Source organism: Helianthus annuus, unplaced genomic scaffold (assembly GCF_002127325.2).
Source record: "Helianthus annuus cultivar XRQ/B unplaced genomic scaffold, HanXRQr2.0-SUNRISE HanXRQChr00c001, whole genome shotgun sequence".
NCBI lineage: Eukaryota > Viridiplantae > Streptophyta > Magnoliopsida > Asterales > Asteraceae > Helianthus > Helianthus annuus.
The window spans coordinates 591,487-663,575 of record NW_023395517.1 but is presented as its reverse complement, the minus strand read 5'-3'; the positions used below and the strand labels follow the sequence as shown (position 1 = coordinate 663,575).

The 72,089-nt window shown below is 35.3% G+C and overlaps 3 protein-coding genes and 1 long non-coding RNA gene across 5 annotated transcripts in view; 1 reads left to right on the top strand and 3 right to left on the bottom strand.

Moving 5' to 3' along the window:
- LOC118489672 (probable serine/threonine-protein kinase PBL28) overlaps positions 1–4,684 on the bottom strand; it is a 4,800-nt gene extending 116 nt beyond the window's left edge. The window contains exons 1-3 of one of the 2 annotated variants that reach the window (XM_035987194.1): positions 4,539–4,684; positions 3,294–4,254; positions 1,252–2,269 (exon numbers count right to left, since the gene is read on the bottom strand). In XM_035987194.1, the coding sequence (XP_035843087.1) occupies positions 1,865–2,269; positions 3,294–4,250 (1,362 nt within the window). In that variant the 5' untranslated portion in view covers positions 4,251–4,254; positions 4,539–4,684 and the 3' untranslated portion in view covers positions 1,252–1,864. The remainder of the gene's footprint in view (positions 1–1,251; positions 2,270–3,293; positions 4,255–4,538) is intronic. The other variant, XM_035987195.1, reaches the window with a different exon arrangement.
- LOC118489682 (receptor-like protein kinase ANXUR2) lies at positions 68–1,794 on the bottom strand. The gene is made up of 2 exons (XM_035987210.1): positions 1,252–1,794; positions 68–151 (listed from the first exon to the last, which is right to left on the bottom strand). The coding sequence occupies exons 1-2, from the start codon at positions 1,792–1,794 to the stop codon at positions 68–70; spliced, it is 627 nt and encodes a 208-aa protein (XP_035843103.1).
- Positions 4,685–19,015: 14,331 nt separating the features above from the next.
- Positions 19,016–24,427, top strand: LOC118489671. Its single transcript, XR_004887684.1, has 2 exons — positions 19,016–23,676; positions 23,823–24,427. It is a non-coding gene; the product is annotated as an uncharacterized LOC118489671 (long non-coding RNA).
- Positions 24,428–32,653: 8,226 nt separating this feature from the next.
- LOC110891459 lies at positions 32,654–70,494 on the bottom strand. The gene is made up of 9 exons (XM_035987209.1): positions 70,396–70,494; positions 65,715–66,719; positions 64,940–65,014; positions 54,465–54,539; positions 37,622–38,521; positions 36,144–37,076; positions 33,524–34,492; positions 32,978–33,176; positions 32,654–32,902 (listed from the first exon to the last, which is right to left on the bottom strand). Coding segments are annotated over exons 1-9 (4,257 nt in total). The 3' UTR covers positions 32,654–32,900.
- Positions 70,495–72,089: the final 1,595 nt, after the last annotated feature.

Below are 72,089 nucleotides of genomic sequence, written 5' to 3'. Positions count from 1 at the left end.
AAATAAAATTAATGCTCAAAACTATACATTTGTGATAAAAATACAAACTGGCTGTGAAAGCTATTTGCTAAGGAAAACTATAAAACAATGAAATAATTGATAATATAATAGATGATAAGATATCAACGAGATTGATGTCTAAAGACGATACCTTAAAAATTAAAACCATCAAATAAATTTAACTAGACATAAATTACCAGTTAAATTTGGTAACCAAATAATAAACATGAAAAGGAAATTAACATAATATAGAATTAATACCATATGCAAGTCAAATTTGGTAACAAAATAATGAATATCAAAGAAAGTGGGCATTCCATTGTAACTTCTATACACGAAAACGATTGGTCGCGAGAATTCGTCCAGGATATGGGTGTAAACTGAATTAGTTTTTTTTTGCGTTGAACAATGCATATAAAGTTATGGAACATGCAATATTTCAAATCCAAATAAAAAGGTGAGAAAGTGACGAAAACACATTATTATTTAGCTCAAGAGGCTGCCAATTAGCAAGGGCATAACCTTCATCAAAGGAGGTCCCCATCTAAGTCCCATAAGCCTCAACCAAGAGGCAGCCTCGCTAACCAATTCTTTAAATGGAAGCCCTAGAGATTGGGTTCTTATAAAGTAGAAATTTACTTAATTTAACAAAAAGTATGGACATACAATTTCAGTTGTGGATAACTTTGATGTCTTTGTAAGAAGTCTAGCTTAAGTTTCAATAGTATTATCATAGGTTGGCTTTAATATTTGAAAGCTTTTGTGTTTAAATGACAGGGTTCTTCTCTTCAATTTTGTCTTATTTGGGTATTTTCAGGACCCGTTCTATGTAATAATTTAGCCAAACGAAATTGTATCATTGAATATGCATAATACTTATTTTTAGGCTATAGGGTGTGGGGATCATGGTTGGGACATGATTTGCCAACTAGGAACATGAATGGAAGGCTACACCACCCCCCTTGATTGATCCACCATGGTTTGCATGGATTAAACCATGGCAACCATGGTCCTCCTTGCCATTTTTCAACAAATCATTTCCTTTTTGTTTAGACAAAGATAATAAATAAGGGGCTAATGGTTTGGGTCATGACCACACCCTTAGGGTAGTGGTTTTAGATGGTGGATTAAAGATGAGTTACATGGCACTAACATGAAGGGTCATGGTGGTCATGAGGGTCATGACCACACCCTATAGCCTTATGCATTAAGATAATATGCACCTCTAATTACACACAAACATAAACATACCTGACTTACTTGAAAGACCAATGCTTGCTCAAGTTCATTAAGAACAACTTTCAATGTTGGACGTTGGTCTTGACTCTCCGCCACACACTGGTTTGCAACTTTTAAAAATGTGTACAAAGAATCCTTATTGGCTCCTCCAATTGGCCTATGACTCCGTTTACTGGTTTCTTCCTTTAGTATAGGATCTATGATGTCCTCTATTGTCCCATTGGAGAAGTTTTGTCTTGCAACATGAACCAGCCCTTTCTCACTCTGCTTAAGGTAAATTTGGTCCTGAGCTTTTCTTCTGCATAGAATTTCAAACATAACTACTCCAAAGCTATATACATCCGACTCTCTTTTTAGCTTACCAGTCTTCGCATATTCTGGATCCACGTGCCATGTTGACTTAAAATATGTTCTTTTACATAGAGCTTCGTCTTTTTGATTTGGAGGCAGGAATACTGCCAACTCAAAGTCTTCGATCTTTGCCCTCCAATTCTCATACAATCCAAATCTAAAAGGATCTATATCACTATGTATCATCATTTTTTTATCATCCATCTCATAATGAAGGTAATTCAGTGCGTGCGCACCGTCAATGCAGATTTTCAAACGTTTTTCCCAAGTCAAATTATGCATTTTTTTTTGCGTTACCCAAATAATCACCAAGTGATCCATTAGAAAATTTCTCGGTGACAAGTATCCTCTCAAAACCTTCAACACAAAATCCTATTAGAGTGACTATGTTGTGATGCTTAGCACTGGCAAGCACTTCAAGTTCTGTGAAAAATAATTCTTCTTCGAGCTCGTCAACTTTAGGAAGGAAGCGCTTTATAACAATTGCGTTGTGTCTCTTAAATAGTTTACTTTTACTTATCCCTTCTCTGAAAGAAGGGTTTTCTTTATCAAAATGGCAGAGTTCAATTGGGTACCAAGTATAGCAATCACCAAAGAGAGTTTCATTTGTGTCTGAAAAATTATGGGTGGCAAACTTTATATCATGAAGCTCAATCTTCAAGTGTTCCAAGTTATTTCCCTGCAAAATGTGACAAAGGGAAAAGAGAATTACAAATTATGAAATTATATATACCTGTTAGATACATGAGAACGAATTGTGGTTAATAAAATTGATCTTGAAGGCTCTATGTAAATGAGAAGCGTAATGAGAGAACCCCAGTTTGGATCCTGAAGGCTCTATGAAAACAAGAAATGTGGGGTCATGAATTGAGTGATTCAACGGATGGTATTTCTTTAGTTTGGTATTTGGTATTTGGGATTCAGAGGTTTTTTGATCGAGTATAAAATTCTAAAAGAGGTTTTTTCATCGTTTCTACATTTAACATCCCCTTCTAAAGTCCATCTACTGAAAGGATGGATACGTAAGAAATGCTAAACGTAAAGGAGAATAAGGGTAATTGTCAAAGTTAATAGAACAAAAGTACAATTTTCTTCTTATTTTCGTTAAAAATAATTTTGTGGGTAGTGGCGGTGGTAAGATGGGTGTGATATATACGGGTACCAAAGACATCTTAATAATTATATCACAAAGAAGCAATACAAAGATTTAAAAATATCAGTACTCGAAATTAAAACATACAATATAAAAACTTTTACTAATAAACAACTGACATATGGTGATTTTGAGATAATTTTAATTAAAGTTTCATTTAGTGAAACTAACAACAATGAAATTTAAATTATATTTAACAATATTATTTTGAACGTCCAACATAGGCAGACCTCACCTGGCGCACCTATAGGTAAAAGGCCACTCACGTCTAGGATCGTAGATCTTAGGTAATTTATAGCTACAATAAAAACATTTGTTATTTAATAAACAACTGTTATATAGCAATTATTTTAATTAATTTTATTTTAGTTGTAACTAACAGTGAATTTTACAGTATAATTAACAATATAACATTGTTAAAAATTAACAAATACGGCGATATCAGTTTTTTTCCTCTTAAAGTGATAATCTTTGAAGCAAACAAATTAACAACAAAGGAAAATTAACTTAAAGGCGTAAAGAAAAACAAAAAAGCCAAAAAAGGTCTTACAAAATTTTCAGGTCGTGGTTGAAACCTCAATGCTTTCTCCAATGCTTTCTCAAGTTTATTAACAATACTGAGCATATGTGGGCGATGTGATCGCTCTTCCTTTAAGCAAGAATATGCCGTTTCTGAGTATGTTCTGAATGATCTTACGGATATTTGGTATCCGGACATTTGATTCTTTAGATCAGGATGGATTATATCTGGCAACGTGTCGTTTTCATAATGTTGCATGACCAATGGAGCTAGTAATCTATTAGCATCGTTCCTAATATATGCTCTCCTCCCACACAATATCTCGAATAAAACAACACCGAATGCATAGATATCCGACTTGCAGGTCACCCCTTTGGACTTTTCAATTTCTGGGTCCAAATACCCTATTGTGCCAATAGGTTCAGAAAGGACGACCTGGTCCATTCGGTTAAGTGATTGTTTGATTGAAACTTTAAAACCGGATAACTTGGGTTCCCAGTTCTCGTCTAATAAAATTGTGGAGCTATTGATGTTAAGATGTATAACACCATAGCCACGTCCCTCGTCATAATGGAGGTAACTCAACGCATGAGCCACGCCTACAGATATCTTCAATCTTTGTGTCCATGTGAGGTTCGGGTTGCTTAGATGCTCTTTGAGACTTCCATTTTTGGCCTCATACGTGGTCACAATGATCTTCTCATGTTGTTCATCACAAAATCCAACAATAGAGACTATATTTGGATGCTTGAGATTAGAAAGCATTGAAACTTCGGTCCAGAACTCGACGACTCCTCCACCGTGCTTACGATCTAACCTCAGCGCAGAGATCTTGATCAACTCCCCGGACCGCTGGAGTTGTCCTTTGTATACATGTCCCAATCCACCGCGTCCGATGATGTTATCATGATGAAAGTTGTTGGTGGCGTTTAGTACGTCTTCAAGTGGGATTTGTAAGTGAGCAAACTTGGCGATTGTTGTTGTCATGATTCTGTTTATAAAGTAAAAAAAAAAAAGAGTGAAAAATCAGTGAGTGGGTTACAACTTACAAATGAATGAGAGAACGTAAGTTATACATATGAGCAACCAGACTATATATGAAATCTTTTGAAGCAATTTGTTTTAAGAAAAAAAAATCTTTTAAAAATGATGTCCTTTACTTTTAGATTTCAAAAGTATATATAGTAACAGGGTTATTAATCCCTGGTTCTGGTCTCGTTGATTTACCAAAACCACCTCAGCAACATTTTGTTGAAATGGGTTAAGCGGTCCAACCTGGTGATAAGTAGAAACCGTTATGAACGGAGCAGCAGCGACGACAGCTGATGACGACGGTAGACGAGATCTGAACAGTAGCACCTGCAGCGATAAGCCGGATGTGAGAGGAAATTGGAGTGGAAGGGATGATGGGAAAAAGGAAAAGTCGGTCTATGAAAAAAGTAGTGGAAATGATGACAAATAAGACAATACGAACGTACACTGTTGGAGCGTTGCAGAAAAGGGAAAGGGCAGTGGCGGAACTAGAACAAAAATTCAGGGGTATCCCAAAAAAAAAAATTTTTTTACCGTGCAATCGTACAATATTAAAAAAAACAACAATACATAAAATAAAGTAAAACAAATACCTAATAGATTTGTCCACTTCTTTTTTTCATAGCTTGAAATCGTTCCATCACATCTTCGTCTTTTACTTCACTTAAAAAATCCTTTTCGACCGCACAAACCATAGCATTGTTCAAGAATTCCGGACCGATTCGATTGCGTAAATCCGTCTTCACAAGCTTCAATTTCGAGAAACATCTTTCAATGGTTGCGGTTGCCACCGTTAAAAGCAAAGCTAGCTTAACTACCCGATAAACTGTAGGACAAGAACTATGCGTTCCCGTTTCAACCATAACATGCGCAAGATCACTTATTCCATTCAAGTCTTCAAAGTTATCATCATCGCTTATTGTGTGACGAAATGACTCAATATCACCCAAAAGACTCCCTATTTCTTGTGTAGTGAAATCATCCGGTGTAGGTCCCTATCCGGTGGATGACGAACCTAAACCTTGTTATACAAACCTACTAGCGAGTGCGGAATCCAAGCTAGCAAGCAAACCGAGTTAGTAGCAAGTAGAGAAACAAAACACACAAGTTCACCGATTAACACAACTTGTATTAATGCAATGAGGGTTCGGTTACAAGCTCAATGTTTACAGAAATGTTCTATAAACTCTCAAAGTGTGTGTGTGAGTTCCGGACAGAATGCTCTCAAAGCTCTCTATCTCTCTATCTCTCGGATGTGCAAATGGCAGAACTAACTCACACATACACTGCATGGGTATATATATACCCAGCCCATGATGCCAGATCGAAGGATCCGATAGATGGTCCGAAGGATCATCTATCGAGGATGAGTTGTTCGAATCATCAGCATTGACCTCGAAGGATCATCCTTCGAGGTCTATCAGTCGAACTATATCTTTCGTGCACCTCGAAGGATCAACAGAATCCTTCGAGAAGCTATCCTTCGATCACAACATCTTTCAATATACAAACTGTTGTCCAAGTCAAACCGGAGGATGGTTGACTTGGTCAACTTACAACACAAATCAGGACATCGTTACATACAGACCGAATACAGACAAAGTACAGACACAAGTGCACCAACAAACTCCCCCTTGGCTGTAGCTTTGTCTTTATCTTCTATAGATGTAGACTCGTCTCGAACTTCGACGGTTTTTGGTCTTCGAGTTCTCAAAACTCTGATGTCCTTTCAAGTCTTCAATGTCGGAGGATCTTCAAAGTCTTCACGTCTTGAAAGCAGAGAGTGTATCAACAAACTACCCGTATCATGTAGGAAGTGTGTTGACAAACTCCCCCTTAACATAAGCTCCCCCTTGAGTTATGCTCGTGAATGGACTTTATCTTTATGAAGTGAGATCCTTGTGGTGTTGATGATGGCCAGCGGCAAACTCGATCATCTTCATCTTTTGAGCGCCTTCTCGTCGTGTCTTCATTCCAAAGCTTGTCATCGACCATGTTCTCCTAGCCTTTAGAATCTGCACATGCAAGAAATCTAAACGCGTAATGAGAACAACTGCTTGGAATATAGTATAAACAAATGACACACGAATGACCATGTCATAATCAAACACCGTCCGACAGTTTGAAAGTTTAATAAATTTATCAAGTTTAAATTCTAACTTTCAAAATCTGCAAATTTTTGACCGTTTATGAAGATTTAGTCAGTTCGGTTTTCAGTCAGGTTTCAGGTAACGAAGACTCGAGCTCCTACATCGTACGATCGAAAATAAAGCAGAGATAAAATCTTTTTGGCTTTTAAAGAGTTTATATTAAAACACAGATTTTAAGTGTGTTTTTGAAATTAAAAGACAACAATTTTAATATCCTTTGAGTGTTATCAAACGACATCACCGCTAATGTCGTGCTGATATGCACCAAACGACGAAACTGTTTAAAAAGAAAAACAATAAACGTTAAGCAGTAAATAAATAAATATATACAAACATGCTTTTTGCGAGTTTCGAGGGTAAGAGAATCATATCAGTGTACGGTCATGCCAAAACACTCTTGTTGTTCAGTTAGTTAACATTAAAATAAGCATCCTATAACAATTATCGGTATTGTTGTCCACTTAAGCTCAACTTATCAGATGTAATCATGTTTAGAGGATACGTTAATGTATGATTTATACTTACCGACCGGTGTTCATCCACATCACGACACATTCCCGTATCAAGGTATGCACGAGGGTTCATCTTACCGGTGAGTATACCGATTATCATCTGTTTGACCGTATAAATTGTGAGATACTCACTTATTTTGATTTGAAAACAAGCCCTATGTGATATAATCACTTATTGATGAGGAACTTGATTTTCGTATGCATGAGGGCACAGGTGCAAGTCCGTGAACAGGTCAGTACTTCCGTACAGCAGAGAGACGAACTTGACACCCGGATAAATGTGATATTTTATCACTTATTTGATTTGGACATGTGATTGTTTATCACTTATTGAGGTCGAATGCAGTATGTAATATGTACACGTATGTATAGTATCATAGAAGATCTAGACTTGCGTCCCCGTTATTTTTCGGTAAAAGATACAACCATGATACCCAGATGATAAGCAGCATAAAGACCGTATATCTCAGAACCTCGGCAATCTATCAAACGAAATTTCGGTACTAAGACCATATGCCAATGAATGGTTCCCACCTGGTCTTCAGTCGATTAAGATTTATATCACCCTGCACACTTTAAAATGATTGTGAGCCTACCGATACATCTTATATAGAGCTGCTTATCGTTCTTCATTTAAAGTTTAAAGAGGTTTGGATAGACCACTGATGTACTATCATTTTCTCTTTTGCTCGCCAGGAAACTCATTTTTGTTTTTCTATTGTTTTTGTGTTTTTGAAATTTTTCGATGTTTTTGGATTTTCAGATTTTTGGATTTACTCCCCCTAAAATCAATAAACTAAGACAAATTTAAAAACACAAAGGTATTTACAAAAATGTTTTTCCGATGTTGGTTTTACTCTTGCTTGACCTTAATGCCATTTACCAATAATAAAAAGTCAAATCTTGATTTGTCAAATGCTTTGGTAAATAAGTCGGCACGTTGGTCATCGGTGTGGACCTTAACAACATCGATTAGCCTTTTCTCAAAGCAATCACGTATGAAGTGATATTTGATTTCGATGTGTTTGGTCTTTGAATGCTGCACAGGATTTCTAGTGATATCTAAAGCAGCAGAATTATCAACGTAAATAGGAGTAGTTAGGAATTCAAAACCGTAGTCCCGCATTTGTTGTTGGATCCAAAGAACTTGAGAGCAACAACTTGAGGCAGCAATGTATTCAGCTTCGCATGTTGATGTAGCGACACACGTCTGCTTCTTGCACTGCCATGTGACTAGGCGATTTCCTAAAAACTGACATCCAGCCGTTGTGGATTTGCCGTCGATTTTGCATCCGCCAAAATCAGAATCACTGAAAGCTACCAATTCAAAGTTATTATCCCTAGGGTACCACAGACCGGTGTCAGGGTACGCCTTCAAATAACGAAAAATCCTTTTAACAGCAGCAAGATGTGAGGCCTTCGGGTTAACTTGATATCTGGCAAGCAGGCATGTTGGGTACATTATGTCTGGCCTTGATGCTGTGAGGTACATAAGAGATCCGATCATGGCGCGATAGATAGAAGGGCTAACAGCTTCTCCCTTCAAGTCTGGAGTAATTCCGTGATTAGTCGGCAATGGGGTACTAATGGGCGTTGCATCAGACATCTGGAACCGGCTCAAGATGTCACCAACATATTTAGTCTGATGGATGAATATCCCAGATTCTGTTTGTTGAACTTGTAGGCCCAAGAAGAAAGTCATTTCCCCCATAGCACTCATCTCGAATTTATCCTGCATAATGCGCTCGAATTCCCTACACAAGACATCATTAGTAGAACCAAAAATAATGTCATCAACGTATACCTGTACCAGAAGAAGATCTCCATCTTGTTCCTTGATGAAAAGAGTACAGTCGATAAGACCTCTACGAAAACCGTTCTCCAGCAGATAGTGTGATAAGGTTGCATACCAAGCTCGTGGTGCTTGATGAAGACCATAAAGAGCTTTGTTGAGCAACCAAACCCGATCGGGATGGATAGGATCTTCAAAACCTGGAGGCTGTTCGACGTACACCTCTTCTTCAACCACACCGTGTAAAAATGCACTTTTCACATCCATCTGATAGACCTTGAATCCTTTGAAGGACGCATAGGCTAGAAAGATTCGAATTGCTTCGAGACGTGCAACAGGTGCATAGACTTCGTTGTAGTCGATCCCTTCAATCTGACGAAAACCCTGAACGACTAAACGTGCTTTGTTTCGGATAACAACTCCGCGGTCATCCTTTTTGCATTTGAAAACCCAACGGGTACCAATCTTCTTGTATCCAGCAGGTTTCTCTACGAGCTTCCAGACACCCAGCTTCTGGAATTGTTGCAGTTCTTCCTGCATTGCTTCAACCCAAGCGTTATCCTTCAAGGCTTCTTTCCACGTTCTTGGTTCTTCTTGTGAGACATAACACGCGAAGGACCAGTCGTTTTGTTGCCCGGATTCTCGAATAGCTGCATACAAGCCTGCATTGTTGTTGTTTCGCAACATGTTTCTCGTTTGAACGCCACTCTGCACATTTCCAATGATGTTTTGTCGAGGATGGGTATTATGAATCCTTGTTTCTGGATTATCTGGAACTGGAACATTTATACCCAGGTTGTTAAGATTAAGATCAACAACCAATTCAAGACCCGGAATTGACGAAGAGGATGATGCAGTAGTTTCAGCTGTTCTATGTGTATCCACTGGAGGAGTACCCTCTGAAGTACCATGAACTGCTGTTGTAGGAGCTTCTTGATCTGCATCTAGAAATTCATCATCCTCTGAAGATTCGTTCAATTCGTTTGCATCATGAAAATCCTCATTGTTGAGAGTATTATTGTTCACCGAAGAAGATGGTTCTTGATTCACAAGAATTGGACGAACCACCGGTGAAACTGTTGCATTGTCACTCTCGAAAAACATCCTAGCCGCAGCATTTTCTTCAACGGCTTCAACATTGATCGAATTGAAAAAGTCATCATACTCAAACATCCAAGGTTGACCCTGATTTTTGACTGGCAAAGTGTGCCTCTGTACTCTGACTTCAGACCATTCCTCAACCCTTTTAGTCTCTAGATTCCAGACTCGTAAGTTAGGGGTGGCATACCCAAGAAAGTATCCATCAATTGCTCTTGCCCCAAACTTTCCATTAGGATCGATGATTGTGCATGGAGCTCCAAACGGTTCGAGATAAGACAAATCTGGTTTCCGTTTTTGAAGAAGCTCAAAGCAGGTCTTGTTGTGCCTTTTGACTGTAAGGACTCGGTTCAATGTGTAACATGCAGAGGCCACAGCTTCAGTCCAGAATGGAATGGGCAACTGTGACTCTACCAACATTGTCCTAGCAGTCTCGATCAATGTTCGGTTCTTACGTTCAGCGACACCATTCTGTTGAGGAGTATAAGCTGCACTAAACTCATGAAGAATACCCTTTGAAGTGCAGAACTCCGCCATGGAATGATTTTTAAATTCAGTACCATTGTCGCTACGTATCCGCCTAACCTTCAACTTATACAAATTCTCAATCTGAATGATCAAGTTTTTGATGATGCCAAAGGTTTCACTCTTGTGTGCCATGAACGCAACCCAAGAAAATCTTGAATAATCATCAGTAACCACGAGGCAATATTGATCACCTCGAATACTCTTGTGCTTGACAGGACCGAACAAATCCATATGCAAGCGTTCAAGAGGAACTGCCACCGTGTTGATCTTCTTTGTAGGGTGCTTCTTCTTTGTTTGCTTTCCTTTCTGGCACGAAACACAGATGTCTTGAAGATGGAAATTTTTGAGGGGTACACCATTCACCAATTCATTTGAAACCAAATGATTCATTTTTCGTAAGTGAATGTGACCCATTCGTCTGTGCCAAGAGATAGTGTCTTTTTCTGTGGCTTTGGAAACGAAACATGTTGCTTGTGCAGACGTAGTAATAGCCTGGCTCATGTCAAGGACGTACAAATCATTTATCCTTGGAGCCGACAAGAGAATCCATTCTTTTGGAATTTTGAAGCCGGGTTTCAGCACATAACATCCATTAGCATCAAAGTGTACTGAGAACTGCTTGTCACAGATTTGAGAAACACTAAGAAGATTGTGATCAAGTTGTTGCACAAAATTGATCTTGTCAAAGCTGACAATCCCGTTAGATATCATTCCTTCACCCGTTATATATCCACCTTTATCTCCAGCAAAAGCAACATAACCTCCTCTAATAGATTTAACGTCGTAGAGAAGCTTCATGTCGCCTGTCATGTGCCTGGATGCCCCACTATCAACAATCCAATGACTACTGATAGTTCCTCCTGAAGCACCCTGCACATGAACTTAAATGAATTAGTTGGAGATGGGGACCCAAGCCATTGTGGTCTTGGGTCTTCCATTTTCATCAATGACAATAACTTCTTGTCTTTGATGGTTGGTGAATTGTGATGGTCCCCCTGATTCAGTAACCGATTTAGGTTTCCAAGTCTGTTTTGTTTTACCAGAGTCTTTCTTTAAAATTTTAACTTCCTGATTGTTTGAAGTTTTAGAATTTTCTGGTTTTACAGCAACAGATTGTTTTTGAACCTCATCAGTTTTAATTGCTTTTTCAAACTTCTTGACCTGTTGCCGTTTCTGTTTCTTTTCCCTTTCTTTTACAAGTCTGGGATCTTGTTTTGTGGAAACAGATGGCTTACGGTCAGTCTTGTCACGGGGATCATCAACCTTTCCTTTTTGTTTATGAAGATATGGACAGTTTCTAATAATATGCCCAATGGTTCCACACTCAAAACATGATCTTCGTTCAACAAACCCCGAAGAATCAAGTGATCGCTTAGCCGATGATGTTGAACTTTGTGAACCCGAGGTACTAGGTTTTGAACTGCTTGGTTCATTTCTTTTCTCGACAATAGCTTTCTTGACAAAATCTAAGTTAGATTGATTTTCAAACTTTTCAATTTTGTCTGTTCCCGTCGATTTCACAAAGTTAACAGTTTTCTTCTTCTTTTGATTCGGCTTCTTTTGCACTGGAGCCGGTGCTTTACCTTTGGGTTTGGTGTGATTTTGCTGTGTTGGCACTGTTGGCAATTTCTTGTTGCCAAATTGCTTTCGGATTTCAGCTTTTGGAATAGGAGGACACTGTGTAACTGTAACTTTAGGTCCTGCCTTTCCCAAGAACTTACTCGTCGAATTCTCAAAGACTTTGCAGATTAAGGATTGATTAACATTCTTAATGGGAAAATCTTTGTCTGAGTAAATTTTATCATCACCAACTAGAGTGTACAGCAAATTCACACTCTCCGGCTCTTCTGCAGATGAGGACTCAGTTGCAACAGTCTTAGCGGGTTGAACAGGGGGATCACATAGAATGTGATTCTCAAGAGGTATGTCCTCATTTTTGACTACCGCATCAGACTTTGCTGGGACAGTATCATCAGATTCATCATCAGACGAATCAGCATCCTCAATCACAACTGGAGGATCTTGATTCTGTTCAGCACTCACAAATGTATCTGCTGACACATCTGAATCTGAGGATACTTCCTTTTGGTATCCGAGTCCTGCAGCAAACTCCTTAACATCTAGAGGCACAGAAGGTTCAAAGAAAACCCTGTCCTCTTCATCAGGCATGGCATCATAATTATGTCTCACTGGTGGTGGACACTTCTTGTAGCCTATGCATGTGACATCTCTCTTTTCCTTCTGAACATCAATGATGTGATCTAACACATAGCTAGAGCTCAAATAACTGTCTAGCTTGAGTCGGATCGCATCACTTTCGGTTTTCACACAAGCCATCTCTTTTTGCATTGTTTCAAGACGAGAGATATACAAATTAATGTCCGTCTGTTTTCTTGAAACCATTTTTGTCAGTTCAGTTTTATCTTTCTTTAATGTTTCAATTACTGACTTAAATTCCTTTTCATGGTTTTCATAAAACATGTTGGCTTCTGTGCATTTTGAGAGATCCACAGTCAATTTCTGATTGTGGAGAAAGGTCACATCATATTTTTCTTGCAAGGCGTCATGCTTACTTTGCAAGTCACTCAAATTCTCATTCACAGTAGTATGTTTGTCTTGCAAGTCAAACAAACTAGCTTGTAAAGCATCATGTTTGCCTTGCAACTCAGACATACTTTTCTCCAGATCAGCACATCTAGCATGCAACCTAGCACATTCATCACAATTAACAGCAGTGGGTTCATCGACACATACCTGACTTGACGAACCGTCGACATTAGCCATAAAGGCTGAATGGAGAGAAGATGAAGTATAAGCAGCTTGATCCACCAGAATAGATCTTCTTTGAGTTTCTGCTGCAGCTTCCTCCAAAAGTTCATCAATATCTGCATCGATTGCTGCATGTGATGTCTCACCCATATAATCATCACCAGAATTGGATGATTCTTCATCAGCACTCCTGCTATAACCAGAAGAGTCTTCATCTTCAGACGATTCACCACCACTGGCAGAAGATTCTCTACCACTGGTGTGAACTAACTCTTTCACAATTTGAGCAAAACATGCTGTTTCATCAGGAGCATCACCACCCAACTGGATTGACCAGTCACAACCTTCATCCACCTGAACTGCAAGTGCTCGGTTGGTTTGGTTATTTGCAGGCACCAATGAACGCTCAGTGTTTCTGTTCTGATTCTGCTGGTTGCCTCGGTTTCTGAAGGGATTTTGATTCCCGTGCTGTGCTGGCTTTGTACATTCCCTTTTAAAGTGGCCCCGTTCACCACAGTTGAAGCACTTAACAGCCTGCTTATCGAACCCATACTTGGTGTCTCGCTTACTTTCCAAGCTGGTTCTGCCAGTACTTTCCATCCAATCCTTTGCTCTTCTCACAGCACTCGCAAAGGCCCACTTGATATCCATCAAGTCCATCTCTTCCTTATCAATCTGCCTGTAATCTTCTTGTGTCAGATTAATGTTTCCAATCTGACCTTCTATCAACCCACAGTACGCGCTCACTACAGTGTTAAGTAGCTCCATGTGTTCCTTAGCTACTTCTACACTGATTTTAGAAAAGCTTGAAGTGTCAAGCTGTACTATATTTGGCTTTGATTGTTGACCTGCAGCAGATGATGTTCCTCCATAACACGCATATTGTGGTTGTTGAGCAGGAGGAGGAGGAGGTGGTTGTATTGGATTTCCATACAGATCTGTGGTTGGAGGCGGCTTTACAGGAACTTGCACTGGATTGCCATACATATCCGTGCTTGTGACAAACGCCGTTTGAAGTGGAGCATGTGAACCGGCTTTTGCAGATGAAGTAGTGGAGGTGCCATAATACATCTCTGGATTCTGTGGCACTGCAACTCTCTTTGCCTTCAACGTTTCTTCCTGATCCTTGTTCTCCAGAAGCTGCACAAAATCGTTGATATTTGTAGTTTTCAACGTTCCGTTGTACTTCAAGATTTCCAGGAAGTTATTCCATTGAGGAGGCAATGCATCGGCAAACTTCTTTACCACCTCTGTTGGAGTCGTTGTGACTTCAAAGTTGGTCAGCTCAGTAAGTAGGTGATAGAAACGGCTTGTCATATCTCCCAAGGACTCCTTATCCATACATGTGAAGCCATCGAATTCTTTCTTCAGTAGATCTCGTCGTAGTTGACGTGTAGCTTCATTACCTACTCCTCTTGTCTTCAATGCATCCCACAGCTTCTTCGTAGTCTTGAAACTGACGAACTGATGATAAATATCCTTGCTCAGTGCTTGAGTGAGAATAGCGTATGCTTTCTTTTCTAAGTCATACGTCTTCTTTTGATCATCAGGAAGATCGGCAAATGTAGCTGTCGAAGAAGCAGCAACCTCGATAGATTGATCGAATTCCGTAGTGAACCGCAACCACAACTCTGTATTTTGACCAAGAATGTATGTATGGAAACGATCAACCCATCCCGGATATTCATTAAGATGCATCAACTTTGGAGGCCTGTTCAAACTTCCGGTTTCACTTTCGCTTAGTAGAAGACTTTGAATACTCGGAGTTTGATTTGAAACAAACGCCCATTGACCAGCTGGAGTGGCATTTGTTTGTGAGGATGTAGATACCGGAGATTCGGCCCATGATGGAGATTGACTGGTGTTCATGTATTTTCCACTGTCTGGAGCCGGATTTCCCCACCAACTCGGATTCATCTTTGACAAGAAAAATAAATTCTATGTCCAAGTCACGAAAGATGATGAGCACCCGAAAGATCACAGACAGTCGAAGGACCCTAGTTCGAAAGATCTTAAAAGAAAAACAGAAACTTGTTAGCAATAAACAGACCACACTTCGAAAGATATAACCTTGTTCGAAGGATCAACAGTACTCGAAAGTTACTGTTGACTCTCGAACAATGATTTCGAAAGATTCAAGAACTCGAAAGATTCCCTTTTGAAAGATCCTTATCTTTCGTGCTAAATCCTTATCTTTCGAACAACAGATCTCGAAAGATTCACCAATACGAAAGATCCTTATCTTTCGGACACTTGTCTTTCGAAAAGATTCCTTTCAGACTTCGAAAGATGGGTCGAAGGATAACAATCTTTCGAGCCTTCCTTGATCGACAGATGTCGAAGGATAGTCTTTCGATGTCGAAAGATATCTTTCGAGAGGTTCTGACACAAACTGATCTGATGTGAAAGGTTGGTGAAAAGGTGACAGGTTGGTAAGTCAACTTTCGGCAAGATGGTATGTGCAGGCTGTCCTTTCACCACCAACTTTGAAAATTTTGCCAAAAATGATCAACCTTATCTTCAAACCAGTCACCGGAAGTTTTAACCGGAGCTTTCGCCGGAAAACACAAAGTTACTCAAAAACAAGTTTTTAAGTTACCCAACCCCACTTTAAACACTCCCGGTTAGTTTAGACACGTTTTTACTCAAAGAAAATGCAAGAAACTAAGTAAAAACAGGTGCAAAACCAAGTGTTTCAACACACCAAAACTTGTAAAAACCCGGTTTTAAACAAGGTAAAGAGCCAAGCTCTGATACCACTTGTAGGTCCCTATCCGGTGGATGACGAACCTAAACCTTGTTATACAAACCTACTAGCGAGTGCGGAATCCAAGCTAGCAAGCAAACCGAGTTAGTAGCAAGTAGAGAAACAAAACACACAAGTTCACCGATTAACACAACTTGTATTAATGCAATGAGGGTTCGGTTACAAGCTCAATGTTTACAGAAATGTTCTATAAACTCTCAAAGTGTGTGTGTGAGTTCCGGACAGAATGCTCTCAAAGCTCTCTATCTCTCTATCTCTCGGATGTGCAAATGGCAGAACTAACTCACACATACACTGCATGGGTATATATATACCCAGCCCATGATGCCAGATCGAAGGATCCGATAGATGGTCCGAAGGATCATCTATCGAGGATAAGTTGTTCGAATCATCAGCATTGACCTCGAAGGATCATCCTTCGAGGTCTATCAGTCGAACTATATCTTTCGTGCACCTCGAAGGATCAACAGAATCCTTCGAGAAGCTATCCTTCGATCACAACATCTTTCAATATACAAACTGTTGTCCAAGTCAAACCGGAGGATGGTTGACTTGGTCAACTTACAACACAAATCAGGACATCGTTACATACAGACCGAATACAGACAAAGTACAGACACAAGTGCACCAACATCCGGGTACATCATTTGATTATTTGGGCCAACATAATCAGAATAAATTGGGCTTATTTCAGTTTGTAATTTTTTTAGGGGTGTCCTAGTAATTGTTGAGGGGTGTCCTTAGTATAAAAAACGAAAAAAAAAAATTTTACACTAGCGGATAAAAGTTGAGCCGTAGCCCGGGCTACGCCTCGGACCACATTAGGTCCGCCCTTGGGAAAGGGTAGTGTACCTTCCTGCAATTTTCTGAATTTAATGTTAATATACGATTTTAAGTTTTAGAACATTGAGTATGGGGGAGGATAGTCTCCAAAGAACTATCCTTCACATAAGCGCGTAAGCAAAGGAGGAGGACCCTCCCTTTGAAGACTATCCAAGGGTGTGGGGATGATTCTTCTCCATTTTTTATTATTATTTATTTGATTTAAATAATTAATAAAAACAAAGTAAATAAAAGTAAAAAAGTTAGGTTTAAATAAAACCTAAAAAACAACAACCTAAAGTTACGTTTAAATAAAAAAAAACACATCTAAAAAAAACCTAGAGTTATATTTAAATTAAAAAAAAACACACTTAAAAAAACCTAAAGTTACATTTAAAAAAAACTACACTTCATCACTCCATTTTTTCCTAATTTTGTCCTTCATTATTTGGGTTGTAGGGATCCATAAATTTTTTTAAGGTTGGGAGAGGTTATTTTTCATAAAAATGGGAGAAAAGTGAGAGTAGTTTGGTAAAAAAATAGGGTGAAAAGGGGTTTAATTTATAGTGGTGGGGTGAATTTTTAAAAAAAAAAAAAAAAATGGTTGCAAGTTACCGTTAAGGGCCCACCCATTCAAAAAGCTTGGCCCGTCTCCCACGTTAAAATTCCGGAGTTTTTGCCGTGCCGGACCCCAAGGGGGCGGTGTTTTACGGGGCTAAAGGGGGGGGGGGGGGGTGGACGGCCCTCTGCCGATCCCACACCCAATGGTCTTATGTTCTTCATTTTAATATAACTTTTGTTTATTTTTAAAGATTTATAATTACTGTATGATTTTTTTTCAAAATGTCGACCTGTCAGACAAGAAAAATGAATCTAGAGCATTGGTTGTATTTTTAAACATCGACGATTTAATTCAAAGTAGTTATTGAGACTATGGAAATTATCTTTTTCTATACAAAAATGAATCATTATCGCCTTCTTTAGGTCACATCAGACTCTCTTAACCAATTTCCATCCATCCTATTTAACCTAAATCATGGAAATGGATACACACGTCACACCGGCCCACACATTCTCAAACCAATTTTTAAATAATTAATATATAAATTAAGAGTTTATCCGGATGGTTTTATTTGATACCGCATGGTATGGGATGGTGTTGCACTCGGTACCCAACCTTGACATCATCATCATCCCTATTTGATCCTAAATTCCGAGCAACCTTACTTAGAAAAGAAATGAGATGCAATAGAACTTTAAATAATGAATGTCTGGTAGTGATCCGATTTAAATCTTGGATTCAAAATCATAATTTCACTTTTTCCTTAAAACTAGAATGCGGATACATGTTTTTGTTTTTGGGGCATGATGGTTGAAAATTAATTACCGTCATTAATTTGGTTGATGTTTTCGTTTTCCAATATATGGTGTATGTTAGGTTATTCGGCGCGATCGTCACGGCACCCACGGGCGATGATGTGGCAACGTAGACAAGAAGTGGACATCATGGCCTATTAGCGTGAGTGCAATTTCGTAGAAAGCAATTTGTGAATATTTTTTTTAATAATACTATATTTATTAGTTAATTTGATTTTTCTTTAATAACTTGTGCTCTTAAACTCTTAAGAAAAATCTAAATATACATTGTCGTTAAATTTTGTTTTTATGAACATTTGGTATAAACTTTATTGTTTTTCCTATCTAAAAATAATAATTTTACTTTTTAAAAACTACAAAAACCACATACCTTATATTTTTTTTCGACACCAAAAGATACATTCTCTCAACATGAAAAACGAAAAAGAAAACCGACACCAAGCAACCAAAACCAAACAATATAGACTAATTGAAACTAAATAAAAATAATATTAGCTGGTTTATAGGATTTTTTGTCCTTTATAATTTGATTCACCACCTACCGTCATTCAAAACATTTACACATTTCATCAATGAACAATAACTATCTCACCCCCACCCCCAACCAATTATTGGGTTTATGTCCGGTCAAAAAACATTACTACATTTATGTTTTTTGTCTTCGTATCTTTCTTAAAAATCTTAATTTATTTTTTACTTAATTTTACATAAAATAAAATAGCAAATAATACAAATTTATAGAAAAGAAAAAAAAATGTGTGATCCAACAAGGCAACACCTCAAACGAAAATCATCATTGCAGCAAAGAACCGCTAGAAATTGGAATTTGTTGAGGAAATATGGATTAGTATAATTTAAGAAAAGATAAGATGAAAGCTTGTAGTGGAAAATCTAGTTGAAGCTGTTAAAATGTACATTTATGATCAGTTTTAATATCATTATAATATAATGTATGTTTATGGTGTTTGTCACATGTATGTTGGACGAATGGGCTATGGAGCATGGGCTGAATGGAGTTGGGCTTTATAAAGCATGAAGATAGGAAGATGGGCTAAAAGAAGCATGTTCGTGTGAAGATGGGCTTGTCAGTTGAAGCCGGGTTATTATCAACCCGGATAAAGTGTTAGTTGGAGCGATATTTAAGAGAAAGTCCAGATGCTTCTCAATTATTCACCAAGATATTTTCTCTATCTAGAGTCTGAAGAGATAATAGCTTTTATGTTCGTTCCAGAAGATAAGAAGACTTCTAGGGTTTTATTCTGCTGTTCATCCTTTCTTGCTCTTGTCTCCTTATCGTTCTGCTGGCAAATCAGATAAGTTTATGTGTAGTCGATTATCACTTACATTCTTCTCTCTCATTGTGTTATTGCTCAGTCTGTTCGACCCAGCTGTTAGGGTTTGTAATTGTGTAGTTGTTCTTGTGAATCTCTCAGCTGTATTGTGAGAGATTTGTGTCTGTATTTCTATAGATAATCATCTATTGATGATTATCGTTTGATCTTTGGATCTTGTATTCTTCTGGTCTTACTGTTCTTGTAAGATCTTGGGTATTTTGGGGGTTTTTTCTGGTTTGGGTTAATAAAAGTTTCTCCACGTTTTGTCGCTTATTTTGTGTTAATGTTGTTTCTTGTATTATGTGTTGAGAATATATACCATTTTTGACATGGTATCAGAGCCGTAAGGCTCATAATTTGTAGTTTTTTTATCGGTTCGTTGATTCTGGGTGGTTTTTCATATATAGGGTTAGGTTTTTTTATCATTAAATTCTTCCGCTGTCAAGAAAGGTTTACATTTAATCTGCTAAACATTAGTTGTGTACAGTGGTTCAGGTTTATGAAAATTAATCGTCGTATTTGTATGCAAGAAGTCTGATTGTTTTCTGTAGTGTCTCTAGATCTGTCCCTTGCCATTTGATTCTGGTGTTTGATTGTGGGAGTTCTTTATAAAGCTCCGTTTTATGGTTCTTCCGCTGTGGGTTATTGATTTGGATTTAGAATTTTTTTATAAAGCTCTGTTTTCTGGTATTATTAAATGTTCTTGGTAATTTAATCAAGATCGTGTTTGTATTTGTTAAAATCTGGTGAAGTTTTGTTCGGTCATGTTGTTCTTTGTGTTTTTTGTGTTGTATGTTTCATTTTTTTTTGGGTTTCTCTTTGTCTGGTACGTTTTGACCTGTTTCTTGGAGTGTGTGCAGGCTCGCATCTGGTGAAATCTGTTTTGTTGTTTTTTGGTATGGCACAAATCCTAGTTAGGGTTTGTTGGAGGTCAAGGAGGTGTTCTATCATCTGTTATTCTCAAGACCTGTGTTGGTCTCTGAACCCTAGAAGGTTCAGGGCAAACTGACCAGGTGGTTTTGGTTTGTGGCTTAGTCAGTTCTTGTAGTTCTCGAAAACTACAGTTCTGATCTTTTTTTGGAGCATATTGCACCCTCTGTAAGATCTTTCCATTTTTTTTCTCGTTGTTGGTTAGTTGAAGTCGGGGTAGTGAGGACCGGCACCCTTGATTGTTTGTTATTGTTGATTCTTGTCTATTCTGTGGTTATCTGTTCTTTTGTTGCTTGTTGTTATCTGTTTTTTTTTCTTGTTGATTACTTGTATATTTTCTGTTGTGTTTTGGTTCCTTGTCTTAGAGTGTGGCTCCTGTATTAAGACCTGTCCAGGCACTATAAGTGATGAACCTGGAATCTGGACACTGATACAGCTTCGCCTTAGGGTTTTTGGTTGCATATAAGTTGACTGTTGTTTCTGTGAGTAGTTGTCCGTCTGTTAACTTGTGTTCTCCTTCTTGTATATAGTGTTCATTTACTTGTTTTTTGTCTTGGTTTAAAATTGCTAAATTGTCTAAGCATAGATTCATAAAAGCATTTGTTGAGGTCTTATGTTCATTAACTCTATGTTAGGATATAATTGTTATTTGTTATGTGAAGATTTTTTGATTGACTGCTCAATGTCTCTTGTTGAGAACAATCGAAATGTATGTCTTTCATATGAGTTGTATTTTTTTTTCTTCAAATGTTTTGTGGATTATGGTAAAGGAGTTATTTAGAATCGGTTCCTGTATGACTATTAAAATTGTTAAATGGAGGTTTGATTTCTTTTCACTGTCCATATAAATAAATAAAAAATTTAAAAGGTTTGTGTGCTATGTCTTAATCTGTTTATGTTTTCTTGTGGGTATCATGTTATCTGTTTTTTATGTGTTTTATGTGATATTTGGTTTGGATCAGGTGATTTGATTTTTTTTTGGCTGTCAAAGTGTCTTCTGTGCATAGCCGTATGTCTTATTGTTTTGTGTGGTATGGTTAGTCGAACTATGTGGTTCGTGTGTTTCTAACCAGCTGTGTTGTCAAGTGTGTTCTTGAATATGTTGTGCAGCCTTGTTTGCAGTTTATTTTGTGGTTTGTCTTGAATACTGCTAAAATGCTATTTGTTCTTGATATTTGTGTCTGCCTAGCTATGATATCTGTATGATGGGGATCATTGTCCTAAATGTTGTTAAATGTCTTGTATTTGTAGTCTTGATGTTTACTTGTCTATGATCTTGTTTGTATGATTAGCTTGAGCTGTATGGTTCATGTTTATTTAATGGTATTGTCAAGATTATTTTGTATATGTGATAGCCTTATATGTAATCTCTTGTGAGATATTTTTGGCTATGTCTTATTGTCTTGTTATTCTTTGTCTTGTGCGTGAGATATTAAATCATGTGATTTTGTACTTCTTGTTTATCAGTCTTGGTATGATTCTTATGATTCAGTATTTCGTGAAAAGTTTTTTTTAATCTAGTCATAAATCTGTTTTCTTGGTTGTTGAGTTATGTGGTTTACAACTTTAATCGTTTAACTAGTTGTATTTCTCAAGATTATTTCTTGAATGTTTATGATGATGGCCTTGTGTTTTTTCTCTTGTGTAAGAGATATTTTTCTGGTCTTAAAATCATGTGATTTTCTATTTTACCAGAGTTTGTATAGGCTGTAATTGTTGTCTGGTGTAGAAGTGTGTACTTCTCGTTATGATCAGACTTGTTCTTGAATCTTGTGATTCCTTTTTAGAAGTCGTGTGACTTTTGTGTTATCAGATATGATGTTTCTGATAGTTTTGATTGAATCGTGTGGTTCATTTTTTGTTGAGAGGTTGTAAAAGTTTTTGATTGAATCAAATTAGTCTTTAAGTTCCTCACAAGTCTTGTCATTTAGAAATGGTTTTAAAGTCTTAAAAGTCGTGTGACTTTATGTTTCATCATATATGTATGAGTGTATCTGATTTTAAAATCGTATGTTTCCGTGATGTGTAAATCTTTGTATGGTCAGATATGTTTCTGATACTATTAATGAATCTAGTGAGTCTTTGTTTTATTCTATATGGATCTGGTATTGTGACAGAACCTTGTGAATCTTTAGTCATTGTTTTACTAGATTTTTTATTCTCTTGCAAACAAGTTCATGTCTTTGTTATCTTTGGATATTCGTTTCAGTGTTAGATAAATTTGTTTTGTGTATGGAATTAGATCTTGTCGTATTGATGAGTTTTATGTCTTTGATCTGGGAAAGTGTTTTTTAGATCTGTCTAAAATTTGTATTTGGTTCAGCCTATGGGTAAATCATATATCTTGGTCTCAGATTTCGGGTTCTGAAATTTGGGTTATTTCTGATTGTTGTTTGGAATCTTGTGGTGTCTTGTTTGATCAAATTTGTGAATTTGATCTTGTTGTAGAATCATATGATTCTTTGTTAGTTGGAATATGTTTTCAGAAATGTTGATTTTTTGGTTGTTGCTAGAAGTTGTTTTGTCTGTTAGTTATTTTTCGCTAATGATTTTTTTTTTGATGTGGATCTAAAGTTCACTATTCATTTGAAAGTTGTTGGTTTACCGAGTTGTATGACAAATTTACTTTGTATACTGTGTTGGTATGTGTCTTGTGTTTTTGATTCTCAGTGGTGGATTTAATGTTCATATGTTGGTTAAAAATCTGTGATGAAAAAGGCTGTTGTAATCGTATATCAATATGTTATATAATTTGTTTTGATGTCTTCTTCTAAAAAAAAAGGAAAGTAAGTCATTACATCTTTAGGATGGTTAAGCTGCAACAATAAAAAGGAGTGCTTGGTTGTTATATAGATTTTGGTTTGTTCAGTAACAGAAACGTATTGCCACTTGTGGGCCTTGCTACAATAGTGCGCTGGGGTTATCAAGCATGTTTGACAACTGAATTGAGGGGGGATGTTAAAAGTAGCTAAGCTATGTTTTCTTTTCTTTTCTTTTCAATTCAGTTGTTTACTATTTTTGTAAAGTTAATTGCTTATTGTATTTGTTATTCTTATTGAAGAATAATAAATAAGATGAAGGGCTGATTATGAAAGCTGATTATGAAAGTCTATGCAAGCTAAAGGGCTGTTTGGTTAAAAAGCTTAGGGGTTGGAGTTGTACAGTATGATGTCTAGAAGCAAAGGGGCTTAAGGTGTATGTCCAGGAAATTGTAACGAGTATAAAAGACTTATTGGTGTTCAGATTACAAGTCTTTGATTAGCTGTTGTGCACACTTCAACCTAAGTCACATACTGAGTTGTGTAAGTGCTTGGTAATGAATTTGTTTAGATATTAAAACTGAGGGGAGATGTTAAAATGTACATTTATGATCAGTTTTAATATCATTATAATATAATGTATGTTTATGGTGTTTGTCACATGTATGTTGGACGAATGGGCTATGGAGCATGGGCTGAATGGAGTTGGGCTTTATAAAGCATGAAGATAGGAAGATGGGCTAAAAGAAGCATGTTCGTGTGAAGATGGGCTTGTCAGTTGAAGCCGGGTTATTATCAACCCGGATAAAGTGTTAGTTGGAGCGATATTTAAGAGAAAGTCCAGATGCTTCTCAATTATTCACCAAGATATTTTCTCTATCTAGAGTCTGAAGAGATAATAGCTTTTATGTTCGTTCCAGAAGATAAGAAGACTTCTAGGGTTTTATTCTGCTGTTCATCCTTTCTTGCTCTTGTCTCCTTATCGTTCTGCTGGCAAATCAGATAAGTTTATGTGTAGTCGATTATCACTTACATTCTTCTCTCTCATTGTGTTATTGCTCAGTCTGTTCGACCCAGCTGTTAGGGTTTGTAATTGTGTAGTTGTTCTTGTGAATCTCTCAGCTGTATTGTGAGAGATTTGTGTCTGTATTTCTATAGATAATCATCTATTGATGATTATCGTTTGATCTTTGGATCTTGTATTCTTCTGGTCTTACTGTTCTTGTAAGATCTTGGGTATTTTGGGGGTTTTTTCTGGTTTGGGTTAATAAAAGTTTCTCCACGTTTTGTCGCTTATTTTGTGTTAATGTTGTTTCTTGTATTATGTGTTGAGAATATATACCATTTTTGACAGAAGCAAACAACAATATTCAAGACAGAATCATTAGAAAATTCACTAGGAATATATTCTAAAAGAACTAAATATGTAAACATTACATAGTGAGATACTGAGATGAAGCCATAGTCTCAAATATTATTAGGGCTGATTTGATTGAAGTGCGCATTCAAGATAGAAGAATTCAACCGGTATCAAGTTATTCAACAATAGTTGGTGAACCGTTTAGTTTCCGGCAACGGCGTTAGTCAACAAATTGAGCAGGTGACTTGCAACTGTAGATGCTATATTGTTATCATGGATCGACTCCCTCTCTTTACTCATTGAATTTCGGATTGAACTCATCGATTACGTTCAATCCATTAGCAGAATCTCCGTTACTGGCAACATTATTCCGACAAAATGAGGCTATAATGGTGCCCATTTTTGGCATATGCTGCAAGAAAATGATAATTGGCAAAATCCTTGAAGCAAAACAGAGAGAACTAAAACAAATATTTGGGTTTTCAGGCATTTGGGTCGGATCCTTCTCAAGATCCTTAGTCGATTCAGCTTGGGTCGGATCTAATACCTGCACGTGTTGTTATCTAGTTGTTTATGGGCCGATATTTGCATGGTAAATCCATAGTATATATTTATATAATATGGGTTTTCCCATAACTATAAAAATGGACCATATGTAACACATAATGTCATAGTGACGCTTACATGTCACATCACATATTAACTACTTGGACCAAAGTTGTACAAAGGCTACCAAACACAACTTGGTTAAGATGTTCATCACTTCATCCAGATATGAAGTTAATAAGTCATTTCCAAACTTAATCCCAAACACAATCTACTCTAAACAAGTTATTTATAAAATGTATTATATATGTATGCACGTAACATTTGATGAAGCTGCTGAGCACAACTATTTATAAAATGGTAACGTGTATTAACATGTTTTGACAATTGTCCAACATCCTTTGTATCATTTAAATATATAAGGATCTACTTAACTGCCTTTCAATGCATATTTCATAGATTTGCAAAGTATGTGTTAACCACACTAACATAGCTTTTATTTGGCATTATGCACGCCATTAGACACGTTAGACTTCCAATTGCATCAGCGTATGCCACCTTTAAATTTCATCAACTTTAGAATTTGTATATAGAGAATCCTTGCTTTGAAGTTTGAAGTTCTCACCAATAAGGGTGATCACAACTTTGCATAGTACATATAGGAGATCTTGACTGCTCACGTCCTAGTAAAACACCTTTAAGAACTTAAACTAATTTTAGTACTACAAAAGAAGCTGAAAGTACAACTATGAAAGCGTTGAAATTAATTGCATTAAACATGCTTAAATATAAAGTGGAATAAAGCTGCATGTAGTGGTAATGGAGACGTGGGTGCTTGTAGCTTATTAGACTGATGGGTATGGTCTCGGGGAGAACATCGGGGTGCTGAGATGGACACCCTCCCCGACAGGGAACACCGCCCCTCCCATTCAATCTTCGGAACCATACCCCACAGTCTTATCAAAACATCTTTTGCTGCTGTTGACTATATTGACTTTTTTGGTCGAAGTCAACGTTACCTTTGTAAAAAGTCAACTTCGACTTTTTTCACAGAATTTATTTTCAGCAGGTCTTCATTATCTTGATGGCTGCTGTTGTCAATTTTGTCTCCTCTCAACCCGACAAGGTAGTTACATACCACATCTATTATAACCATCTGTAACATCCCATCCATCATCAGGTATCGATAACCACCTCACTAACGAACACGCGACTCGGATCAATGATCTGTTTGTATTTGATTACCAGCATGGCAAGTGTCACACAGATCGTCATCATGGGCATTCAGAATAAAAATCATGAAGTTGCCAATTAAGCCATAATCCCAACTGGTTTGATTGCTAATGTATGTTCACAGAAGCAGATGGAGGCTGAATATATGAATACAAAAAGGGTTCCTTACGTGTGTCGAAAAATGCCAATGAATTTTTGTTTAATTTTTGACTTCCCATATAAGGAAAGTGGCACCAGTACAAGTTTCACCCAACTGCTGGTCAACACGTTCAGGATTTCACCTGGTTTGACCCCAACAATAATTTGTTTTGTCGCAACTTTGTGGAAGTGATTTGACCATTTTTTTTATCATTGCATTTTCTTAACAATAAGTTGTGATGCTGAGTTGAAATATTGTTTGAAAAGGTAATTGAAATCATTTTTTTTGAAATGGCCCCAAATCGATATTACTGCAGTTTTAATGTTACATAGTATTGTGGAATAAGTACAGTTAGTGGTGATTTCTTTCTACTTAACGATTCATTATCGAGCAAGTTTTGAATGTTCTAGGCTATGTGATTGTTCAAAAAAAAAATCTGACCTGACCCGACCCGAAACCCGTTCTGACCCGGACCCGTTTCAACCCGAACCAGTTCTGACCCGAACCCGTTTCGACCTGAACCCGTTCCGACCCCAACCAAAACAACCCTTTTTTAATTGACCCGTTTTGACCCGAACTCGTTCTAACCCAAACCCGTTTTGACCCATGACCCAACCTGACCCATTTGCCAGGTCTAATATTATCGCTACAGTTACAGATAAAGCATAATATGAAAACCCATTTTCATACTGTTGTTCAGTCAGTTTCTATGTAATTTTATGATTTGTCACATGTCGATTATCTAAGAAAATAGTTGGAGGATGCTATTTCCAAGTTGTTCGCACTGATTTTAATGTATTTAATGGTCTATTTCATTTTTACATGTCTTAGAATGTCATTAATATGACTGGAAAATGGTGGGTTGGGTCAGGTTGTGTAACAGGTCAAAACTAACAGGACAGGTTGGGTTGGGTTGGGTTGTGTAAAGTATCAAATTGGGTTCGTCTCTGAATGGGCAGCTCTTAGAAAACGTGTCAAATGGATTCGGGTCAAAACAGGTTGGGTCAAAGCGGGTTCGCATGCTATGTTTGTTTTTATGGAGGTTAGTGGCGATGGTTGTGTTGGCGGCATGGCTATTGCTGTGGTGGCACCGATGACGACTGATAGATGACTCTTTTTGCTTTAACAGTACATAGATCGCCACAGCGTAATGCATCACATTGATCACATCCTATAATCCGGATTGCCAACCTGGCAGGTGACACAATGCCTTGCATCTTGTCTAACAAAAGAATAACCCAGACTTTTGTGAATCAAATAATAAGCCCAATTTGATTTCCTAGTTCACTTTTGCTTATAACCTGAATTTACCATATCAATACTAAGGTTTCCTGCCACATAGATCAGATGTTGGCTAGCAGCAATATGATTTTGACTATTCCAACTGCTGTTGACTTTGACCCTCCACCCATTGATTCCTAGCTCTATGTGTCATTGGAACAGTAGTTTTTGCAGTTTCTTATATTAATTCATTCTGTGCTTAGTGCTTATCCATGTGGAACCGATAGTGTGGTGCCTCTTAAAACATAATTTGCAATGAAAAAAAAATGTGTGGGATGTTTATGTATGCAAGATAGTGCTTACTCCCGTGGAACCGAAGTGACAATGTGATAGTGACTGTACAAGATAGTGTTTTGTGTATCCTTTTGCTGTTTGAAGTTGTAACATAGGCAGCTTTTATAAAAAAAATTGGGTTCGAGTCAAAATAGGCAGCTTTTATAAAAAAAATGTGAAATAATTTAGTTTCGGGTCAAAACGGGTTGGGTCAGAACAGGTTCGCGTGCTATATTTGTTTTATGGCGCTTAGTGGCGACGGTGGCAGCGGTGGAGGTTACCCTTCTTCCTCACACATGATTTTCCTGTGTAGGTTTATGATTATTATTTAAAAATTGTCATGGTGCAGGTAAAAGGGATGCTTATATACTCTGTTCATCAGTCTCTAGGTTGCCTTATGTGGAATTAGAGTTCTTGCTGATTGCTATCTGCTATTCTATGTTTGAGATTTGCTTACTTAAGCAGCTCAACTCAACTCAACTGTCAAAAGATAGAAGTCAAATTCTTGTGGTCAAAGGTCATGTTTATAGGAGTTATTGGGTTAAAGTTTGATATGAAATGGTAAAAGGAGAAGCAGGTTAATGAGTTATCTGAAAGTAAAAAACGGAGAATGGACAAGGGATGAAGGACCCTGATCAAGGCATAGAGTCATAGCATATCATCTTTGTTCATTGCATAACCCATAAGCTTGACCCGTTAGTAAGTCCTAATTTGTCTTAATAGCTCAACTGTAGTTTCTGTACAACTAGTCACCAACATAAATTTAACAAATAAAATGTATATTTATAATGTAACAGTATCACACATGACAACTGAAATTTCTTGTATAGCAGGTGATGAAGAAACAATGATGAAGTTGAGAACAAAGGGATGCGGCTGTAGCTGACGTTAATTAAGTAGATCGCGAATATTAGTCCTCAGTTTAAAGACAAACTCTAGCTAACATAATCATAACTAAACCAGTTACCTTATTAATCATCTTCTTCTACGTGCTGCAGCACATGGCTCATGGTTGGTCTTGCATCCTTATCTTCCGCACAACACCCTAATCAGAGTTCCCATTACACTCATGTCGTAATTTCTGTTGACAACTTCTTGGACCTTTCATCAAACAGGACACGCATAACCTCACAAAATTAATGAATATAATCGCAGCTGTTTGCTCAATTCATTGGACCTTTCAAGAATCATTGCTCAAATCACTTGACTTCTAACAATTCAGTTGATTATAAGTTGCTCAATTTACTGTTCAGCTGCTCCTAGTCCAGTTAGCTAGCTGCCTGATCGAAACCAACAGAACACGGAAAGCAACAAAGTCGTTCGATCTAGGTGGTACTCCTAGTAATGTGATCAATATAATATGATTTTCCCGTTACAACATCAGATCTGACCCCATCTTCATAAGCTTTCTTTACCAGCTTTCTATCCACTATTGTAGTTGGAGTCAGATACAAACATAAGTCAGAATCCAATGTCCGCAGATTAAGTATTTCAATCACGCATCACCTAAAGTTCAGATTTTAACAGTTTCTCTTCAACCATAACCGCCTGATTGCGTGATTCACTGGACTTACAGTGAACAACAGTTTAAGATGCAATTACAATTATGCTATTGAAGTTATATCCATCAGCACTCATTTCACTTCTAACATTGTTCAGGCATTTCATCAAACACCTTGTGGTCAAACTCGACTTTTGTAAGTCAAGAAGAATAACATGACCCAAAATCTCTCTGTTATCATCATTGGTGATAATAGTACTATTTTGATGTTGGAGAACAGAATCAGTTACATCATACATGAGTACTTTGTTACCTTTAAGCACCAAACTTGACCCCATTCTATAACTTCTTCTGATTTTTGGAAGGCAAATATAATAACAGTTTTATTTTTATTTAAGAGTTACTAAAAATCGAACTAACTCTACTGTTTCTTGTTGTTTGACAAAGTAAAACATTTTTCTTTGATCAAGATATATAATAGAAACTTGCACCATTAAATAATTGCACGGTAACCAATAGGAATGGTGGCCAATTGGCAAAGACAAAACCTTTAAGAACACCTATGTTTAAAGTTCTTGGGTTTAAGTTACATGTAAGTACGTGTCCAGTATACTTGGAAAATTAATCCTTATCGGATATGATCAGATTCACAAATTTCAAAATCATTTCTTCTTAAAGCACTAAAATCTCCTACATTTGAAAGTGAATGGTTTTGAATTCACCATTAATCGACTCAATCTTAGTACCACAAGTCACAGTGAAAGACTGTAATTTCGACTTTTACGTTGTTATAAGAACAAGGACGCCAAATACTCGTGTGAATAGGTCTAAGAAATTCAACAAAAGGAATAACAAATCAAACCTTCAGCATTACAGTGTAAACTAAAAGCACAACTCTATAAAAAATGCTTGATAGCGTGTCAGCATGACAACCCTTATTTAGGATTTCAAAATCAACAGCAGATGCTACGCAACTGCAAGTATAAACCGAAGAAAAAACGCCAAAGAAAAAGGTAACTTGATCAGAGCTATGAAAAAAAAAGTATTTTCATGCACATTCATTACATCCCAGGTACAAACTGAAAAAGAAAAGGCCAGATACAAAATAATCAAAGTCAAGAAGTGATGACTAATCAATATTTTCAAAAAAACTGATGCACATAAGAAATAGCAAAGTCAAGGCTATAATTGGTAAGTGAGAGCAAGTGATATTAGGCTATGCGGTATGGTGATGGTCCATCCTTGGAGGATAATCCGCCACGTAGGCGCCACGTCATAGTCCTCCCAAGGATGGTCACTAGAGGGTATGGGAGGATGATCCTACCCCACCACTTTTTTTATTTCTTTTTTATTTTCTAGCCTACATCACAAGAGCAATCGAATTGTTACTAGTTTTGTATTTGCATATTTTTGTATAGAAGTTTGATCAAAATAGGTTCTTTTAAGTCATAGACAATTGTTGATTTGTACTTTGAACTGTTGGGTTAATCGGTTTATTCATGGGTCACACCGGCAGGTTAGCGGGTCACGAATGACGGGTTAACGGGTACAAGTCAAATTAGCAGTTTATTGTGGAAGACTTGAAATTTTATTAAATTGTTATTAGGAACGTGTGGGTCATATTCCTATTCTGCAGGTCAACTGAAGTTAAGGGTAAAAATAAATTGCTTGTGGTCAGTGGTCAAGTTTATGGGAGTTATTGGGTCAAAGTTTGCTATGAATATGGTAAAGGGAGGAGCATGTTAATTAGTTATCTGAAAGTAAAATATGGACAAGGGATGAAGCACCTGATCATGGCAGTTAATGTAGAACATATCTGGATTTTGATGGTCTGGATTTGGTCAAAAGCTTCTCAAAGGTGGGCCACAGTCAACTAGAAGTCAATGCAGTCAAAAGTCAACACTTGAAGCATGAGAAGTCAATGCAGGAAAACACTCCAAAACAACATGAATTATGCACTCAAAGTTGGAATTCTACTAGGCTAAGATACAAGAGCATAAAGAAAACTGCTTTTCGTCTTGGGTGCAACTTGTGAAGAAGAAGTACAATAGACAAAGCACTGGATTATATGCACCTGTTTGGTTTGCTATCTTTAGACATTCCAAAGTCCAAACTTTATACAGTATACCTAGGCTTAAAAATTATGTTTCTTTGGAAGCTGGGAAAAAAAGTGTTGACTTTTTTGGTCAATGCTCACACTCAACTGGCTGGAAGAAAATTTTAATGCAGCAGGGAGTAATAAACCTTTGGGTGTAGATCCGAAAAAAAATAATAATAATTGGAATGAGGCCCACAAAATTTTGGCTTTCTATATCAACAAATGGTCCACATGCAAGACTGGAGTAATGGGATATATGATGTATGGGCCGAGAGGGGTAATCATGTAAGACAGCCGGCAAGGTGAACAATCCGAATACGAATATGATATTGGTTCAATGTGGAGTTAAATGCTATTTACGTCCCTGTGATTTGTTCACTTTTGCCATTTTAGGCCAATTTTCAAAATTACGTCAATTTCCTCCCTGACATACTTGAAACTTGTCATTTCAATCCAAAAACTAACCTTAGTAGAATACGAAGATTACTTCCATATGGGCTGGCAATTTCAACTCATTTTACAAGTTAAAGACTAAAAGGGTGTTTCAAATTCTTTGTCACTGTCGGTCAATAAATGTAAAAATTAGCTAACAAGAGAACAGGCCAATGAGTCAGATCTAATTGTGTATTTTAATGTATAAACCATAAACAAAATTCATTTTAGCAAAACAAATTAACTTTCTAATTGTATACTATACATTAATTAATTGTTTATACAAATTAGTTTCTTTGCATTTCATATATATCATCCTAAAAGGAGGTATAGGATTTAGATTAAAAATAAAACCACAAAAGAAGATCCCAACTTAGTAAAGATCAATTGTTTAGTAGGATGAAACCACAAATCAAAAGAAGCTTTATTTGCTACATAATTATGCTTATCTTTAAGTCATGACCATTACCTTCTAAGAAACCATCAGTACGAGTACACATGACAAATAAAACACGTCATGAAATTAACGGGGTTGTTTGAGAGTTTTAATTGCACAAATAAATTCCTACGACAAAAATATGAAGTTGATACTTGTTTAAAAAAACTAAAAGAAAGTTAATTATCAATATAAACAAGTACATAAAGAACTAGAGAAGCATCAACATGACATTCACTTGTACAAACAGATTAACTTATATGCAAAAAAGTCCAACAGAATCCACCCAACTTGTTTAAACTTAACCTATATAAACATGACTAGTTTCAACGCGAACTGCTGTCCAGCCAACCCCACCTAATACAACCACCAAAAGAACCTGCAACTTAGCCTCCTTTTCATATCTGTGCACTTGTTTCTAACATATTTAGCCAGGAACGTGTAGCAGCCTTCCTGAGAGTCTGACTTTCCTGTACCCACATATCACCAGCTTAAGACTCCACTTGATAAATCAATTTTAAAAATTTAAAATATAGCAAACTTACAACAATCAGGTTCAGCTGGGTCATCCGTCTCATCTGTCTGGTCATGTAACATATTTTCCTTGTTATGAATTTCAAAATTTTCAGATTTGTCAGTCATGTTCATACTCTTCGATTCATTGGTAAGCTCAACTACTTGTGTCTCAATTACAGAAGCATGACTCTTCTCCTCCGCATAATCAGATTTTACCTCTGAATTCAACTGGGACAATGAGAAAGCCAAATGAATATTATAATTGTGATTAGAGAATAGCCGCCCCTGGGGGATGGTACATCAGGGCATTGATAACTTCATCAATAGTCAAGGAAAAAGAGTAAGTTCGATTAAAAAAGAAGCTTTAATAACTTCATCAATAGTTAAGAAAAGGGCTTAGGAACGGAACACTAGAAGTTAAAAATTGAAGAGTGTTTTTTCAATATAAATGTAATGACTTGAGTACAATTACTATGGTACATATGAAAATCGGTTTGTGCTTTATTAATTTGTCTACTATTAACAAGCATTTTGCATGTGTATAAAAAGGTTAATGTTTTGGAAAATTGACTTACTTGAAATGATAGTGCTTTCTCCAGTTCCTTGACAACAACTTTCATTGTCGGACGTTGGTCTTGAGTTTCTGCCACACACTGATATGCAATTTTCATAAATGTGTGCAAAGAATCCTTGTTGGGTCCTTTATTTAGAACAAAATTGTTTTCACCAGTTTCTTCCTTTAATATAGGATCAATCATGCCCTCTAGTGTTCCCATGCGGAAGCTTTGTCTTGCCACAGGGCCCAACCCTCTCACATTCTCCGTCATGTAAATTGGGTCAAAGGCTTTCCTCCCACATAGAATTTCAAACAATACAACTCCAAAACTATAAACATCCGATTCTCTTTTTAACTTACCAGTGATCCCATATTGTGGATCTATGTAGAACTTTTTGCCAATAACATCGTTCCGAAAGAGAGCTTCTTGATTTGGAGGCAGGAATATCGAGAACCAAAAGTCAACAATCTTTGCCCCCCAGTTCTCATCCAACCCAATGCTGTAGCTACTTATATGACGGTTTATTATTATCTTTTGGTCTTCCATCTGATAGTGAAGGTAATTCAATGCATGTGCAACATCAATGCAAATTTTCAAACGTTTTACCCAAGTTAAAATGCACATGTGGTTGACGTTACCCAAATAATCAATAAGATATCCATTGGAGATATTCTCAGTAACAAGGACCATCTCAGAATCCTCAACACAAAATCCAAGTAGATTTACAATGTTGGGATGCTTAACACAGGTAAGTATTTCAATTTCTGTAAAAAACTCTTCTTCTCCATACACGTCATGTCCAGAAGGGTACCTTTTTAAAACTACAGTGCTCTGTCCCTTCAGATGTTCTTTATCAAAATAGTGGAGTTCCGCTCTGTACAAAGTATAATCGTAAGGCCAAGATGAAATTGTGTATGCCTCTGAAAAATTATTTGTTGCTGATTTAATATTATTGAGATGAATCTTCAACTGTCCCAACTTGTTTTCCTGCAAATATGTGAAAGGAGAAAGAGAGTTACAAAACTGACATAAATTGAGAAAACAAATGCGTTGTTAAAACTTTTAGAAAAACTATAGATTACATTGAATCGATCTACAATTATACATGGCAAATGGGTTCCACTCTGTACAGAGTATAGCAACCCATCTCCACCTCACCTCACTGCTAACTGATTAAATTGTAGCAAACCAGAGCCTTGCCTTCTGATCGACATATATGTTGTTTGGAACCTCAACAAGAAACGAATATGGTGCCAACCACAGTTGGGCCTTCACAGATTGTCCATCCCAACTCGTTTCCCCAAGCCCATAAAACTTTAGTAAAGTTTAATTGAATTAAAATTTCCACTGCATATAATAGCTATGATAATAAATTTGCAGGACCCCTACCCTACGCCATCAACCTGATCCCCCTCACCCCTCCCTCGCAACCAACTGGCCTGGATGTTTTTGTCACCTCTCAAATAATAATAAGAAATGGTGTTCTTCATAAATCCATGTTTGATTTGCTTAGATTTTCAAGAATAGGGTGTTTCTTAAGCAACCCAATTTCGATATGTAGGGAATGTTTAAGAATACTGGTGTTCTTTAAAAACCAATGATTGAGGTTTTCTCTGAGCATAGGCGTCCATATGCAACATGGGTTTTTGAAGAACACCAAACCCTTAAATAATTTCTTGTTTGTTTTTCTAATTTCAAAAAAAGGGTGAAATCATAACAAAAAAAATAATAATACTAGAAACAAACATTCAATGGGTTACGACCAAGTATATATATAAAAGACCAAAACTAAAATTTAACCAAACCTGGTAGTTTACTCTAATAATAATAGAAGTGCTACAAAAATAAAAGATTAATAATTACGTAAGTAAACTCTTAATAAATTAAGCAATTAACAAATAGCATGTCTAAAGAGGTTGTAAGTCAAAAATAGCTAAACATAAAAAAGTTAATGTTTAAAGTATAAATTATTATTTCCATCGTTACATACAAAAAAGTGTATAAACAACGCGTCAACCCAACCAGTCCGTCTGATTCGCTATGAATGCTAAAGTGTCGGATTTTGGTAATCTCAATTTCATACCCGGTTATAAATTGTGTCTAATATTTAGTATCATACACATATTCGCACACATATTCATTATCCATCGGCTACGTACAAGGTATATCCGCACGTATCGTGTATAGCTCGTATGGTCATATGTGGTAAAAAAAATTACCCGTTGGGACACCCATTACCCAAAATCCAATCATAAACTCACCAAAACCCAACTTAAAGTATCAAAAACTCACACAAAATTCTAACAATTTTATGTATTTTTAGTAATTCCAAGTTTGTAACTGAAAGATGCTATTTACTGTATGTCTTAAAATCATATATATCATATTTTGATTTTGATGCGGTTAATTGGACAGGATCAACTAATATCATACATATCCCAAACTTACAAAAAATAAAAGTGTGTTACCCATCCTGGATGTTTCTATTTTTTCATTCATTTAGATTTCTTTTACCATCCTATTTTCACGTACTTTTGAGAAGAATAAGATATAAAAATACAGATTCAAAAGGAAAATTAGTATGCATGAATGATGTACACCAGAAAAAAGGATAATAAAATAGGAAAAAAAGTCTTACAATATTTTCACCACGCAATTGAAGTTCCAGTGCTTTCTCAAGTTTAGCCATAATATGGTGCATATCTGGGCGGTGTGCTCGATCATCATTTAAGCAAGAATATGCTACCTTTGAGTATATGAGGAGTGATTGCGGAGACAATATTTGATTTAATAGAGGAGGATGGATTATATCATGCAATGTTCCCTTTTCATAATAATGCTTGGCCAACAGAGCTAGAGACTTATCAACCTCGTTATGAATTAACGCTTTCCTCTCGCATAATATTTCGAATAAAACAACTCCGAATGAGTAGATGTCTGACTTGTGGGTCACACCTCCCGTCTTTTCAATTGCTGGGTCCACACACCCCAATGTGCCAGTGTGTTCACAAGGGCACACTTGATCCTTATCGTTTACTGATTGTTTGATGGAAAATTCAAAACCGGATAACTTGGTTTCCCAATTATCGTCCAACAAAATAGTGTTGCTATTGATGTTACAATGTAGAATAGCATAATCACGTCCCTTGTCATAATGTAAGTAACTCAACGCGCGAGCCACACCTAGACATATCCTCAATCTTTGCTTCCATGTGAGGTTCAGGCTGTTCAAATACTGCCCTAGACTTCCATTGGCCTCATACGTGGTTACAATGATCTTTTCATCTATCTCATCACAAAACCCAATAATAGAGACTAGATTTTTATGCTTGAGAACAGAAAGTGCTGAAATTTCTGCCAAGAACTCGAGGTCTCCATCCCCATGCTTACAATCAAACCTCCGTGCAGTGATCTCCATCAACCTCCCAGACCACAAGAGTCGTCCTTTATATGCGATACCAACTCCACCATGTTCGATGATGTTATCATGATGAAAGTTGTTGGTGGCCTTCGCCACATCTTCAAGTGGGATTTGTAAGTGAGCAAACTGGTTCATTGTTGATGCCATGTTCTGTTTATCAAGTAGAAGGGAGTGTTAAACAACGGGTTACAAATGAAAGAGAAGGTAAGATCTAGTAAGATATATGAGCAACCACACATACATAAATATATAAGATCCAGCAACCTCAGTCCCTGACTTTCTATTCCACTTAATTAAATAAGCTTAAAAATTGAATAAATATAAATGATTTAAAGGTAGTCATGACTTTAAAGGTACACATAATATATTAAACTCTTAAGTTTACACGTACATAAGGATTTGCATACTCTTTATATTCGGTTATCAATTATTTTATAGATATTCAAATATAAAAAGATGACAGAATTCAAGTATTTTACCATAAAGATATAAATAATTAAAACGTAAAACAATACACTAAAACATCTAGAAAAATACAGTTTTTAATATACACACACAAACATGTGTGTGTGTTTGTTCTTGGCTTTAAAAGATAAAACGTATAAAAATTACCATTGATGAACAAAAGTTGAAGTCATAGTTTGTATTAATGCACTTAAAAGGAACTTGGCTTTCATAAAACTGTGATAACTTACTTGAAATACCAATGCTTTCTTAAGTTGCATTAAAACTTTTTTTGTTGTTGGTCGTTTTTCTCTATCAAGATGTAGGCATTGGTAGGCAATCTCTTGAAATGTAGCCAACGATTGCGGCACGATTTGTTCCTTGATTTGTTCGAACACCACCTCAGCATGCTTTCCTTCTTCAAATTTGTTTTTAATGAAATCCGGTAGATAGTGACCCTCATGTTTGTGGATTGCAAACGTTGATCTCCCGCACAAAATCTCAAATAAAACAACACCAAACGAGTAAATATCGGATTCTATGGTAAGGAATCCCGATTGTCTATAAAGTGGGTCCACGTATCCTCTTGTGCCACACGCATGATCGATGATATAGTCTGTTTCCTGATTTATTGAACATATTAGCGAAAGCCCAAAATCAGCCAGTTTTGCTTTCCAATCATTCTTTAACAGGATGTTTTCAGTTTTGATGTCCCTATGTATCACCTTTACTTGTTTTCCTACTCCTCCATGTAGGAAATCCAACGCTCTTGCAACATCAATGCATATATTAAGTCGTTTCACCCATGTAAGAGAAGTATCATTCAAATACCTATCAAGACTTCCCTTGGACAAATACTCATAGATAAGGACTTTTTCATCAGTTTCATCACAGTAGCCTACAAGACGAATGACATTCTCATGATTATACTCCAAAAGAATTTGGAGCTCACTAAAGAATTGTTGTTCTCCTTGACCAAACCTTGTATCCAATCGCTTTGCAACGATGGTTTTAATTCCATCTCCATCTTGAAGGTTTCCTTTGTAGACTTTACCAAATCCTCCCCCACCGATGAAATTGTCATCGTGAAAGTTTTGTGTCGCCCGTTTTATGTCTTCAAGTGACATTTTGGGGTTATCCTTGTTGTTGTTCTGTCAAACATGACACAGCAAATAAAATAAATATATTAATAATTTAATAAAGTGGTAATAGAAAACTAAATTGGTATTATCTTTTTCTAAATATTATGAAAAACTATAAATGATGAGTAAATTGATAATTGGGTCACATCATTGATCACAAACACTTAACAACATGATTTTAATATGATGATAAATGTCCCTTATAAATATGCACTGTATTGTGTTTTCTAAAGGTTTTGGATTGAACTTTTATTTATTATTATACTTACGTATAAGCAATTCTAGCAAGGTCTTAACTTAATAGTCTAAAAGGTAGGATTTATAAATTCCCACAATGTCTAAAAAGTAAACTTGATAGGTTGATCCTAGACATTATAAGTTGGAAAGGATTTTTAACAATGAATTTTATATAATTTGAACCCAACCTCATAAGGCATTCTAATTTGTTTTCTATATAACAGTGAACCATCACACAGATTACTTCTAGGCATTGATAAACTGAATTCAGAACAGTGACTTACTTGAAAGAATAATGCTTTCTCAAGTTCCTTGACTACGATTTTCATTGTTGGGCGTTGGACTTGAGTTTCCGCCACACATTGGTGTGCAATTGAAATAAACGTGTGCAGAGAATCCTTGTTGGGTCCTCTATTTAGAACAAACCCGTTTTCACCAACTTCTTCCTTTATTACAGGATCTATCAACTCTTGTAGTGATCCTGTGCTCAAGCTTCGTCTTGCTACATGGGCCAGCCCTTTGTCACTCTCCTTAAGGTATATTGGGTCATTGGCTAACCTCCCACATAGAATTTCAAACAAGACTACTCCGAAACCATAAACATCGGATTCTCTTTTTAGCTTACCAGTCTTCTTATATTCCGGATCTGCATAGGTACGTTTGCCAATATATTCGAGATAGAGAGCTTCGTCTTCTTGATTTGGAGGCAGGAATACGGACCGCCAAAAGTTAACAATCTTTGCCTCCAAATTCTCATCCAACCCAATGTTGTAACTGCATATATCACGGTGTATTATCCTCGTTTGGTCTTCCATCTCATAGTGAATGTACCTTAATGCGTGTGCAACATCAATGCATATTTTCAAACGGTTTTCCCAAGTCAAAACACGTTTGTCTTTGCGGTTTCCCAAATACTCACCAAGAAATCCATTAGAAAAATTGTCAATGACAAGGATCATCTCAGACTCTTCAAAACAAAATCCAAGCAGATTGACTATGTTGTAATGCTTAACTCCACTGGAAAGAATTTCAATTTCTGTGAGAAACTCTTTTTCTCCATACCGCTTCTTTCCAGAAGGGGGGTAGCGTTTAATAAGTACAGTGTTGTGTCTCTTGGATGATGGATTCTCTTTATCATAATGCTCGAGTTCTGCTCTGTAGGAAGCATAGCCATCCCCCATGTAATTTGCAATTCTGTATTCGTATGAGAAATCATGGGTTGCTGATTGAATATGAGTGAGAGGAATCTTCAAGTGTTCCAAGTTCTTCCCTGCCTGCAAATTAAATACGTGACAAGGGAGTTACAGCTAAGATAGAAAAACGAGAAGGGAAATGAAAGAAATTGAGTAGTTAATATCTCTTCCGATGAAGTTAATATCCATCTAATTCCACCCTCTTCACACGGAGGTAAGCACACGTCCATTACTCGACTCTGAAACCAGACGACCCCTGCTTTGCTTTTGTTTCATGTGCCCTACTTTTACATTTGGTTGGCTTACAATGGTCCAGACCACCATGTTTTTACAAGCCCACAAATCATTTATACTTAGCTCAATAAGTAAATAAGGCCCATACATTGAGTGACAATATGAAACCAATATGAATCTTCTGGGTTAATCTTGGTCAAATTAATTGTTTGTTGTCTATAATAAGCCTAATAATAAATTTTCTAAAATTATAAATTGGTGTTAATAAATAATAATATGTGTTGTCTTAGTGTTATTGAAGTGAAATAAGTTGCTAGACCAACTAATTAAGTTAATTGTTGGTAAGAATGGAGGATTACATATGTTAATCTTTATGTAATTTATATGAAATTAAATAATAAACTGTATAACGGAAGTTTAAGAAGTAAATTGTAACACTTTAAATTATAGGTGATGTTATAATTGCATGTTTCATAAATCTAATGCAAATTTTAGAGGATATTATAAAAGTTAGACATGATATTGGGACATGTTTTAAATAGATTTGTAACCAAATCACATTTTAAACTTGTTAATGTCAATAACTAGGGGCAACAATGGGACATGCATCATTAATCTCAGGCCCAAACATATTTACATAAGCCCAATCGATGTCAATACATGTAGAGTATCGGGTATACCCATAGGTTCATGGGTATCTCCAGCTTATTAAAAGTTACTCGTTGGGATTTCCAAATACTTTTCTTTTGATTTTGTTTATATATAAGTTTAGTACCAAGAAATTTGGAAATATTAAAAAAATGTGGACTATTAACCACTTTGGAACAAAGGAACTTAAAAGCAAAAAATAAAATGTTTACATGTATGGTACAAGTAAACAGGTATTCATGTTTCTGATAATCCGAACGGTATCAGCAAATATCATACCCAGTGGGTTCATGTTTCCCAGTGGGTTCGTTTTGACATCCATACCGCAATAGCTTATGCTTAGGGTGAAAAGTATAATGTAGAAGGAGAGAAAGAATTGAGTTTATTTGTTCAACTGGTTTTGGTTTTTTTTTTCTCTGCACATTTATTTGTAGTTTATTAAAAAAAAAAAACTAAGATTAAAAAGAGATGTAAAATGTCCAAAGAAAAACCCTTACATACAAAGCATGTGAGGTGACTTAAGGCCGTGGGGTATGGGGCTTGGGTTGGGGGGAAAACGCCCAAGGCACCACCCCGGGTGGGCTTGGGTTGGGGCGTGGCCCCTTGGGGCTTGGTTTCAAGCCGGGCGTGGGGCGGGGGAGCAAGGTGACATGGCGGTTTGTGAATGGCCAAAAGAAAATAGCCGTTGGCCAACGGCTATATGAAAAAAAAAAATTCTTCCATTTTTTTACTATAAAACTCACATTTTTCTTCCATTTTTTACCACATTCAACCACATCTTCTATACATCTTCAAATTCTCATTCTACAATACGAAAAAATGCATCCTTATAACCGTGCTTATGACCCGACCAACCCGTATGCATTCCAAGAAACTAATCCTAGCCCACCACCCAATCGTCCAATTCCTCGTCCATTTTTCATACACTCTTCCATGCCCCATGAAGCGAGTTATGCATCGCTTCTTGGGAATCGTGTATTTACTAACTTCTCACACTCCGATGATTCGATACCTACCCTGTTTACACAATCGCCCATCAACCTTTCACCAACCTCCATCGACCTTTCACAAAACGAAACCGTTCCCGAAACTCAACCACCCAATGATGGTCCTTCCGCATCGAAACCCATCAAAAAGAGAAGTCATAAGAAAAAAACCGAGGAGGATAAAGTAGTTGAAACCGCCAAACGAAAACAACAAAAAATGGGTCTATGCTGAAGAAGTTGCATTGGCGAGGGCTTGGTGTGAACAATCTCAACATTCAACTTTAGGTATTCTTAACCTTTGTTTATATTAATGGAATGGTTATTTTTTATGTAACTTTGTAATATATTAATATTTTTTATTAAAATAGAAAATTCGCAACATCGAACCGCCATGTGGGAATCGGTTAGTAGACTATTCCATGAAGAAATGGGTAGGCGGACTTATCGTGAAAACGATAGCTTATCCTCAAAGTGGAGCGAGATAAGCATTCAACTTACAAAATTTAGTGGTTTTTTTAAATAAAGCAAAGCAAAACCCTAAAAGTGGTGAAACCGAAGCCGACGTTTTGACAAATGCAGTAAATGCATTCAAATCAAATATGAACACCGACTTCCGTTTCATTCATTGTTGGGAGATTTGTAAATTCCATCCAAAGTGGGCGACTATCCCCACTGGTAGCGAAACTAACTCGTCTAGTAAAAGGTCAAGGGCCTCGTCCCAAGCCCAATCTGATGCACGAGATCAAGAGTTTGAGGACCTTTTGGATGATTCGCCAAGCCCAAACCGGCATGAGTATGGAAGAAATGCCTCAAGAAGGCGTGCTCAAAAACAAACGACATCGCCTTCAGCTGGGAGTTCTGGCTCGCGTAGGGGAATATACAGCGACCAGTTGGATGACATTTTATGCAAGTTGGATACATTCAACGTATTCCAACAACAAAGGGCCGAAATACGAAGGAGCAAAGAAGCTAGAGATGTCGCTAGAGATTCCCTGAAACAAAGACGGGATGATTTGAAAATTCTATCCCAGCCGATTGATCACCTAGAGGGTGACGAGTTAGAAATAGTCTTGGCGTTGAGAGAAGAGATAAAAAACAAATATAAAAGTTAGGATTTTTTTTTTGTAATTTTCTTTTTTTGTAATATTCTTTATTTAAAAATATTAAAAAAATTAAATTTGTGTTTTAAATCATATTGGGTCTGTCCAGCCGGTCAGCACAGCCGGTCAGCCCACAAGCCCACCAAACCCACGCCCCCTAAACCCCCGCCCCACCATACCGTGTGTTCTTGTGGGTTTACTCATGTATGTCACCCCATTCCACGTGTTAACCAATGCCCAACCCAAGCCCTACCATACCCCATGGTCTAACCAAGAATGTTAATGGTGGTTGCCTCAAAGGTTGATCCCCGCAACAAAATATTAAAAGCAAAAGATTGATCTTGGCACTTTTTAAACCAAAAAGTATAGTTTACAATTTGGAATGCATATAGATTGATTGTGTAATTTTGTGTTGAAAATATAATATGATTAAATGCTAATAAAAGAGCGCACCTTGACTAAGGTTCAACTTTTTGTTTAAAAGTAGCCAAGCGCAGTTATAGAAAGAAAATTAAAGCATTTAAAAACAAAATTAAATTGAATGTGATAAATCCTTTTGCCCTTTAATCTTTGTAGTCTTAAATTTCTTCCTCCAATGCAAAAAAAAAAAAAAAAAAAAAAAAAAAAAAAAAAGAGAGAGAGAGAGAGAGAGAGAGAGGGAAAAAGTAGAATGATAAGATAAAAATGTGATTGATAAACCCAACCATGGTGATTGAAACCGTAGACGTTAGATGTGTATGCTATATAATGTGTAAGGCAAAATGGATTTTAATAATCCAAACTTTCACCCATTGGCCGGCAATGGACCCAACTTCAAAAATAACCGGTGGTGGTCCCAACTTTTCGTATATTGTAAACCAATGGACTTTTACTAATAAAAACCTTAATTTCTTTTTGTCTCCTTATCCTTTTCGGCAACTTTTTCGTATAATGTAAACCAATGGACCTTTACTAAACCGAAAAGGATAAGGAGACAAAAAGAAATTAAGGTTTTTTTGGTAAAAGTTCATTGGTTTACAATATACGAAAAGTTGGGACCACCACCGGTTATTTTTTAAGTTGGGTCCGTTGCCGGCCAATGGGTGAAAGTTTGGATTATTAAAATCCATTATTCCAATGTGTAATTACAATTATAATATATAGGGTTTGGTTCAAATATCGTGAGAACTGTGAGAACTTTTTCTTTCCATGCGAGTTGGGCTAAATTCTTTTTGCACAAACGTAGAAAATATTATAAACACATCTGTAAAAAAAAGTAAAAAAAAAATTGTCGAGTCGGTAGTTTTCCGATGGAAGTTTTTTTTACGCGCTAGTGTAAATTTTGTACGAAAATAAATATTTTATTACGCCTCATCTAAATGTGGGTATGCGACATTTTTTTTGCTGAACAAGTAATTTTTTATGACTTTTGAGAAAAAAAAATTCGAAAAACCTTTTGGATGACCTAGTTCTCATGGTTCTTTACAACTCAAGGTGGTTCTTATTTTAACCCATCCCATATACATATATATACACACATACACACACAAACACTTGTTGAATTGTATAAACGTATTTTACAAAGATTTGTTATTATAAACTTATGTTCTCACCAACTATTTTAGTTGACAAATTTTCTACATATTTCAGGTAACCATGCTTAAGGATTCGAGACAAGATCATATAGGATGCCTAGAGACATAATGAGTTTTATTTTATTTTGAGTCATTTGAACAAGTTTTTCTTTTAGTTTGTTTGGTTGAGTTTAAGAAACAATATGATTTTATATATTCAAATTTTAATAGTAATTTTCTATTTAGTGTTGATTTCTCCCAAATATGAAGTCACCACTGTGGTTTCTTCAATCGGTGTAGATGTGATATTGGGTTATGAATGTTCACACTACTTTCAGTGTTATATTGTCTTAAATATTGGTTATTAGTGTTATATTGTCTTAAATATTGGTTATGGTGTCTTCCTTTTGTTTGATTGAAACGAAATATGCATATAAAATGAAGATTTTATTTTTCAATGAAAAATGCAAATAAAGTTATGGAATACGCTGGGCGAACAAAGGTAGTGACTTGGTAGGCACCCCCTCTCCCCAATTAACCAACATAGTAATAAACCATATTTATATAGGATGCCTAAACATCAATTAATGAATTTTTGGGTACCCATATTTTTTTAACGAGACTAACGAAATAAATGTCCGGTGACCCAGGGTAACCCAATCACAACAAATAACTCTATACGCCCGCAATCACAGATAGCACTAAGTTACCAAGGCCCAAAATCACTGGTTCCCGGTAACCATGCTTAATTCTACATGTTTAAGGTAACTATTCTTAGGATTCGAGACAAGATCATATAGGATGCCTAGATATCAATTAGTGAGTTTATTTATTTTAAGTTTTTGAACAAGTTGTTTCTTTTAGTGTTTTAGTTTGTTTGGTTGAGTTTGAAAAACAATATAATTTTAAATATTTCAATTTTAATTTTCATTTATTGTCTTGTTCCCTCCCTAACATTAAGTCACCATCGTAGTTTTCACACATGGTGAGAGTGTGACATTAGGTATGGATGTTCGCACTTCTTTTAGTATTGCCACCGGCAGTCTCAACTATTGACATATTAGCCACCAACGGACCCTGAGTAACAGAACCATAACGCCGTTAGTCTTCGGTCGTCGGAAAATCGTTTTTGGTTAGAAAAAGGTTTCTAAAGGTCCGATCTAAGGTTACGAAGAGGTTTGGAACGAAAATGATGAGTTTTCCGGCAAAAAAGTTGGGTTTTCCAGCCAAAAAGAAGTTTCCGGCGAAAAAGAAGTTTTCCGGCGACTTCAATAATTGGGGCTTTTACTAGAAAAAGGTTCATAAACGTCTCTTATAACGTTACAAAGAGGTTTGGGATGAAAATGTTAAGCTTTCCGGCCAAAAATGAGTTTCACCAAAAACGTTGCGGAGACTAACGGCGGGTTCTGTTAGTCAAGGTCCATTGGAGGCCAATATGTTAATAGTTGGGACTCACAGTGGTTATTTTTGAAGTTGAGGCTGTTGACGGCCAACGACGAATAGTTGGAATTATTAAAATCCAATATTCCTTTAAATAAGCTATCCTCAATTTTTCTTTGAGATCTGAGTTTTTTTTTCTTTATAGTACAGAAAGTGTAACTTTTCGGAAGTCATTAAAAAACGTTTACTTGATGTTCATGTTGTATCGTAATCTTATATATTTGACAATCAGTGAATGATATATTATTCCAAGTTTTGCTTTCTTAAGCCATTTGGGAAAACTAAAGTTGTCGTCATACATTATAACATGCAACTTCTTAGGTGTTTGTTTAATTTTTTGGCGGAAATCAAGACTTTTGGGCTATTGTAGAGCCTTCACTGGTTGGGGGGGGGGGGGGGGGGGGGGGTTAGAACACAATCTATGCTTCAAAAATTTGTCATCTCTAAGATAGCTATTGATATGAGCAACATAAACTTCTTTCTTCTGGCATGATGTGTATCATATCATACATACTGTTGCTTTAAGAAACCAAAATGTATTCTTTGAATTACACGTTCTTTGTAGTAGCTTGTGCTTGTAAATTCATGTACATTCGGGTTTTCTTTTCTGATTAAGGCATGGTTCTTTGAAAAATTTCCTAATTATAGCGTTGTGTTTTCAATTTGTAATTTCTTAGACCATAGGTAATGGTTAATGCCCAATAAGGGGCATTTTTCATCACATCATCATCATAATGCCCTTTTAAAAAAGGTGTAATGGTTAATGCCCATTTCATTTATTACTTTCCATTATTTTTCTTCTCTTTGGGCATTATTATAGAAATGCCCCACCCTCTTCATGCCCTTATAATGCCCAAGGGGATGGTGTTGAGGGCATTATCAAAACTTTTCATGCCCTTATAATGTCCATTACACATAGTCTTATTATAGTGTTGAAAGTTGCCTTATCACCGGAGGGCATTGCTAAAATTGGGTAGATATTTCAAAGTGAAATTTGGAAATAATAACAACAGAATCTATATATATATACGGCATGATGGGTGGGTTAGGTTCAAGGGAAAATTGCATATTTCTTTTTAAAAAACTGCTTAATTGCGTATTTACCTATCTTAAAATTAAAATTGTATATATCCCCTTTTTTAACTATTAAAATTGCATATATCCCCTTCTTTAACTAATGAAATTACAAATTTACCCATTTTGATTTATTTCATTAAAAACAAGTTAGATAATTACTTTTTTACCCTTATTTTTACTAAAACTTAAAAAGGTACATATTTATTCATTTCTACTAGTTTTTGTAGATTTTTACTAGTTTAGCTGTTTATTTCAGTGTTTAAGTTTTAGTAAAAATGAATAATATGTATTTTTTTTTAAAGAATTGTGAAAAATCCACAAAGACTAGTAAAAATGAATGTATTTGTTTTTTATAGAAAAAATAAAGGTAAAAAGTCATTATATAACTTGTTTTGAATAAAATAAATCAAAATGGGTAAATTTGCAATTTTATTAGTTAAGGAAGGGGATATATGCAATTTTAATAGTTAAGGAACAGGATATATGCAATTTTAATTTTAAGTTGGGTAATACGCCTTTAAACAGTTTTTTAAGAAGAAATATGCAATTATCCCTTTTTTAAACTTGCTTAAGACAAAAGTAAATATCACCGCACAAATCAAACCATGAAATTCTTTTTTCTCAAAAGTAAAAAATTAATGGGATTTAATACAATGCGTGTATTGTGTGCAATTTTGTGCTCTTCTAATTCTTGGAATCAAACTAACTACTTACAACTTTCATAACCGTGAATGTCAATAATGACTAAAATCATTTTGGAAAGAGTAAACTGTAATTTTACCTCCTGGGTTTAGTCCAATTGGCACTCTGACCTCCTCTAACGAAATAATTGCAATCCCCCTCCCCCCAACGTGTGACAACCGGTGATTAACGCCTTCTACTTACGCGATTATCAAACATTAGGACGATAATAAATAGTGTTTAAGACGTAGATTAACTTAATTAGGCTTTTGGAGTGCCTATGAACTCGCTCAACTTTATGTTGACCTTTTCGCATGTTCTTTCTCAGGTTAAATTTTTCAAACTACGGAACGGTTGGAATAGGAGAACCCATGGGATTTCGAGCACTTAGCGGGCGTCGATTTCTAGAAGTCTTAGCTTATTTGCTTCCGCTGTGCAATGAAGATACCAGTGCAGTCACGCCAGCTCTAATTTATCGGGGTGTGACACAACGTTGATGTTATGTCGCAATATTACCCCCTGCCGTCAGTCAACGGTTTTAACTGTTATAGGCAAGGGTATTTTGGTAATCTTATCCCATATTTATTATTATTATTACTATTATTATTATTATTATTATTATTATTATTATTATTATTATTTATAACACACCTTCTTCTTCTTCTTCAGCTGACCAACACCCCCACCATTGTTCATCTTCTTCTTCTTCGTCCGGTGAGTTGTTTATGGGAGGTGATGCGGCGGTTGTCGCCGTCGGCGTTGTTGTCTGCGGCGAAGGTGTGTACTGGACGGAGAGATGTTAGTAAGCGGTTGTGGAAAGCAGCTGAAGAGCTTAGACTTAGGGTTCTGGCGATATCTCCTCCGCCACAAACCCCCACCGTCTCCTCCACCGTCTCCGTCGTCGACTGAACATCATCACTTCAGCGACAACATCATCGATTTTTCCGGTGAAGGTATCATCAAAATTGTTTTTGTTTTGTTTTCTGGAGTTAGATGAGTGAAGGTATCATCGATTTTTCCGGTGAAGGTATCATCGGTTTACAAAAGATTTTGATTTTCAACTGTTATCATTATAATGATGTATTGGGTGTTCTTCAATCTTCACTGGGATGTTAAAATTGATTGATCTTTTTGCATCTGTTCATGATTATGCTTACATGTTTGACTAATTTTAATGTTCAGATTAACATATTACATCCCTTTTGCAAATCTTTGATTCTGGTGTGGATTATTATATGAGATAAGGTGTGAAACACAGTTGTATGATGGTTTTTGCAGGTAAGTCATGGTTTTTGTAGTAGGCTGTGATGTTTTAGTTTAGTTAGTTTCGTAGTTCTGTTTCATTTGAGTTAATGTTTGCAGGTGGCGGCTGATGGTGGTGGAGGTGGGTGATGGCGGCTAATGGTGGTTTAGGCGGCTGATGGTGGTTTAGGCGTAATAAAGTTGGTTTTGTCTATGGTAAAAGTGATAGTTTTATGATTACCTTGTAAAGATTTTATGTTGGTTTTGGGTTGGTTTTAGTGCTAGTTACAGAAACCTTTATGTTACAACTTTTAAATCAATATGAATTGAATCAATATGTGAGTTTATTAATGGCGTTGATGTGTTTTCGATTGGTTCTGCAAGTGTTGCAACATAGCTTCTTTTATGTGGCATGATGATGCATCATAAGCTATCAATGGGTTGATTATTAAGAGCAGGGGTTTATAATAATCGAATATCTTAATCTTTGGTATTAGAGATGGTTTGGTCACCATGAGAGTGTTAATAGTAGTTTACCCAGGTTTCTAAGGATTTATAACTAAGGTTGTGATCGATTAGATATTCTTCACGAGGATGATTTATTTAACTAGCATATCATGTCGGGATTAGTAATATATATGGGTGGTGGCGGCTGATGGTGGTGGCGGCTGATGGTGGTGGAGGTGGGTGATGGCGGCTGATGGTGGTTTAGGCGGGAAAGGGTTTTGGTTACTGCAGTGGGTAATATTGTTTCTTACAACAAAGTATATGGGGTAATAAGAAAGGACAATTTAGTAATTTACCAGTGGGGGGTAATTATGCGACATAACAAGAACGTTGGGGGTAATATTAAAGGGTAAGATAGGCATTTCACATTAAAGTTAACAGATCTGTTAACATAATTGACGCCAGGGGGTAAATGTGCTACATAACAACAACGTTGGGGGGGATTGCAATTATTTCGTTAGAGGGGGTCAGAGTGCCAATTGGCGTAAACCCAAGGGGGTAAAATTGCAGTTTACTCTTTTGGAAAAGTATTAAATGACGGAATTTTATATATCATTTAAATACATATTGTGGTTTTCTATATTTATTTTGGTGACTATTTTGGTGTGACTTTTTTGTGAATAAACTTGGAGGCAGGAAGACTATTGATTGATACAACAATCCATGAAGAGTTTACATGTTTAAGGGTAAGTGGATCAAATACCTAGGTGTTTTTGATAAAAAAAAATTATTAACCATGAAGAGTTTACAAGTTTAAGGTTGTCTACATCTACCCTTCTTAGACCCTACCTTAGCTTTGTTATTGGTGGGATTTACTAAGTATGTTGATGATGATGTCGTTTGATTAGAGTTGAAATGAAGAATTAAATGACTGGTAATGTTGAAGCTATATTATAAGGATTATTACAGGCCAAATTTCTATATGGATGAAAATATGAACCCTTTTATGAAACATTCAACATATTTTGGCTTTTTTTAATAAATAATGTTTATGTTATAATAAAATACAGACAAATACTTGTGTCATTATGAAATATTTCACACATTTTCGCTTTTGTTTACCATACATTGTTACTTGATGTTTTATTTCCGTTGAGTTGACTATCTGTGTTTTAATAGTCAAATGGTTTAAAGACAAGGCAATCTAAATTATTGAAATTGTCTCCAATCTTAATATAAATTCATTTGATGAATAAATATAAATAAAAACTTTTGTCATTATGACACTAAAACCTATCCACAGGTATACTACTAGTTGTTTGATATTGAACCACTAAATAAACTTTTGAGAAATATATTTAATTAAAATATACCCGTGGTAACTTTCTAAAATGGTGTGTGCTATCATCTGACTTTCTTCTTGATGTGGGGTTGGATATTGTAGATAGAAGACGACTATCAAGTTAGCTCTGTGTAGAGGCATGCTAGGCATTCTGTTGTGGCACCAATTACAAGACTGCCATCCATGAAGTTTTGAGAAGTTCATGCCATCTCCACTTTTTATGTTATTACACTCGCCCGAGAGCATTTAGATTAGACTATGGGATGTGCAGGAGTGTAGTCCTCAAAGGATGATTCGTTATGTAGGCGTTTACGTAAGTGGGTGGGAAGATGAGATTAAAGGGGATGGATGTGGGGACGGGCCTCAATATATATATATATATATATATATATATATGTATGTATAAAGAAGAAAAGAGAGAGGAGGGACGTTTTGAATTTTGATGCACGTGGATTCATATAAACACCCAACTACCTAACGGCCTAACCAGCTGTGCTGGACTGCTGGTTTCAATTTGGCTATTTATTCTTTTTTTTGAACGGCAACACACTTTTTATATATATAAAAAGAGCCAGCAAGGAGCTGAAAACAAAGCGGGACAAGGAAGCAAAACGACAAAACAAACGAAACAGAAAGGAAACATTACAGGAGGTTTACAACATTAAAATCAATCCATTTATCCCAGTCCCGATTTGGCAGCTTAGATCTGTGAGAAATCCATACGAAAGCGTCTTCTTTAATCGAGTCGATGATTCTCTTTAGCGGAACAAACACCCCTTCAAAAACCATCAGGTTAGGTTTCTGACATTCCATAACCTCCAAACAGTAGCCAGAACGACCGTATACACTATACGCTTCCACCTTGCCAACCCCGTGTTGCTTGTCATAATCTTCACAACCTCTTTCAAGCTGTTAACATCAACGGGAGGGGGGATTCGCATCCATACGGCAACCTGCCACCACGCACTCCGAGCCCAGATGCAACCCGCAAATATATGATCTGAGTCTTCCGTACCATAACCGCATCTATCACAGCTCAGGTTATTAATGCAAATTCCCCTGTGCTCAAGACTTTTTTTTGCTGCCACCCTACCCGAAACAGCTCTCCAAAGAAGATAATTGCATTTGATAGGGGCCCAAGAATTCCACCGAAACTGATCCTCCTGCTGAGAATTAATGTCCGCCTCCATCATATCATTTTTAACCCCTTTAGTCGAGAATTTTGCACCCTCATTGTTGCTCCAAGACCAACAGTCCACCTTATTATCTTTAAGGGCGGCCGACTTTAGCAGGCCCATCAAATGGCCCAGTTGCCTCCATTCTTCATCTGAGTTAGGTCCCCTAAACCAGTCCCATTTCCAATTCAAAAGAGATCCAATCCTCTCTACATTATCCACGACCCGAACATCTTTATATTTAGCTAGATTAAAAAGATCTGGGTACCTGTCATTAAGCGGCCCATCCCCAATCCAAGCTTCTTTCCAGAATCTCACATTGGCCCCATTACCGATGTCTACTTTGAGTTTATTATTAATATCAATACCGTGTTTCTTAAGATCCTCGTCCACAGAAGCTATGTCTTTCCACACGCCTGGAATCGCTTTTTTTACTGGCACCAATTTGTTGTCCACCCTATTTTTATGGATCGACTTCACTACTGCAGCCCACAACTGATTCGGATTATCTTTGTAGCGCCACCACCATTTGGAAATCATAGCAACACTGAAATCCGAAATGCTCCCAATACCGAGGCCCCCACATTTTTTCGTCTTGGTCATGACATCCCAACGCACCCACCTCATCTTATTACTATTACCTTTCTTCCCCCAAACAAAATCCCTCCGAAGCCTTTCTAATTTCTTAATCATGCTTTTCGGGGCAGAAAAAAGGGAGAGATAGTAAGAAGGCATACTACCTAACACTGATTTCACCAAAGTTACTCTCCCCGCAAAGGACAAAGTTTTCGCCTTCCACGCGGTTAATTTTCTTTGGACCTTGTCAATCACCACTTGCCAATGTTTCGACAATTTCATGTTGGCACCGATGGGGATCCCTAAGTACATAAAGGGGAAACTCCCAGCTTCACAATGGAGACGGTTTGCCATCTCCGTAACCTCCATTTCATCAACTCCAACTCCAAACAATCTACATTTTTTATAATTAACTCTTAACCCCGACACAAGGTAAATACATCTCAAAAGACGATTAATACTCACAATGTTATGCTCCGACCATTCCCCGATGAAGAGAACATCGTCCGCGTAACAAAGATGAGTTATCATCGGGCCATCATTCGGGAGTTTCAACCCATGGAACAAACCAATACTCACCGCCCTTTGTATAAACAGATTAACAATCTCCATCACTATTATAAATAAAGAAGGAGCCAACGGGTCTCCTTGTCTAAGGCCCCGCTTAAAAGCAAACTCGCCCGTGGGCGCCCCATTTACTAAAACCGACCCACGACCCGATCTAAGACAGTCGTTCACCCAAGATATCCATTTCGCCGGGAAGTCCATGTACCGCAACATATTCAATAAACACTTCCAGTTGATAGAATCGTAGGCCCTTTGAAAGTCCACTTTAAAAATCATCACTTTCGCTTTACTCTTCTTGGCCCACGCAACCACTTCACTGACAATTAAAGCACTATCCAAGATGTTCCTACCTCCCACAAACGCCGACTGCGTAGGAGCAATAATCTCACTCAGGCATTTTTTCAATCTGAGAGCGAGAACTTTCGCGATCATTTTATACAAGGACCCAACCAAAGAAATTGGTCTAAAATCAGCAATATATTGGCGATCCGGAACTTTAGGAATAAGAGCAACAAAAGAGGCATTGCATCCTAAGCTTAAATTGCCAGTGACATGAAATTCGCTGAACATCCTCATAACCGCCGGTTTTAAAAACTCCCAGTATTTCTTAAAGAATTTCATAGAGAACCCATCAGGGCCCGGGGCTTTCCCACCATTACACCCCCAAATGGCTTTTTTCACTTCCTCTTCAGAAAACATCCTCGTCAACTCACACGCCCTTAAATTACTGATTTTCGGCAGCCCAGATCCATCAAAATCCGGTCGTCTCCGCATTGGTTCAGCAAACTGTTTTTTGAACCATTTCCGAATTTCTTCTTTTAATAAATTTGGCTCCATAATCCACACCCCATTAAAGGATAACCCATTAATCCTGTTCCTGGATTTATTCACATTGATAACCCCGTGGAAGTATGCGGAATTCTCGTCTCCATCTTTAATCCAATTAACTCTTGCCTTTTGGTGTAAATCTTGACACTTCTTTTTTTCCAAGAGAACGATTTTTTTCCTGGTTTCAACCCTCAACTTTTTTTCTTCTTTGCTTAAAACACCACTATCCGCTTTCTTTTCTATTTCTTCAGCAATCTTACTTAAGTTAAGAACTTCTTTTTCCTCTTTGTATCTCACCTCTCCCCGCCATTTCTTTAGCCCACTTTTGAAAACCAAAAATAATTAGTTTGCACGTGGCTGAATTTGATTTTTATAAAAAAAAAAGGCACTCTGGTGTTGCCAATTCATTCAATTCAATTCAATTTGTATATAATTCCGAATTTGATCAAGTAAAGTCCTTAATAACAATCTACCATACTTATTTATGTAATATAATAGTTATATATTAGAATTCACATAATTTTATACTAACTACTTTTTATCACTAAGTTTATCATTTTATAAATATCTACTCATAATTTAAACAAAAAGTGAAGTGAAAAAAAAAAACAAAAGGAAGGACTTACAGGAAGTAGTTCTGGAGGTGCTATCTCAAGTTGGTCGACAACTTGGTCATTATCGGTGTTTTGTACTCGCTTTTCCTTTAAGAAATAACACGAGAGAGAAAAAAGATTTACTACTCAAAACTGTAAATTTCTGATAAATGCTATAAATTGGTGTTGAAAAACTACTTGCAAAAGAAACTACAAACAATGAAGACATTTGGCGTATAAAGATAATACCATAAATACCATCAAATGAATTTATAATAGTAAATTACATGTCTAATTTGGTACTAGCATAAAGTATAAGAGAAAAGGATATTACAGAAGATAGATACAATACCGTATGCCTTGTCCAATTGAAATGGAATATTCATATACATTCTATCAAAGAAATTGGATGGCGAGAATTCGTCCAGGATATGACATAAAATGAAAATTAGTTTTTAAAGAAAATTTCATATAAGGTTATGGAACATGCATGGGCGAACCGTCCCAATTAACCAGCATAATAATAAACCTTAATTATATAGGATGGCTAGATATCAATTAATGAGTTTTTAGGTAACCATGCTTTCTTTAAACGGCCAACGAAATAAATGCTCGGCTACCTGAGGTAACCCATTGGCAAAATGCAACCTCATACGTCTGCGACCACAGACAAGCGCTAGGTTGTCCACTATCACCGGTTCCGGGAAAACATGCCGTCCAAAAGCTCACTGTAGTAAAATCCGGTGGGATCAGATTCGAATTTGAGACCTATAGCCTCAAACCAGAATCTTCACTTTCCTTCCAATACCAATTGAGCTATAGTCCCATCAGCTAGGTAACCATTCTTAATTCTACATGTTTCAGGTAACCACACTCAGGATTCATGACAACATCATATAGGATGCATTGATATCAATCAATGAGTTTTATTGATTTTGAGTTATTGGAACAAGTTTGAAAAACAATATTTATTTTGAGTTTTATTTATTTATTATTAGTGAGTTTTATTTATTTTGAGTTGTTTTTTTTTTTTTTTACTTTGTTTGGTTGAGTTTGAAAAACAATATAGTTTTAAATATTTCAATTCTAATAGTAATTTTCTTTTTATTGTCTGGTCTTTTCTTAACATGAAGTGATCACCGTGGTTTTCGCAGATAATGAGGGTGTGATATCGGGTTATGGATGTTCACACTTCTTTTGCTGTTACCTTTATTCTCTTTTATTACATCTTATGTTGCTTTTGAAATTGGTTATGGTGTCTTCCTTTTATTTGAGATAAAACAACTAAATAAACTTTTGAGAAATATATTTAATTAAAATATACCTTTGAAAACTTTCTAAAATCGTGTGTGCTATCGTCTTCGTGGTGTGGGATTTGGATTATATGTTCACTTGTAGAAAGAAGTTATGTAGTTAATATCAGTTATCGGTCCCCTATCGAACTATCAGTGAAAAATATTAGTCAGAATATTACCGATAATATTGGCAATATCGGTATTTGACCGATATATAACCTTTATTTCTACCATTCGTCTTTCTACTTATTGTTGATATTAGTGTTTTGAGTCTTAATTGTTAGTTGTTATTGTTAAATTTTAATGTTTTAAGTCTTAGTCACTTCCTACTTGCTACAATTGTTAACGTTTTCTAAGTTGGAAAAGGTTAAATTATTTATTGGTATGAGAGTATACTGAATTGTTAGTGTTAAATTGCTATATATATAAATTTAGCATGATATTAAAATTACCAATATCTCACCATAATAACCGATATCTCTAATATTGGTCCTCACCAATATCTGATATTTACCGTATTAACTACTTAGGATAGAAGACGACTATTGAGTTGTCTCCACTAAGACTAGAAGGTATGGTGATGGAGGATGCACATGGATTCATTATTAACTATTTCTTATCCACTAAGACTAGAAGGTATGGTGATGGAGGATGGGCCGCCACGTCACCGTAAGTAAGGATGGGCATAAAGGGGATGGACCAAGGGGGTAGAGTACAGTCTATGTATGTATGTTGTATGTATGTATGTATGTAGTATGTATGTATGTATTATGTATGTATGTATGTATGTATGTATGTATGTATGTATGTATGTATGTATGATGTATGTATGTATGTATGTATGTATGTACTGTAATGTACTGTATTATGTTATGTATGTATGTAATGTATGTAATGTATGTATGTATGTATGTATGTATGTATGTATGTATGTATGTATGTATGTATGTAATGTATGTATGTATGTTATGTATGTATGTATGTATGTATGTATGTATGTATGGTATGTATGTATGTATGTATGTATGTATGTATGTATGTATGTATGTATGTATGTATGTATGTATGTATGTATGTATGTATGTATGTATGTATGTATGTATGTATGTATGTATGTATGTATGTATGTATGTATGTATGTATGTATGTATGTATGTATGTATGTATGTATGTATGTATGTATGTATGTATGTATGTATGTATGTATGTATGTATGTATGTATGTATGTATGTATGTATGTATGTATGTATGTATGTATGTATGTATGTATGTATGTATGTATGTATGTATGTATGTATGTATGTATGTATGTATGTATGTATGTATGTATGTATGTATGTATGTATGTATGTATGTATGTATGTATGTATGTATGTATGTATGTATGTATGTATGTATGTATGTATGTATGTATGTATGTATGTATGTATGTATGTATGTATGTATGTATGTATGTATGTATGTATGTATGTATGTATGTATGTATGTATGTATGTATGTATGTATGTATGTATGTATGTATGTATGTATGTATGTATGTATGTATGTATGTATGTATGTATGTATGTATGTATGTATGTATGTATGTATGTATGTATGTATGTATGTATGTATGTATGTATGTATGTATGTATGTATGTATGATGTATGTATGTATGTATGTATGTATGTATGTATGTATGTATGTATGTATGTATGTATGTATGTATGTATGTATGTATGTATGTATGTATGTATGTATGTATGTATGTATGTATGTATGTATGTATGTATGTATGTATGTATGTATGTATGTATGTATGTATGTATGTATGTATGTATGTATGTATGTATGTATGTATGTATGTATGTATGTATGTATGTATGTATGTATGTATGTATGTATGTATGTATGTATGTATGTATGTATGTATGTATGTATGTATGTATGTATGTATGTATGTATGTATGTATGTATGTATGTATGTATGTATGTATGTATGTATGTATGTATGTATGTATGTATGTATGTATGTATGTATGTATGTATGTATGTATGTATGTATGTATGTATGTATGTATGTATGTATGTATGTATGTATGTATGTATGTATGTATGTATGTATGTATGTATGTATGTATGTATGTATGTATGTATGTATGTATGTATTGTATGTATGTATGTATGTATGTATGTATGTATGTATGTATGTATGTATGTATGTATGTTATGTATGTATGTATGTATGTATGTATAGCTTGGTGTGTGGAGGAGAGGCCCGTCGAGACCGTCTGCTGGGCGACGGTCGGGCCAAGGCCGGCCCCATACCCCTCCGGTCTAAGTTTATCATTTCATAAGTATCTACTCATAATTCAAAAAAGGTGAAGTGAAAATATAAATAAAAAAAGGAAGGACTTGCAATGAAGTTTCTTGAGGTGCTATATCAAGTTGGTCGACAACTTGGTCATTATCCATGTTTTGTATTTGTTTCTCCTTTAAGAAATAACATGAGAGAGAAAATAGATTTACTACTCAAACTAGTAAATTCGTGATAAAAGTTATAAATTGGTGTTCAAAAACTACTTGCTAAAAAACTACAAAACAATGAAGAAATTGATAATATAATAGATCATAAGGTGTTGACAGCTGGTGTATAAAGATATTACCATAAAAACCATCTACCAAAGTAGTGTATTTACAAAAAAATATTTAAATTTTGGGTACTTTGAAAAGTATTTACTTAAATGGATCCTTTTCTAATTGGTTTGTCTCTCTCCTAATCTAATTGGTCAAATCTTAAATTAATGATACCTAAATTAAACAAACTATTTTTATTAAATAAACTGACTTTTTCGTAATTGATTATATTTTTTTATCTTACGTTTTTTTAATTATAATTAATATATGTCTGTTTTTAATTTATCATAAAATACTTTAAGTTTAAAAGTAAAAATTATGTATTTAGCCTGGACTTTTATTCTAAGATTAAAAACTTATTTAGTCGTTACTTATTAACAGAGTCGAAGAACAATTATAACAAAGTCGAACTACACTTACGTTGGACAATTATACACTACATTAAAAAACACAATTACGAAAACGTAAAAGCACAATGAAAGCAATTATTTAATACACAAAATAGTAAAGAGAGAAAGATTACTCTCTTAATAAATTGAGTAAATGGTTAAATAGTTTTTTTTATTACTAAGATAAAAGCCAAACTACATATATTTAACTTAAAGGTATTTTTATTACAAATTAAAAAATTAAAAAAACCGAGATATACAAAATGATAAACACAACTACGGTGAACTTCAATTTACAAAAACGTACGATAAGAAAAAAAACTTAGAACAAGCTAAATACATAATTTTTTAGGTATCCTTAATTAAGTAAATAATTAAATAAGTTTGTTGTTCTTAGAATAACAGCTAAATACATAAATTTTTACTTTCAAACTTGAAATATTTTTATTACAAATTGAAAACATACATATATTAACTAAAAAATGTAACCTAAAAAAATAATAATAAATTACAAAAGTAAGTTTATTGAACAAAATCACTATAAAAAACATAAGCTAAAAGAATATAATAATTTATAAAATTAAGTTTATTGAACAAAATCACCATGTTTTATTTAGGAATAATTAATTTAGGCTTTAACCAATTAGATTAGGAGAGACACAAACCAATTAGAAAAATACCCATTTAGGTAAATACTTTTCAAAGTACCAAAAAAGGTAAATACGTTTTGTAAATACACTAGTTTGGGAAAAACCTCTGTTTATTTATGTAATATAACTAGTAAAGTGCTCTGCACGTTGCCTTGACGTTTCAAAAAAATTTACGTTAAGACGTAGACCAAATAAAAACATACATAAAAATAAGCACGAAAACGTATTATATTTTACCAAATTCATTTCCAGAAAAATAAAAATAAAACTTACGTCAAAACTTATACCAACCAAAAGTGTACATAATAATAAGCGTAAGAACATATTATATTTGACCAGACTTATTTCCGGGAGAAAGTTACGCCGAAACCTAAATCAACTTAAATTTATACACACATGTACAAAAAAATTAAACACGTAAAACTCGATTAAAAGATAAGGGACTATAAGTGTTAATGCTGAAAGTTTTTCTTTATGAACGGTGAGAATCTTTAACAGTTGAGAGAGAGATCTCACACCCTCCCAACCAGAGGGCACTAACCCCACTCTGGCTAGACTATGTTGTCTTAACTGGGCCCACGCTTGCGTCAGAGTTTGGCTAACGGTGTTCCCCAGCAAACTATACCACCCGCTACCACTGGTGGGGGCTTGCGCCGCCGCAAGAGAGAATCTCCCAGGCATAACGCACGTTGGACTAAAACCAGGGGTGGCTCTTGCTGGAACTCTTGACCTAAGGTCTGGGAGAAATAGCCTTCATTTTCTTTATCCACCAAATATGGCACTAGTGGGGATTGAACTTGAGACTCTAAGAAGAACCCAAGTCTTTCCGACCACTAGACCATAAATGATGGATTAATGCTGAAAGTTAAGGTGTAAAAAAAACACAAAGACAAAAAAGTAAATAAAAAGCAAAAAAAAAAAAAAAAGACAAAACAAAAAACTAAAAATGAAAAATCAAATCACTATTCACCATGGTTCATAATTGTATTATACGTAATATAATATAATGTATTATATGTAACTAATAAATTACCCTCGCGTGTTGTTGTGACGTCCAAAAAAAATTTTACATCAAAATTTAGACCAACTAAAATCGTACATAAAAATAAGCACAAAAACGTATTATATTTGACCCAATTCATTTCCAGAAAAAAAATAAAAATAAAACTTACGTTAAAACGTAGACCAACCCAAAATGTACATAATAATAAGAATAAGAACATATTACATTTGGCTAGACTTATTTCCGGGAGAAAGTTACGTCAATACCTAAATCAACTTAAATTTATACACACGTGTACAAAAAAATTAAACATGTAAAACTCGATTAAAAGTTAAGGGACTATAAGTGTTAATGCTGAAAGTTGAGTGGTAAAAGAAAAAAAATAGAAAAAGACAAAAAAGAAAATAAAAAGCAAAAAAGACAAAACAAAAAAAATCACTATTCACCATGGTTCCTAATTGTGTCTATTATTATATTATTATTATTATTATACAAAAAAATAAAAAATCAAATCACTATTCATCATGGTTTATAATTGTATTATACTAGTTGACGCCCCGCCCGTGTTGCGGGGCGATGGCAGAATAATGAGCGAGTGTTAGGCAGCTCATTGACACGAAAAACAAATAAACCGAGTCAATCAATTAAAACAAAATACTTTTATAGTTTTGAAAAAAAAACTAAAACAATGGCAATATTATAATTTTTAACTGAGTGAAAGTTGTATTTTTTGACTGGGGTAAAATCGTAATTTGTCAAAAGCTACAGTAATGACAGTACTATAAATTTAAACCAGGGGCACAGTTGTAAATTTTCACAGGGGCAAATTCGTAATTTTAAACGTGGGGTAACAGCCTAATATAAATTTGAACTAAGGGTACAATCGTATATTTAAGCTGGAGGCAAAAGCACAATTTTATTTTGAACCGAGGGCAAAATCGTAATTTTGAGTTGGGGCCAAAAACATAATTTTATTTTGAACCGGGGAAAAAACGTAATTTTGAATTGAGGGCGAAATCACAATTTTTTAAACGGGGAAAAGCACATTTTTGAACAGAAGGCAAAATCGTAATTTTTAGCTGGGGGGAAAACAAAATTTTATTTTGAACTGGGGGCGAAAAGGTAGGGAGTTGAGGGCAAAACCACAATTTTATTTTGAATGGATGGAAAAATCGTAATTTTGAGCTGGGGACAGAATCGTAATTTTAGTTTGAGCTGGGGGCAAAACCGTAATTTTAAATAGGGGCAAAAGCGTAATTTTAGAATGGATATAAAATAATAAACTAGTTGGTCCAATGGGGGAGTGCTAGGCAAAGTCGTAATTTTGAATTTAGGGCAAGATCGTAATTTTGAGATAGGGACAAAAAACGTAATTTTATTTTGAGTTGGGAGCAAAGACGTAATTTTAAAATAGATATAAAATAACAAAACGTGTTGGTCCAATGGGGGGAGTGCCAGGCAGCTGCCTGGCACTATTCCCCCATCTTGAAAATGTATAAGAAGTAAACTAGTAGTTGCCCCGCCCGCGTTGCGGGGCGATGACCGAATAATTCTCAATCAATTAAAAAAACACAACAATAATTTTGTTAGAAAAAAAAAACTAAAACGATGATAAGACCGTAATTTTCTGCTCAGAGCAAAACTGTAATTTTTCAGTACTAATGAGTGAGTGTTAGGCAGCTCCTCGATACCGAAAAAAATTAAACAGAGTCAACCAATTAAATTTTTTTATAGTTTTGCTAAAAAAACTAAAACGATGAGAAAAACGTAATTCTGAACTGGGGGAGAAATCATATTATTCATCCAGGATAAAATCGTAAATTAAATGGACCAATGAGGGAGTCGCAGGCAGCTGCCGGCATGACTGTAATTTTCACTGGGGGCAGAATTGTAATGTAACCAGGAAAACAAACAAAACGATGGAGAAAATTTAAATTTAAGTTGAGTGCAAAATCGTAACTTGGCTGTGAGAAAAAAACCTAATGGCAAAACTGTAAATTTAAACGGGACAAAATCGTAAATTTGAACCGATGGCAAATTAGCAAAAGCGAAATTTATTTTTATGTGGGGGTAAAAACATAATTTTGAACCGATGGAAAAATCATAATTTCAAGGGGAAAAAACTAATGGCAAAACTGTAAATTTAAACGAGGCAAAATGGTAAATCGAACCGCGGGTAAAATTGAAATTTTTAGCTGGGAGCAAAAACGTAAATTTATTTCAAGTGGGGTAAAATCATAATTTTGAAGGAGAACCATATTTTTTAATTTGAATTGGGACGAAAACGTATTTTTGAAATGAGGGTAAAATCGTAATTTTGAGTGGTGGGCAAAAGCATATGTTTATTTTTAGAGGGGGTGGGGAGAAACGTAATCTTAAACTGGTGGCCAAAAACGTAATTTTAAAGTGAGTGTAAAATAATAAACTGTTGTAAAATCGTAATTTTTAGCTAGGGGAAAACATATTTTTATTTTGAACTGGGGCAAAACCATAATTTTGGCGGAGGGTTAAATCGTATTTTTTTCTACCGAGGGCAAAATCGTAATTTTAAGCTAGGGGCAAAAGAGTAAATATATTTTTAACTGGGGGCAAAAACGTAATTTTGAACGGACGGCAAAATCACAATTTTAAAACGGGGATAAAATCATAAATTAATTTGGCCAATAGGAAAGTGCGAGCAGGTGCCTGGCACTATTCCCCTTTCCGTGCCTATCCTCCAATCAATGGAACTATTAAAGCCGACTCTTGTATTTGTTGTGTTTAGATAATATAATATATATAATATAATATATTATTATTATTATTATACGAAAAATAAAAAATCAAATCACTATTCACCATGGTTCATAATTGTATTATACTAGTTTTTGCCCCGCCCGCGTTACGGGGCGATAATCCGAATATTTCTCTTTCATAACATGTATGTCTGTCTTTCGGTTACTTGTACATACTACTCATAACACGATCTAAAAAAAATTACATCGAGTCAATAAATTAAAACAAAAACACTATCATACTTTACTAAAAAAAACTAAAACGATGGAAAGACTATAATTTTAAGCAAAATTGAAATTTTTCAGGACAAATGAGCATGTAGCATGCATGCCTGAACGAATAAAAATTACATGTATGCCCGTCCGCGTTGCAGGGCGTTAAATCAAATATTTCTTAGTTTCATAAGTATTTAGGTTACTTGTACATACTACTTATAACACGATCTAAAAAAATACATCGAGACAACCAATTAAACGAAAACACTACCATAATTTTGCTAAAAAAATTAAAACAGTAACATGTATGTAATTTTGAGTTGGGGTAAGATACTAATTTGTCAGGACCAATGAGCGAGTGTTAGACAAGTGTTTGACACAATAAAAGTTACACTGAGTCAACCAAGCAAAATAAAACGATACTATAGTTTTGCAAAAAAAAAAAAAAGTAAACCGATAGCAAGATCATAATTTTTAACTGGGGGAGAAATTGTAAATCTTGAAATGGGAGCAAGATCATAATTTTGAACAGAGGGCAAAATCGTAAAAATATTTTGAACTGGGGGCGAAATCATAATTTTAAATTGAAGGCAAAATCATAATTTTGAGCTATGGGGGAAAACATGATTTTATTTTGAACTGTGGGCAAAAACGTAATTTTGAGTTGGGGGCAAAATCGTAATTTCGAGCTAGGGGCAAAAACATATTTTTATTTTTTTTTGGGGGGGGGGGGGCAAAAGCGTAGTTTTAGACGGATGGTGAAACCGTAAATTTAAACTGGGAGTAGAATTAGAAATGAGTTTCTGAACTGAGGGCAAAAGCGTAAATTTTGAGCCAGGGCAAAAATATAATTTTATTTTGAAATAGGGGCAAAAACGTAATCTCAAATAAAGGACGAAACCGTAATTTTAGACTGAGAATAAAATTAAATTAAAAATAAGTGGTTCAATAGGGAAGTGCAAGGCAAGTTGCCTGGCACTATTCCCTTCTTGTTTTTGTATACGTAGGATAATATAATATAATAATTGTATTATATTATATTATAATATAATATAATATAATATAATATAATATAATATAATATAATATAATATAATATAATATAATATAATATAATATAATATAATATAATATAATATAATATAATATAATATAATATAATATAATATAATATAATATAATATAATATAATATAATATAATATAATATAATATAATATAATATAATATAATATAATATAATATAATATAATATAATATAATATAATATAATATAATATAATATAATATAATATAATATAATATAATATAATATAATATAATATAATATAATATAATATAATATAATATAATATAATATAATATAATATAATATAATATAATATAATATAATATAATATAATATAATATAATATAATATAATATAATATAATATAATATAATATAATATAATATAATATAATATAATATAATATAATGAACTATTTTTTATCACCAAGTTTATCATGTTATAAATATCAACCAGTAATTCAAACAAAATGTGAAGTGAAAAAAAAGGACTTACAGGAAGTAGTTCTGGAGGTGTTATCTCAAGTTGGTCGACAACTAGGTCATTATCCGTGTGTTGTACTCGCTTTTCCTTTAAGAAATGACATGAGAGAGAATATTTACTACTCAAAACTGTAAATTTCTGTTAAAGCTATAAATTGGTGTTGAAAAACTACTTGCTAAAACAACTACAAAACAATAAGGAAACTAATAGTACTGTTGGTTCAGTGGTCAAAAGGCATGTCCTCCTTAGTGGGGACCCAGGTTCAATTCTCAAATGGGCCATTTTTAAGTGACATCTCGATGAAGGGACGAATTGAAGCTTTAATCAGAGAAGGGTGGTCATGTACATAGGGAGCACGGTCTCATGCCGGTCGAAGAGTTGACCTTGAACATAGACTCAAGCAGGGTGGATTTATACGTAAGATTCTTTGCCTTTCAAAAAAATTTGAATAAAGAAATTGATAATATAATAAATGATAAGGTGTTGACAACTGACGTATAAAGATAATACCATAAAAATATCAAATAAATTTAACAATAAATTATATGTTTAATTGGTACTAGCACAAAGTATAAGAGAAAATGAAAGTAACATAAGATAGATACAATATCGTATGTCGTGTCCAATTGAAATGAAATATGCATATAGTTCTATCAAAGAAATTGGATAACAAGAATTTATAAAATTAAGATTTGTTTTTTTTTTTTAATTTTAATTGAAAAATGCATATTTAACAAGAATATATGCACCCTATTATTAAGACTACACACAAACACACCTGACATACCTGAAAGATCAATGCTTTCTTAAGTTCGTCGAGAACAACTTTCATTGCTGGGCGATGGTCTTGAGTCTCTGCCACACACTGGTTTGCAACTTTTATAAATGTATGTAAAGAATCCTTGTTGGCTCCTCTATTTGGATTATAACTCTTTATATTGGTTTCTTCCTTTAGTATAGGATCTATAATCTCTTCTATTGTTCCATTACAGAAGTTTTGTCTTGCCACATGAACAAGCCCTTTCTCACTCTCGTTAAGGTAACTTTGGTCGAAAGCAAACCTTCCACATAGAATTTCAAACAAAACAACTCCAAAACTATACACATCTGACTCTCTTTTTAGCTTTCCAGTCTTTTTATACTCTGGATCCACATGGTACTTTGACACAAAATCTGTTCTTTTGCACAGAACTTCGTCGTTTTGATTTTGAGGAAGGAATACTGCGAACTCAAAGTCATCAATCTTTGCCACCAAATTCTCGTCCCACCCAAATCTAGCGTAATTTATATTACCATGTATTATCATTTTTTTCTCTTCCATCTCAGAATGAAGGTAACTCAATGCATGTGCAAGATCAATGCAAATTTTCAAACGTTTTTCCCAAGTCAAAGTACGCATGATTCTAACATTACCCAAATAATCTTGGAGTACATTAGAACATTTCTCGGTGACAAGTATCATCTCAAAACCTTCAACACAAAAGCCTATTAGAGTGACTATGTTGTCATGCTCAACACTAGTAAGCACTTCAAGTTCTGTAAAAAATAAATCTTCATCGTGCTCATCATCTTTAGGAAAAAAGCGTTTTATATATACTTCGTTGTGTCTCTTAGGTAGTTCACTACTACTTTCCCCTTTTACGGAAGTAAGTTTTTCTTTATCAAAATGGCTGAGATCTACCTTGTACCAAGTATAGTATCCATTAGATCCAAGTTTGTATTTGTCTGAAAAATTACTTGTGGCTAACTTTATGTCATCAAGCCAAATCTTCAAGTGTTCAAAGTTTTTTCCCTTGCAAACATGTGACAATGAAAAAAGAGAATTACAAATAATAAAATTAAATATTTTAGAAATATAAAAGCATATTTTTGTGGTTAATAAATTTTTGATTGCTTTAGAAAATAAAGATGGCAACATTAACTATCACCCTATTGGCCCTAATTTCTTCACATATATATATATATATATATATATATATATATATATATATACATATATACACATATAGGGGGCGTTAAAATAAGAACCACCCCTAATTGCGAGAACTATGAGAACCACTCTCCACCAATCAGTTAATGACACCCAAAACGGTAATATAGTCATTTAATCAAAACCATCAAATCATCTCTCTGTTTTCTTTAAAGTCTCTTTTTAAAGTTATTTCAATTTATCCCCCTTCACATCAAATCATCTCTCTCTCCTCTTCATAAATTTTTGTTATTTTATAAAAAAGTTTTTATAAAAAAACTTGTAAAAAAGTTTTTGTAAACAAAAAGTTTAAAACCGTAAAAAAAGTTTTTGTAAAAAAGATAAAAAAAGTTTAAAAACGTGTGTGTAAAAAAAGGTTTTTGTAAAAAGAAACGGTTTTAAAAAGAAAAGGTTAAAACCGTAAAAAAATTTTGGTATAAATTTTTGTCTTTTGTAAAAAAAGTTTTTATAAAAAAAATTTTGTCAAAAAATTTTGTTAATAAAGTTTTTATAAAACAAAATTTAAACCGTAAAAAAAGTTTTCATAAAAAAACGTAAAAAAGTTTAAAAAAACGTGTGTGTAAAAAAAGTTTTTGTAAAAAAAAAAAGGTTAAAACCATAAAAAAATTTTCGTATAAATTTTTGTTCTTTGTTTAAAAGTTTTTGTTAAAAAAAAATTGTAAATTTTTTTTTTTGTGAAAAAAGTTTTTTGTATAAAAAAATCCTATAACCATAAAAAAAAGTTTTTGTAAAAAAAATTTAAAAACGTGTGTGTAAAAAAAATGGAGCGTAAACATGGTGTGAAAAAAACGTGGCGTAAAAAAACGTCGCGTAAAAAACAGCATGTAAAAAACAGGGGGTAAAAAACGGCGCATAAAAACAGGGCGTAAAAAAACCGGGTGATAAAACGACGTGTAAATACGGGAGTAAAACGAGGCGTAAAAACAGCGCGTAAAATCGGGCATAAAAAGACGGCGCGTAAAACCGGGTGTAAAAATGGCGCGTAAATAACGAGGCATAAAAAGGCTCGTAAAAACGTTTTTTTTTTAAAAAAAAAATCCTGACAAAAATTGTTTTTTGTAAAAAAAATCAGATTTTAAAATGTTTTTTAATTAAAAATCTGATTTTAATAAAAACAATTAATTTAATAAGACAAAAAAGGTAATAAAAATAATATATGCAATAAGACCAAACAAGCAAATTTACTAAAATGTTCTTTCAACATTAAAATATTAAAAACATAATAAGACAAAAAGAATTTAATATTGTTTTTTTTAACTTTTAATATCATCCATCTATCTTCAAAGATCAATGGTTAGAAAGTGGTTCTCATGGTTCTTTTAACTGAGGGTGGTTTTATTTTAGTGTCCCCTTATATATATATATATATAGGGAGAGGATCATGAGAAAACTAGATATAAATGAGAAAACTAGAAAACTAACTAAAATCCACTAAAAAGGAGGGGGAAGGAGACTTTTAATAAAGGAGGGGGGACTTTTAATGAAGGAGTGGTAAAATTGGAAAAAAATATAACTTTTCAAACATTTCCCATTTCTCCATACGTTATCATTTTAAAACAAAAATGGCACCATAAGATCACAAATTTTCTTATCTTTCATTCAAGTATATTCGAGCATATTTTTTATGACATAAAAAAAGATTTATGGTGTCGTCTTGTTTTCAACACTATTATTATAGTAGTGCACATGTGCAATATAACATGTACTACAATTGCATTACATGCTTAAAATTAGCTTTTTGAGTCTAGTTTAGCTTTTAGGGTTAGTTTTTTTGGAGGTTTAGGATTAGGATTAGGTTTTTGGGTGTGGGGGGGGGGGGGGGGTTTAGGTTTTTTTTTTTGGGGGGGGGGGGGGTTAGGCTTTTGGTAGGAGGGTGAATTTAGGTTTTTTTTTTGAGGGGGGGGGGTGGGGTGGGGGGTTTAGGTTTTTTTCGGGTTTATGTTTAGGGTTTAGTTTTAGGTTTTTGGGGGGTGGGGGGTTTAGGTTTTGGGGGGGTGGGGGGTTAGGCTTTTGGTGGGAGGGTGAATTTAGGTTTTGGGGGGTGGGGGGGGGTTTAGGTTTTTAGGGGGTGTCGGTGGGGGGTGGGTTAAGTGGTTTAGGCTTTCCGTATTAGTGCACATGTGCAGTACAACAAATTTTTTTTTTTTTTTTTTTTGAAAATTTTTTTCCATACATAAAAAGTAGCGATTTTTCTTTAAAAAATTGTAAAAAAAAAATTGGTATTTTTTAGGTTTTTTTAGTTAGTTTTTTGGTTTTCTCATTTAAACTAGTTTTCTCATGATCCATCCCCTATATATGAGAAAACTAGAAAACTAACTAAAATCCACTAAAAAGGAGGGGGAAGGAGACTTTTAATAAAGGAGGGGGGACTTTTAATGAAGGAGTGGTAAAATTGGAAAAAAATATAACTTTTCAAACATTTCCCATTTCTCCATACGTTATCATTTTAAAACAAAAATGGCACCATAAGATCACAAATTTTCTTATCTTTCATTCAAGTATATTCGAGCATATTTTTTATGACATAAAAAAAGATTTATGGTGTCGTCTTGTTTTCAACACTATTATTATAGTAGTGCACATGTGCAATATAACATGTACTACAATTGCATTACATGCTTAAAATTAGCTTTTTGAGTCTAGTTTAGCTTTTAGGGTTAGTTTTTTTGGAGGTTTAGGATTAGGATTAGGTTTTTGGGTGTGGGGGGGGGGGGGGTTTAGGTTTTTTTTTTGGGGGGGGGGGTTAGGCTTTTGGTAGGAGGGTGAATTTAGGTTTTTTTTTTTGAGGGGGGGGGGGTGGGGTGGGGGGTTTAGGTTTTTTTCGGGTTTATGTTTAGGGTTTAGTTTTAGGTTTTTGGGGGTGGGGGGGTTTAGGTTTTTGGGGGGTGGGGGGTTAGGCTTTTGGTGGGAGGGTGAATTTAGGTTTTGGGGGTGGGGGGGGTTTAGGTTTTGGGGGGGTGTCGGTGGGGGGTGGGTTAAGTGGTTTAGGCTTTCCGTATTAGTGCACATGTGCACTACAACAAATTTTTTTTTTTTTTTTTTTTTTGAAAATTTTTTTCCATACATAAAAAGTAGCGATTTTTCTTTAAAAAATTGTAAAAAAAAAAAATTGGTATTTTTTAGGTTTTTTTAGTTAGTTTTTTGGTTTTCTCATTTAAACTAGTTTTCTCATGATCCATCCCCTATATATATATATATATATATATATATATATATATATATATATATATATATATGGAGCCGCTAAAATAGAAACCATCCCAGTTGTAAGAACCGCGAGAACCACTCTCAACCAATTAGAGAAAGGGTATTTAGGTCATTTACCCCAAATGTCAAATCCTCACTCTCTCTTCATTTAAATCACTGACTTTTAATTACCCATCTTCTCTCTCCTCTCTCATCTCTCTATTAATTCTGTCATCTTCATCTCTTGACCAAAATTTTAAATCTTCTCATCTATCTCACTTTCTCTATGTACCCATCTAGATCTCAAAAGTGTAATCCCTTCCACCATTTCATTAACAAAACCAGATCTTTGATGAAAGGGCTGAGTAGTGGACTCCTCCACTACCTCCATTTTTTTAGAGTTGTAAAGGATCGGGCCTACATGGCTTACATTTGTGCATCCACTACCTCCATTTTGTATTTGGTAAGAGAAAACAACATTATTAATGATGAAACGATTCCATTTTGTATTTGTTAATAATGAAACTGAACGACGACCTTCACCGTCACCCCTTCCGCCGCCATGGTGGTGCACGACGACCTCCACCGTCACCCCTTCCGCCGCCACCTATAACCTCCACCCCTTCCGCCGCCACCTATTCAGGTCACCCACACCCACCTGTTTCTATATATCTCTTTATCACATAGATCTGCTTATCTCTCTTATTTTTAATTTGGATTTTTTGGGGGATTTTTTATGATGAAGGTGGGCGACGGTTGTTGGTGGTGGTGGCGGTGGCGTTTGGGTTGGTGGCGGTGGGGGTGGGGGTTTTTTGGGTGGTGTGGGGCAGAGGCGGGTGACCGTGGGAGAGTAGGTCCGACGGTGGTGGAGTCCGGTGATTGTTTGTGATTATAGTGGGATTCTCCGATGATTGAATTATGTTGTTGATTTGGGGGGGGGGGGGGTTTGCTAATGCTTTTTAATGTTTGGATTTGGTTGGTTTTGCTGGTTGCTAATGCATTTGAATGTGGGGGGGGGGTTTGCTGGTGCTTTTTTGTGACGAAGGTGGGCGACGGTTGTTTGTGGTGGTGGCAGTGGCGTTGGGGGGATTTTATTGATGCTTTTGAATGTTTTGAATGTTTTTGAAAAAGTAAACTATGTATAGGTTTTGATATGGTCGATTGGGCGATGATGATGAAAAAAAACGTAGATTTAGATGACGATAGAGCGGCAAGAACGGCGGAGGGTAGGTTTTTTGAACCTTCAACCCCACTTTTGCAGCCTTTTGATTATCGGATAATCTGAGCCAAACCCATTTTTTTTAGATACACTTTGTTTTTATGTTGTTGGTTTTTTTATTTTCCCCCCTAGTCGAGGATGATAACAATATATCTGAGACACCTCCTGAGTTTGCGATTTCTGCGTGCGTTCGTTTTTGCGTAAAAAAAGTTTTTGTAAAAAAAAAAGTTAAACCGTAAACTTTTTAACGTAAAACGTAAAAAGTTTTACGTAAAACGTAAAAACGTAAAAAGTTTTACGTAAAACGTAAAAATTTTAACGTAAAACTTAAAACGTAAAAAGTTTTACGTAAAACGTAAAAAGTGTAAAAAACGGCACGTTAAAAAAACGTGTAAAAAACGGTGCGTTAAAAAAACGACGCTTGAAAAAAAACGGCGCGTAAAAAACGGCTCGTTAAAAAAAACGACGCTTGAAAAAGCCCGGCGTGCAAAAACCTGCGCTCAAAAAAATTTGTCTTGTTAAATTTTAATTTAAAAATGCTTTTAATAAAAAAAATCTTTTTAAAAAATAAAAAGTAATATAATAAAACAAAAAAGTAATAAAAAATAATAAAGATAAAAAGACAAAAAAGAGTAATTTTACTAAGCTACCATTTTGGATTAAAATATTAAAGGCATAAGAAGACAAAATGTATTTAATATTCATTTTTGTTACTTTTAATCTCATCCATCCATCTTGTTGATCTAATGGTTAGGAACTGGTTCTCG

What these genes read in the sequence shown, in the direction of transcription:
- LOC118489682 (XM_035987210.1), bottom strand. Translation starts at nt 1,794, where the DNA reads ATGGATGATAAAAAAATGATGATACATAGTGATATAGATCCTTTTAGA. An exon ending in TGGTCTTTCAAGTAAGTCAG is followed by an intron (nt 152 to 1,251) that starts GTATGTTTATGT and finishes TTAATTTTTAAG; the next exon opens with GTATCGTCTTTAGACATCAA.
- LOC110891459 (XM_035987209.1), bottom strand. Translation starts at nt 70,494, where the DNA reads ATGGAGGTAGTGGAGGAGTCCACTACTCAGCCCTTTCATCAAAGATCT. An exon ending in AGAAAGCATTGATCTTTCAG is followed by an intron (nt 65,015 to 65,714) that starts GTATGTCAGGTG and finishes CATTTCTTAAAG; the next exon opens with GAAAAGCGAGTACAACACAC. An exon ending in AGAAAGCATTGGTATTTCAA is followed by an intron (nt 37,077 to 37,621) that starts GTAAGTTATCAC and finishes CTTGATAAACAG; the next exon opens with AACATGGCATCAACAATGAA.